Below are 72,089 nucleotides of genomic sequence, written 5' to 3' on the forward strand. Positions count from 1 at the left end.
TCTATGAACTGCAGTTTAGAGACCAAACTGAGAAATTTTACGTGTTTTTATCAACTGGAGACACTATCATGGTTGCTTACAACAACAAAAAATATTACATAAATATTGTTGAAACAAAGCCATCTCATGCTGTGAGTATTATTGAAACAGATTGTGAGGTGGATTTTGCTCCTCCGTTGGACTACAAGGAACCCGAGAGGCCTATCCAACATGTTCCTCCAAGCAAGCCATTTAGAAAAAATAATTATTTATATTGGTGTCATGATAATTTTCCTCTGTTCTATTTGACATTGTTTTTATTTGACCTTTAATTTAAAACCGGATCACAATCCGGTTTTAAATTAAAGGTGTAAATTTTACCAAAAGCAATGAGAATTAACAACTGATGATTGCATTCTGTTTCAATAGGTGAAATTGAGAGAGAGGCTTTTGTTGTGTTTGCCTGTATGGGTGATGAATGGGTTAATCGTAAAGATAGTTTAATTTTTTGGGTTTAATTATTGGGTTTATTTTTTGAAATTTGAATAACGCAGTGTAAAAAAATTTCAAAAATTGTAGTTTGTTAGAGAGATATGTGAGTTAATCGTAAATATTATTTAATTTTTTGAGTTTAATTATTGGGTTTATTTTTTGAAATTTGAATTTAGCCGTGTAAAAAAATTAGGATTAGTTAGAGAGATATGTGGGTAAGATATTTTTTTTAATTTAAAAAAAGATTGTTTAATTTTTTGGGTTTAATTATTGGGTTTATTTATTTGTTAACGTTTAACGTTAACAGTCTGTTAAGTTAATCGTAAGGGCTAAATAAATAAAAAAGAATCGTTAAATCAAGAATCGTTAAACCAAAAATTACCGTTAGATAGGCACTTTTAATATAGAAAGATATATGGTTGAAATTTGAAACTAATTATGTCATTCTCTATCATTGCGTAAAAAAAAATTTAGTAAAAATTTGAGTGTCACATCGTTTCTCTTCAATTATATGGTTATAATTAATTAAACATTAATTATGATCGTATATAACTTTTGTGTGTGGAATAAGAGAGTGACAGTCATTATTACCTTTTAAGAGATGGGAGAAGAAAGATATTAGTTAAAGGTATATATACTTAATTAGTATTATTTTTGTTGAAGTATATAGAGATTTATGCACGTGATGAATTGTGATAAAATGTATAACTCTTATAGTTTTGCATTGAACAATTTGAAGTACATGGATGAATTGAGACAGGTAGATATATAGCATCTTTGAAATTAATTAACAAGACGTTGGTCATGGTCTATTCTTCTCTCTAGCTAGTAGTGACATTTATTATGAAAATATGGATAAGAATACCCAAAACATACAAATATATGTTGTATACGTTTGCTCTTTAATTTTTTATCATCACTTTATTCATCATATCTTTGCCTAAGAAGCCCCCATTATGTTGAGGCCTATAGCTTGCTAAGCTAGCTTCTATAGAAAAGTATCTCAACCATGCACGTGATTTTGTTACAATAATACATTTTCTTTTCTTCATCAATAAAATTATTCATTTATTTTCCAATTTCGATATATATCATCATTCTCTCTCTCCTAACATGTTTTCATTGCCCATTTGCATGAACTTATATATGAATACGTGTATCTATAAATATATATATATATATAACCCCTAGCTAGCTAGATCAACATATTCCACTCCCTTTCCTTTTCTTCATCCCCTCTCTCTCTCTCTGATTTCTTTAGAGTTTGGATTAGAAATTACAAGGCCAATAGAGAGAAAAGAGAAAAAAAAAAATGGATGATTATACAAGAACATGTAGTGGTAACTCATCTGAAGAGGTAGAAGTGAGAAAAGGGCCATGGACAATGGAAGAAGATTTGATTCTGATAAATTATATCGCCAATCACGGTGAAGGAGTGTGGAATAGCTTGGCTAAGGCTGCTGGTACGTATATAAATTTATATAATAATCAGTAAAACTATATATAATAACTATATAGTTAAAGTTTATGTATATATATGTATGAATAGGTCTGAAACGAACTGGAAAGAGTTGCCGGCTCCGTTGGCTGAACTATCTCCGGCCTGATGTTCGGAGAGGAAATATTACAAATGAGGAACAACTCATCATCATGGAACTCCATGCTAAATGGGGAAACAGGTACGTACCTATTAATTAATTATAAATTATAATTTATGGAGATGTGAGAGTTAAATATACAGATACTAAGCATTAATCATATATATTATTCATCTAATCATATATTATCTAGATATAATAAAAAGGAGATACATATACTATCTATTAAATCAACTCTCTAATTATGGCCACCAAAATTATATATTATTGAAAGGCTGTTTAATTGGTCAATTTTCCAACAGTTCCACAGTACTTTATATTTTCTTTTTCATATTCAATATTTCTTCCTTTACCTTACAATAATACCTAGATTTCCATATCATATAACCCTAATATAATTACAGCCAAAAACTCAATATGTCATCTAATCATAATATGTTTATGCACACACACAATCACGTGGAATATAATTATTTTACTTTTCTGGATATTGAAGTGCACAAATAGGGATACGATCGTAATATGGGATCTATCAAATTGATTATATATAAACATAAATAAATTTAATGTTTAGTTTTATATATTTAATGTTTATAAAACTATAATTATTACCTTAAACAAAACACTTATAAAATTTATATTCTAGATTATTGAGTTAACACATAAATATGTAATATCAGTTATTTTGAAGGTTCAATTTTAATAAATTCTAAACAGAATTTGTATTGGGAAAACTAAAAAAAATATACATTTTTAAAAAATATTAAATTTATACTGTTTGCAAACTTAAAATTTTAAATATATATACCACAATTTACCCTATATATATAATATACACGGTTAACAATTAATTAACAAGTAATTATATATAGCTAGCTTTGAAGAAAAGAATATCAAATCATCACAGCTGTAGATATGGGTCGATCGAGGAGGGAGAGAGGCTAATTATGAATGAATGGAAATCATGTTATGCAATAAAGGGCTTCTATTTGGAGCTGAACCTACATTAATTGGTCCCATGTTAAAAGAAAGATAAAAAGAGCTTTTTCTCTCTTTGGTTGAAATGGACACAAACTACATTTTTGGCTCTTCTAGACTTTTATAGGACCTGGTCCCCCACATGTATTTATGTATCAAAAAATCTGGATGCAACTAAGTCGATCCATCTCACACTTTGAAAATATTGCTGAATTAATATAGACTAGAAAAATTTGATCTCAATTTCATCATAATAAATAACAATATTATTGTTTAAAAACGAGCAAAAAACTTTACTTACGTAACTATAAGTAATTATAACATGCCAATCATCTGAAATGATTTTTCTAATTCTTTAGCTTTTATATGCATATAGTCTAGTCAAATAGCTATCCATCAGCTGATATGATTTTAATCTCTTAGATATATATTTTTCTTCTGATTTTTTGTTATCTCTTAGAAATTGACAAAAGGCCATATCATGGGCATATTCTTAATTAATTTTATTATAGAAAAAAAAATGTATCTAGCTAACTATTTAAAAATATTAGCTTCATATTATGTTGATAAATTTAAAGTATAATGGAAGTAAACGATATATGTGTGGTGTGGGCATATGTAATATTGTAGATGCATGTTACTTGGTAGCTAGTTCATCATGTGCTTAATCTCCCCATAAAAGTATTCTAATGCTGACTCATATATATGTGTGCGCTAAATGAAATGGAATTTTAGGGATTGAATATATATATTGAAAAAAGGGCAAAGCCAAACGTAGGTTGTTTTCTCATTGGAACGTAACTTTATATGGCTCTCAATTATCAATTTCTTCCCATAAATATTACAACATGGGGGCCTTTTATTTTCAACCGTGGAACATGCGTCTATAACAATATTATGCATGTGTCAATATACATATATAAATATGTTACTTTGATCATCAACGTGTGTCATCGCATCTCTAGTCCACAGATAAATGAGAGAAATAGATATATGTCATTACTAATTAGGGCCACCTTCCATAAAGTATACATAATAATATTGTTTTATTGAGTTGTACATGACATGTACAGATATATACAACTTGTTATTCTTAAATTACACACGTGCATGGTAACATACAAATAGGTTCGAATATATGACTCGTTCAAATACTACTTAGCTAATAGTCATCAATTAATTTTATATATCCCACAAAATTTATTATATGTATGAACTTAAGGTTATAACGTTGTTAATTATTTAATTTCTTTCTCACCACCAATTATTTAAGACTTTTCTTAAATTACATTGTAGGTGGTCAAAAATTGCAAAGCATTTACCAGGAAGGACAGATAACGAAATAAAGAACTACTGGAGGACTAGAATTCAAAAGCATATGAAGCAAGCTGATCATCATCATAATCAAAACAACAACAATACTCAAAATCATCAGTACCATCACCATCCCCATCATCAGACAAACGTTAATAATAGTAATAATAGTAATAATAATAATAATAATAATAATAATAATCAGATGATGATGATGATGATGAACGATCAGGGAAGCACTAGTTCAAGTCAAGTATCGAGCAGTACTATAGATGCCATGGAGAGTTACTCTCCTCCTCCATTGATATCTTCATCATCATCAATATCATATCAAGGAATAAATTATATGGATAATCATCACACCAATAATAATCTTGTTAATAATTATCCTATGCCTATGGCTTTACCTCATCATCCGGTTGTCTCTTCAAATATTGATCAGACATATAATTGGAGCATGGATGATTTCTGGTCTATGCAATTACTCAATTCTGATTAAATACAACCTATACATACATACATATATATGCACCATATAACATTGATTTCAGTTATACATATATATATAATCATATATATCTTGCCGTCTGCATTATTATATCATTACTACTGATATTTATATATATTCATGCATATGTTTGTTTATAATGATCGGCACGTCCTATTGTTTTTCATACATATATGAGTATTACGCATGTGGGATTTTTGTAATTATTTGTTATATATGAGATACTTATATATATTATATATCCTATCAATTAATAATGAAATAAATTCAATGTACTAGACTATATATTAGTCATTGTTTTTGCACAGTAAATAATCATTATTTATATGCAAATACTTTCTAGTAAAGAATGAGTGAAAGAATAAGCTATGTTATTTTTTTTATTAAAGGAAAGAGTATTTAGAACTTAGAAGTCTATTTATACAAGATATGTACAGTAACAAACTTCAGTAAAAGAAAATAATAACTTTGTAACCAAAATAGTTTACTGTTACACCAAAACTAAACAATAAACAAATAATCTTACTAATAACTATAATCCTAATTATCCTAAATCCTAATTAGAAATATCAATTAATATATACTCTCTCTCGATGTGACATTTAAATGTTTTGCAGTCCCTTCTTATCTTTACAAATCTTGAACTGATCGATTAGAAATGAAGACTTCAGTAAAAATGCTAGTTAATTGTTCTTGAGTTGTGTTTGGTTTGAATGATCCTAGCTTTTATCTTCTCCCTTACTGGATGATGTCAATTTCTATATATTTTCTTCTCTCTGAAAAACTAGTTTGGTAGTTATATGTTGTCCAGCTTGATTATCACAATAAAAAGAGCATCCAACCCTATGCCAGTGACTTTAAATTCCTTTCCGAAATTGATAATAGCCAAATTATTATCTCACAAGTTTCATTTGCCATGGCCTCATACTCAACTTCGGCAAATGATCGCGACACAATGTGTCGCTTCTTACTTTTTCAAAATATTAGGTATTGTCCAAAAAAAACACAACATTTCGATATAAATCTTCGAGTATCTTGACATGCTGCCCCAGTCTGAGTCTGCATAAGCCTTTAATTGTATCTTAGAAGCATATACCTTGCCCTGGGCAAGATTGAAGGTAAAAGAAAACCAAAAGAAAGAAATAAAAGCTCAATAATGAAATACTCAGCCTTACAATGCAGACGCTAGCTTTGCTTATACTTATATCAAGGGAAACAATACAAAGAATATTCTAGAAATATTACATCTTATACAATCATTACAAACAATGGTACAATTATTGCAATCATTACAAGAAAATATTATAATGGTAATATTAGAATTTGTTACAGTGGGACCACACAAAATCATGAGGCAATCACACCAGAATCATTCAGTAATTAGGTGTGGGTAGAGTATGGTACTAATGATGAGGACCAATACATTTTATTTTGTAACAGTCTCTCTCAAGTTGGAATTAATGTACCATGGTCTTCATATCAAATACTTTAACTGTCCTTAACAGGTTACTCATACGCGGATTGGGCATATTGTTCTGATGATCGTAGAAGTGTAGCTGGATATAGTGTGTATTTGGGAGACACTAGTATCCTAGTCTTCAAAAAAAAAAAAAAAGCAGTCGTTTCATGCTCCAGTATAGAGTTAGAGTATAGAGCCTTGGCTAATGTGGCTACTGAAATATCCTAGATCAAAGCTACTGAATGAACTTGATTTCTTATGCCTCATACACCTATAACTTGGTGTGACAATGTGGGAGCCAGTGCTCTTGCAACTAAAATAGTATATCGGGCCATGACCAAACACATTAAACTATATGTGCATTTTTTCCGTGATAAAGTATTCAACAAAAGCTCGACATCGAATACATACCTTTCCATGATCAAACAGTTGATTGCTTAACCAAAACTCTCACACATCATCAATTTCATTTTTTTAATTGACAAGCTTGGATTGGTTGAGACCTTTGTTCCTTTTAGGTACCTTAGTACACATTTTACAACACTCTAATGAGTTGTAGTTAGAGTTTGGAGGAGTTGACTCAACTTATTGATGACAAATGACAGATCAAGTTGTGTGTGTGTCAAGTGCTGCAGTCCTTCTATCATGCTTCGATATGTTGTTGGGTTGTGAAGCGGTCATAAAGAAAGACATCGACGTTTATTTAATAATTACTTTTCTGGTGAACTAGTATGCACAGATGCTCAATTTCGTAGACGATTTAGAATGCGCAGACACATATTCTTACACATAGTGCGGTCTCTAGAAAATCATTCAACATATTTTTGTATGAGGCATGATGTTGCTGGTAAAAGAGGTCTTTTTCCACTACAAAAGTGTACTACTGCCATGCGAATGTTGGTATATAGAGTGTCTGTCGATTGTGTTAATGAGTATGTTTGAATTGGTGAAAGCACTGCCATTGAATGTTTGCTCAACTTTGTTTTTGGAATGAATGAGATTCTTGGGAGCAGGTATTTAAGACGACCGAATGGCAAAGACATTCATCTCTTACTTCACATGGGGCAAGCTTCATGGTTTCCCATGAATGTTAGGAAGCATTGATTGTATGCACTACAAATGGAAAAATTACCCAGTTACATGGAAAGGTCAATTCACACGTGGTGATCATGGCACGCCAACAATCATGCTGGAGGCAGTAGTGTCCCAAGATTTATGGATTTGGCATGCATTTTCGGTGTTTCAGGATTGAATAATGACCTCAATGTGTTAAATGAATCTCCATTGTTCACTGACATTGCAAGCACAAGATCCCAGAATCGAGTTCACGGTGAATGACAAACAATACAATAAGGCATACTATTTGGCAGATGGCATCTATCCAGAATGAAGTACATTTGTTAAAACTATTTCGCTAACTCAAGGGGAGAAAAGAAAACTATTTGCTCAATGCTAAGAAGGGGTGCGTAAAGATGTAGAGCGAGCATTTGGAGTACTTTAATCTCATTTTCTATTGTGCGAGGACCGGGTCAGCTTTAGAAAAAGTATATTCTGAAAGACATGATGTATGCTTGCATTATATTACACTACATGATTGTCCATAATGAAAGAAATGCATATGCATGTTATTTTTATTTTAATTATGACTAAGGCCCTCTGAAACTTCGAGAGTTGAAGTATCACCTGAACATATTTCCTCTTTCCCGATGATGCTTCGAAGAAATGCTAAAATTCATATCACACATCACAATTTGCAAACCAATTTGGTGGAGCACATATGGTCCAAATTTAGAAATATGTTAGATTATTGTAATGTAATTTGTTGCACTACATTTATATTTGGTCTAATTTTAGTTTTATGTAAAATTTATATTATATTATATGGTATTCAATAATTTATTGTGACATTATATATAATTATAATTTTATGATATTCAATAATTTATTGTGAGATTATATATAATTATTAAAAAATTTATAGTATTCAATAATTTATTGTAAACTTATATATAATTATAATTAATTTATAGTATTCAACAATTTATTGTGAAAATATATATTTGGTCTATATTATATTAATTTGTAGTATTTAATAAAATTTAATTATTTAAATGGTAGTATGTGAGTCCATGGTGGGCAACTCTTGAAGTTGTCAATTATTGGAGTAATTTTCGTATGAAAAGTTATTTAGACTCAATTATACATTTAGACTCAATTTTTAGTGGTAAAACCCTCTGAACCACACTTTTATTTTCCTCATTACACCTTCATCCAAAAATTTTTGTTAAGTGCCACACTAGACTGAGCAAATATACACTTACATGTGACAAATTTTTAGTGGTCCACGTAATATTAATTATTAAAAATTAATTTTAAATATTTAAAATTTTTAAAAAACTGGAAAAAAAAATTAGTTAATTTTTTTTACTTTTCCTTTTTTTGTTCTTTTTTTTCCCTTTGTTCTTCTTTCTTTTTCTTTTGAAAACCCTAATCTTTCCCTTTCTCTTTCTCTCTCTAAACTCTACCTCTCCTTCTCTATTAGCCGCACGCAGCGCCAACCTCGACGCCGATGAGCCACCATCATCGAGATCGAAGAACCCCCACCTAATACCCAGACTACCCAAAGACCCAAAACTCCTACCTTGATTCTCTCTCTATTTCTTGACTTATCTCCTTCTCTATTCATCGTTGTTTTCGATATGTCTCTAATGAGCCACCATCGTTGACCAAGGGTTCTAACCATCTCCGCGTCTCTCTCAGACCCTCTCTTTCTCTCCTTCATCACTTCTCTCACTTCGTGGTGGACCTTGCTAGAGCCGGAGCTCCATGTCCCCGATTGAGCCATCTCTCGGTCCTGATGAGCCAATCGAAGCTCAATTTTAGGTTAAGGTGGATGTTGTGATCTAGGTTTACGTTAAGCTCAATAGTGGATGTTGTGATTTGGGTTTAGATTAAGGTGGTGGTGGTTGTTGTGGTTTTTGGTAGTGGTGGCTGCGGTGGTGTGGTGGTGGTTCTGGCGGTGGCTTTGGTGGTAGTAACTATGGTGGCGGTGATAATGGAGAAGAAGGAAGAAGGAGACTAGGGTGGAGAGGATTAGGGTTATAAGGGAGAAAAGAAAAAAAATAAAAAGGAAATGAAAAATTAAAGAAAAATAATATATATATATTTTTTTTATAATTATTTTTCTTTTAATTTTGAAAAGTTTAAAATTATTTTTAATATCAATATTGCATGGAACGCTAAAAATTTTTTACGTGGTCAGTCCACCATGACACTTAATTGAATTTTTTGGACAGAGGTATAATAAGCAAAACAGAAGTAGGTTTGTGAACTTAAATGTAACTAAATGTATAATTTTAGTAGTATTGCAGCTAATATCCTTAATTAATATTAATTACGAGTATAATATATATTTATTTCTGGAAAATTATAGGTAGACGGGAAATATTTGATTGTGGCTTAGAAAGATCAATCGAAAAGGAGAATTTTCACATTTTCTATCGCTCTTTGTTTTTTTTTTCTTATTATTTTAAGACTAATTTGGATTTTTGCCCCTTGAACATTGACATGTATCAAATCATGTCCCTTAAACTTTTCAAGTCGTAAAAAATTTTCCTCGAACTATTGAGATTGTTGAATTTAAGAATTTTTGTCTAATTTTATTAAATAAAAAGTCAAACATGGTTGAAAATTTAGGGAGCACAATTCTGTACATGTTAAAGTTCAGGGGGCATGATTTTGTAAATATCAAAGTTTGGGGGCACAATTTAGTATATGAAAAATCTATATATTAGCAAAATTGAATGAAATTAGAAAATAGTCCTTAAATCCAACAATCTCAATAGTTTAAGGAGAATTTTTAACGACCTCAAAAATTAAGGGGCATGATTTGGTACATGTCAAAATTCAGAGGGTAAAAATTCAAATTACTCTTATTTTAATTTCCTTATAATTTCTTTTGAGACATGTTTTTGGTGTGAAAAGTTGATGAATTCAAAGTGATCAAATCAATAAGGACATGTGAGGGAAAGGATAAGGAAAATTCACATGAGGGGTCGGCCATGAGAGCAAATAAAAGGTTGGAAAATGATGAAAAATAGTAATATATATTCTCCTCCACACCATAATTAATATAGAGTCAACCACAGCTGGACAACATATTAATTAAGATGTACAACTAGCATCTATTAATCCATAGAAAACCATTTATCATCAACTAAGCTTCAGACAAATATATATGTGTAATTTATATGATTAAATGTGAAACGGTGATCTAGCTGGGACATATTTTGATCACGAAGCAGCAGGTTGCCTTTCGTGTTCTACCAATTTTCCGTGGCGCATATGCAATGACTATTATTGATTGATTACGGCGTCATATTCAAATATATTAGAATTTTTATTACAATGGAATAGTCTAGATATCACTACTATAAAAAAAAAAAATCTTTTACTGGTGGCTTGTTCGACCTTTTAGAGGTAATTATGGAGTGTAGGGATCGCTAAATGAGTTGTAACAACCGAAGGCATAAACTCCCCTATGGTATTAGCTATTATAAAACATCCCTCCTCATAGGGGCTTTGCATAAGACCCTGCTGTATAGAGTTTAGTAGTAGTGTACGTAGGTCGGTTTGGTCGGATTATAACATATTTTTTACCAACCCAATATAAATATCGGGTCGCAAATATTTAATTGTAACCCACTTAATTAAAAATTAGAAGTCCAACCCGTCCAATAATTTTACCGGTTTGGTCGGGTTAAACCGTCCAAACTGTTCTTCACTTTTTTTAATTATTATTGTTAGTTTCTAATTCAAAAAATTAAATATATTATTTATATTTCAAGCTAAAAAATAATTTAAATTAATTTTAAGAACTTTAATATAAGATATATAATGGAGTAAACATAAAATAATAATATTGTATAGATTTTAAACTTCACCTTTAATATCCAAATACAATAAAAATGATTAATTATAAAGTCTAGATTTTAAGTTAAACACTAAGATGTCAAAACTTTAAATACAAAATAGTTTGACTAATAAATGTAATTTATTTAATATATCATATATAATTTTATTAAAAAATATATAAATCGGTTTAATTCAGTTTATTCGGGTTAATTGGGCAGTTTAGAATAATTTGTAAACCACCCAATATATTCATTGAGCGGTTTGAATTTTTATTGTATGATTTCGGATTGTATTTTTTGTCGGTTTATTCAGTTTGGTTTAGACGGTTTATTCGGATTGGACGGTTTGTAAATTTTTTTGAACAACCCTAGAGTTTAGAGCTTCGCTTATTGTGTAATAATAATCGAGCCCTTAAGACTTTTATTATTATTTGTGAAATGTTTATTTAAAACTAGATATTTATTTATATATATATTTATTAATATATGAGTAATTTGCGACATAAATACTTAAGTTTAATTTTGAGTTGCAAATAAATATCTAAATTTAATTTTTGGTGGTAATAATAACTAAGTTATATTTTTGGATTTTCTCAAAACAAAGTTATATTTTTGGATCTCTATAATTACCCGACCCTTAAATGTTAAATTATTATCTACGTGTCATTTTTTATTGGTATATTTAAACTAATTTTATTAAGCAAATAAAAAAAAATTAATGACATGGACTAATTAGGGATTGTCACGTGACAATTTAGTACTTAACAATTAACAGCCAGATGCATACAAAAATTCTAGAAATATAACTTAGGTATTAAAACCGTTAAAAATTAAACTTAAATAATTATTTGCAATTGAGAGTTAAACTCAAGTATTTATGCTGCAAATTACTCTTAATATATTTAAATTAATCCATAGCACAACTAAAAATTAAATTGATAAACTAAATAAATAACATTTACATTACTCTAAGTAAATATATTACACTATTATTCTAAAATTACTCTAAATATTTAAAAGTTATCTAAAAAAATAAAAAAAATAAAAAATAGAGATTTTTTTTTATTTTTACACTTCAATTTTTTTTTTTGTATTTTTACGGAATTCCACATAGAAATCTCTATTGCAACTAACTGAGCAACCTATATTACAATCATAATCTGTATAACAACTCATATAGAAACCACCTGAGAAACTCAAACCGTAAATTTTTTTTTTTAGAAAAGTTAAAAAATAGTATATGGAGTAATTTCCCTAAAATAAATTCTTATATAAGTTTTCTACTCATCGTAAATTACTCCAATTAATTTTGTTAATCATTCTTGTTGTAACGGTAACAAGTCATTTTTTACGTCATATTGCGACTGTCTCCCAAATTGTAAAAAGAGCAAGTAAATTTTTATTAGTATATATATATATTAAATTGTTTGTTATTATAATAAATAAAATAATAAAAACTTACTTTTTTAAACTATGAATCTGCGAGCATTTACAAATTTAACGATGTCAGTGATGTGTTTTAAGACATAAAATAAGAATTCAGTGCACTAGGCTATATGTCATCCTAGGGTTTGGGTGCTCTTCGGAGAGCTTTCCGGGGCTCGTTTTGATACTTCTATGACATTTGAGATTGAGAATGAAGTATCCTATCCTTTTTTGACCAAAATAAGAAGAATTACCGGAGTACTATGTTCGAAGAGCATAAATAAGCGAACCAAATTGTATGTTAACCTGGGCGCAAAGCCCAACACCCACGTCAATATGGGCGTTATGACCATGCTTAGCCCTTAAATGATCTCATATTCTCCTCGAGAACACTTGTATCTTTGTTAATTAAAAAAAGAAAAGATGCTTGGTACACTTCTCAAAGAAAATATTTGGCTCCCAAATTGCCCAGTATCACATTCATTAACTATTGAATCCCACAATTAGGGATGCACATTTTCCCCATGGGGATGGGGTCCCGCGGGGATTCCCCATTAAAATGGGGAACGGGAATCAAATTTTATCCCCGAATGTTAAACAAGGCGAGGACGGGGATGACTTTCCCCGCCCCGACGGGGACCCGTTTAATTTATTAATTATTTTTTTATTAATATTTTATATATGCGTTTGTATGTTTTTTAAGTATATTAATATAATTTTTACAGTTTTGAAGTTATATTTTTGTATAATAATTACTATATTTAATAGTAAATAATATGTAATATTTTATCTTTTAGGTAATTTAATAATTTTATACATTTAAATTTTTAAAATAAACTTTATTTTTACTGGGAGATTCCCCACCCCGTCCCCATTCCCCGCCCCATTAGGGGATTCCCCGCCCCGTCTCCGATGGGGAATAAGCGGGGATGGAGATTAATATCCTTTACGGGGATGGGGACGGGGAGAACACTCCCCACTAATTCCCCGCCCCGTGTGCCTCCCTACCCACAATATCAAGACTTTATTTCGAGGATCATGTCCGAGAATCAAATATTCTAAATAAGTAAATAAAGTAATTGTAGGAAATTTAAATTGTATTTTACAATTCTGCCCTACACCAACAAAACAAACTAATCAATTTCCAAGGTCAATTTTGACCTTTCACTGTTCCACTGACTTTTCAAAGTCAGTACACCAAAACGACCTCGTTTTGTGTTTGAACAAAACCCCAAAGGCTCGAGAATCTTCTCAAACACTTTGTCTCTTTCCTTAGGTTTTCTTTGAAACCCTAGCAGAGAGTTTCTCTCTGAGAAACTCGAATCCAAACCCTAGGAAACCCAGAAATCACTACACAAACACCAAGCCAAGATCAGATCTGTTAAGATCTGATCTATACACATACACACACACACAAACAGAAATAGATTAGGTTTAGAAAACACCAGAATTTTTCCCGAAGTTCACCAATAAATTGGCTACGTCTCCGTTTGAGCTGCTCCTCAAAGATGAGAGCTCGATTCCACTATTTCTTGCTGTTCAGAAGTACATCAATGGAGATTCCAAGTCACAGGTAAATTTCTGACTGGTAATCTCTAGATTAATACAAGTTTAAGTGTTTAATCCCTCTCTCTAACAATTTCTAACTCTCTGTTTATTTTTCTTGTGCATGTGAGATCATATCCTTTTTCTCCTTCAAGCTTAAAGCACCTGGATCTTGAAGTGAACCCTAAACCGTATTAGGTTGTGAACCTGATGCAGGTATATATAGATTTAGGGTTTTGGTTTTTGCTTCTGCATGTGTTAGTTAGATTAGTTACAGAAATTAGTTAGGTGTGGATTAACCAAATCCATTCTAACTAATTTCTGTTAGGGATTATAGAGGCCGAAGGCCAACTTAGGGCTTTACTTGTAATTACTTTTCTGTCCTTTGTATTTAGTCTAATATCAGTGTAAGTGGAGGTTTACTCCAACAATTTCCACCTAAACCTTCACTGAGCTGATATTGTAGTGTCGAGTCAAATCTAAGGGTCATAGCTCTGTGATCCAAGGATCACATTATCCTTGATCCAACCCTATTAAGTTTAAACAATGTTTAAACTTAGATAAGGTGATCACTTTAGTTCCCATGTCAGCAGGATTCTCTTCTATAGGTACCTTGTCAATGTTTATGTGTCCCTGTGTCACTTTGTCCCTGATAAAGTGATACTTTATTTCTATGTGCTTGGTTCTGTCATGGAACATAGGATTTGTACATAGATGCACACAACTCTGGCTATCAGAGTAAATTACTGGTCTTGAGTCTAGTAATTTTAGCTCTTCTAGAACTCCTTTAACCCATATACTTTCCTTAATAGCTTCTGTAGTTGCAATGTACTCTGATTCAGTTGTGGACAATGCCACAACTGGTTGTAGCTATACTTTCCAACTTACACAGTTTCCTCCTAATAGTAATATGTAGGCTGATGTAGATTTTCTACTATCTCTGTCCCCAGCATAGTCTTCATCACTGAAGCATTCTATTGTTGTTCTTCCTTGTTGTTGCTTGTATTTGAGTCCTATCTTAGTTGTCCCAATTAAGTACCTTAGAAGCCATTTCATAGCAAGCCAATGTGTCTTACCAGGGTTTGTCATAAATCTGCTAAGTACACTAATAGCATAGGCAAGGTCTGGTCTAGTGCTTACCATTAGGTACATAACAGATCCAATAGCATTAACATAGGGTATCTTACTCATTTCCTCCTTCTCTACTTTGCTCTCAGGGCATTGCTTCTTAGATAAAGTGAACTGTGTAGTTATAGGTTGACTAGCAATTTTAGATCCCTTCATTGAGAATTTCTCAATTATTTTATGAATGTAGTCTTCCTGAGTTAGGCTAAGTGTTCCTTCTGTTCTGTTTCTTTTAATAGTGATGCCCAGAATCTTAGTTGCTTCCCCTAGGTCTTTCATTTCAAACTCAGTCTTGAGTAGGCCCTTCATGGTGTTTACTCTTGCTCTTTCCTTACTGATTATAAGCATATCATCTACATACAGAAGTAGATATATGACTTTGTTGATATCAGTTCCTTTGTAGTACAGGCAGTGATCATAATAGCTCTTAGAGAATCCCAATTTTAGCATAAATCCATCAAACCTTTTATTCCATTGCCTAGGTGATTGTTTTAACCCATATAGTGATTTTACTAGTTTGCTGACATAGCTTTCCTTCCCCTTTTCTGTATAACCTTTAGGTTGCCTCATATAGATCTCTTCTTCTAGTTCACCATGTAGAAAGGTTGTTGTAACATCCATTTTATCTATTTCCAGGTTGTATTGAGTAGCTATACTTAGCATAATCCTTATAGTTTTGTATTTTGCAACTGGTGCAAATACTTCATTAAAATCTATGCCTTCTTTCTGTGTAAATCCTTTGGCCACTAACCTGGCCTTATACCTTATAGGTTCACCCTTAGTTCTGCCTTCCTTCTCTTTAAATAACCACTTGCAATCAACAATGCTCTTATCTTTAGGTTTAGGCACTACAATCCAAGTCTTATTTTTCTTAAGAGATTCCATCTCTTCATCCATTTTCTGGAATTTGGTCCTTTAATGGCCTCTTCATAGGATTGAGGTTCATTATTAACCATTTCCAGTTCACTCATAAAGGCATATGCAATGTCTTCATCCCATATGTTAAAGCTTTACTTAGGATTAGGTCTTGGTACCCTTCTGCCTCTGTCTCTTACCAATTGGTAATCCCCCAAGTCATCTTGAGTCCCTTCATCAATGATGCCATTATTGTCATCATTAGGTTCCACCTGAACCTGGTCCCAAGGTTCCACCTGAACCTGGTCCCAAGGTTCCACCTGAACCTGTTCTTCCTGGTTCTGTTCAGGTGTGTTCACTGTTTGTTCCACCTGAATAGATCCAGATCCTTCATCTGCATTGTTCCCTGCATTTTCAGTGTCTTTTGTGCCTGCACTAGGGTTAGATGTAATAGGCAAACATGGAAAAATATCTTCTTTAAATATTACATCCCTGCTGTTAATTGTTTTAAAACCTCTTTGTTCCCAAACCCAAAGCCTATAGCCTTTAACTCCTTCTGGATATCCTAGAAAAACACATTTCATAGCTCTAGGTTCTAATTTCCCAACACTTTGGTGTGCATATGCTGCACAACCAAATACTCTAAGATTAGAAAGATTAGGAGGTTTACCAGACCATTTTTCTTCAGGAGTCTTGAATCCATTTGCGCTGGATGGACTTCTGTTGATTAAGTAAACAGCTGTTAAAGCTGCTTCTCCCCAGAATCCTTATGACAATTCAGATTGCAACAGTAAGCATCTCACTTTGTTGAGAATGGTTCTGTTCATTCTCTCTGCAACTCCATTCTGTTGGGGTGTAATTCTAACTGTCCTATGTCTCTGTATGACATTTTCTTTGCAATAATTGTTAAACTCTTCATTACAAAATTCCAATCCATTATCAGTCCTTAGAGTTTTTAGTTTTTCATTTGTGAAATTTTCCACAAGTGTTCTCCACTGTGTAAACTTAGAAAAAGCCTCATTTTTATGTTTTAAAAGAAAAATCCAGACTTTTCTTGAAAAATCATCTACAATAGATAGAAAATAGACACAGCCTCCATGAGTACTTGTTTTCTCTGGTCCCCACAGATCAGAGTGAACATACTCTAGGATTTTCTTAGTGTTGTGTGTGTCAGTGGAAAATTTTAGTCTATGATGTTTTCCAAGCACACAACACTCACAAAAATCAAGTTTACATACCTTGTCTTTACCTAGTAGATTCTGTTCACTCATTAATTGCAATCCCTTCTCACTTATGTGCCCTAGCCTTTTGTGCCAAATCATTGCATTTGAGTCATCACTGTTGTTGTGTCCAGTGTAATTGCAAGGTACAACTAGTGTGCCTTTTAAGTAGTATAAGCTTCCATCTTTGTGTCCTTTCATGATAGTTAGAGCCTCTTTACTTATTTTCATTTGGCTACATTCAATCTTGGTCACAATTCCTTGGTCATCTAGAACACTTAGTGAAATTAGGTTCCTGGCTAGATTAGGAACATATCTAACTTCACTTAGTGTTCTGACCATTCCATCATGCATCTTAAAACTGATTGAGCCTGATCCTTGTATATCACATGTTTGGTTGTTTCCAAGTATAACTCTGCCCCCATTTGATTTCCTGATTAATCAAACATAAAAATTTTATTGTTAGTCATGTGGAAAGTGCAACCAGAGTCAAGGATCCATTCATCTTTGATGGATGGTCCAACTTGGTACACTTCACCACTTTCATATCCATCAGTGACATTAGCATCATGCATATCAGATTTATTTTTAGAGTTTGAGTATTTAGAACCTCCCTGTCCATGTGATTTTTGTTTGTTATTCCTTTTCAAGAAGTAACAATCTCTTTTAAAGTGCCCAGGTTTACCACAATTGTAACAACCATTAGTTTCATCAGGGTTTCTAGGGTTAGAATTAGATCTGCCTCTTTGAAATCCTCCTTGTTTGTTTAAACCTCTGCCTTGACTTCTACCTCTGTTATTCCAAGGTTTTCTTAGACCTGGTCTGCCTCTACTCAAATTAACTTCACCATTTGAGTGTCCACCTTTCTCTGTTCTCATCTCTAAGTCTTTAGATTTGAGTGCAGAGATCACCTCCTCTAGGGTTATAGATGTTCTTCCATACTTTATAGCAGTTTTAACTTCCCTATAGGATTCAGGTAGAGAGTTTAAGATAATTATAGCCTGGTTTTCATCACTTAGGGCCTCATTTTCCCCAGAATTTGCAAGTTCAATATGCGTCCTTAAGAATTCATCCAAATTTTGATCAAGTGATTTGGATTAACTCATTTTAAAACCAAAAATCCTTTCCTTCAAGAAAATCTTGTTGGTTAGGGATTTTTGTTGAAACTGTTCTTCCAGTTTCTTCCAAATCTGGGCAGGGGTTTCTTCCTTGTCTATTAGTCTGATAATGGCATCTGATAAGTTGAAAATCATGATGCCAGTTGCAGTTTCCAAGTATTCTTCTTGTTCAATATTGGTAGTTCCTTCTGGCCATGCTATAGGGTCATTAAGCACTCTCAACAGCTTCTGTTGAGCCAAGAGTGACTTAATTTTTCTCCTCCAAATTCTGTAATCACCAGAACCATCAAATTTGTCAATGTCAACCTTTAAATTGCTCATAATTAATGAAGTTAAATAAAATCAAATAAAGATAAGTAATAATAAGCAATTTAGTAATAAAGATTATTAGAACGTATCCCAGAAATCCTTTGTTAAAGATTTCAAGTTGATCTGGTTGAGTTCTTGAATTTCTTGTTTGTGTTTCTTGATTTCTTGCTTGAGTTTCCTTCTTGATTAGTTTGAATGTTGATCCTTTTCCAGCTTTAACCAAGCTCTGATACCATTGTAGGAAATTTAAATTGTATTTTACAATTCTGCCCTACACCAACAAAACAAAACTAATCAATTTCCAAGGTCAATTTTGACCTTTCACTGTTCCACTGACTTTTCAAAGTCAGTACACCAAAACGACCTCGTTTTGTGTTTGAACAAAACCCCAAAGGCTCGAGAATCTTCTCAAACACTTTGTCTCTTTCCTTAGGTTTTCTTTGAAACCCTAGCAGAGAGTTTCTCTCTGAGAAACTCGAATCCAAACCCTAGGAAACCCAGAAATCACTACACAAACACCAAGCCAAGATCAGATCTGTTAAGATCTGATCTATACACATACACACACACAAACAGAAATAGATTAGGTTTAGAAAACACCAGAATTTTTCCCGAAGTTCACCAATAAATTGGCTACGTCTCCGTTTGAGCTGCTTCTCAAAGATGAGAGCTCGATTCCACTATTTCTTGCTGTTCAGAAGTACATCAATGGAGATTCCAAGTCACAGGTAAATTTCTGACTGGTAATCTCTAGATTAATACAAGTTTAAGTGTTTAATCCCTCTCTCTAACAATTTCTAACTCTCTGTTTGTTTTTCTTGTGCATGTGAGATCATATCCTTCTTCTCCTTCAAGCTTAAAGCACCTGGATCTTGAAGTGAACCCTCAACCGTATTAGGTTGTGAATCTGATGCAAGTATATATAGATTTAGGGTTCTGGTTTTTGCTTCTGCATGTGTTAGTTAGATTAGTTACAGAAATTAGTTAGGTGTGGATTAACCAAATCCATTCTAACTAATTTCTGTTAGGGATTATAGAGGCCGAAGGCCAACTTAGGGCTTTACTTGTAATTACTTTTCTGTCCTTTGTATTTAGTCTAATATCAGTGTAAGTGGAGGTTTACTCCAACAGTAATTATTAGTCAAGTATTTGTGTGTCTTTATTATCCACCAAAGTAGGACACATTTAGACAATTATCAACATGACGTGGCATCCACGTCAACAGAAAATGCCTTATAGGCCAGGCTTCATCAAATGGGCTCAAAGTCTATATGTTATGTGTATTTACTCCATTAATGGATAATGTTTACAAACTAGAACCCTAGCTCTATAAATATAAGAAAACTCATTCATGCGAGGAGTTAGAATCTCATTCCTTGAGTGCTTAGACAAATTCTAGGGTTCAAGCACTTGACAAAATACTTGTGTAAATCATATAGGTTATTCCATCCTCATAATAAGATTGACCCGTAGACTAGAGGTTTTAAATATTTGAATCACGTAAAAACTCTTGTCTTATTCTTCGTTTTTGATTTATTTCTTTAGCTTTATTATATTTTAAATTGGTTTTCAAAAATTTCCGTAAATAAAGACCAAGGCATGCCTTTTCAGTATAATTGCCGCCATATGAGGATCCTACGTACGTCTTTGGTTTATTCATCTCTTTTAGCGACCCTAAAAATACCAAAACTTGCGAATTTCTCCAAAATCAACCAAATAAAAAACAGCCTCTAGAATTTTATTGTCACCTTTGCTTTCATGCATATATATCTTCAACTTGTCAAAAATAACGAATGGGAAATTAAAGTTGGACAGCTAAATGGTTTGCGGAAAAACCAACCAAGTCTCGTCATCGTTGAATGACAAATAGATAGTTGTGTTGCAAACAAACACTTACAATAAGTTACAACATAGAGTCTAGTTGCCATAATGTTCATATAAATTAGAAAAGAGAGCCTCATTAAATTGTTAAGCTAATAGTAATAATATGGGTCATCATCATACATTCTCCCATGTGGATGAATAGCCCACTTTATATACACACATATATTTATATAGATCATCATGATCATGTGTGGTTTTTTTTTTCAACATCTTTCACGTTAGATATATAACACATTGCCTTTTGAGTCATTTACTACACAAGTCGGTTTTTATCAAACTTAAGGAAATGAAAAAAGTTGTTAGCATATAGTATAGATGTAGGAGTATACAAATCACTATATACAATTGTGAGAGCGACTACTCTCGGAACAAGCTGAACCAAAATTAACACTAGTACCTATAGTCATTCAATTTTATTTCTCATAAAATATATTTGTATATATGTTTATTCCATTAGAAAGATCATTTATTACTTTAGATCAAACAATAATACAATACACCATCAAACAAAATTTACAAAGAATTATTCATTATATAATTTTAGTTAGTTAAATTATTCCATTAGAAAGATAGTTAATATATTTTAAAATATAATGCGAATAAATTAATGAAGCAAGTGTTGTTGAGAGAATGCATCCTAAATTTTTGAGTTAGGCCTAATTAGGATTGGGGCATTGTGTAGCTGTACAGTTTTGTTGGTTCAGTACTTCTTTTAAAGAGAGACGTATACAGTTAAGTATGGGTTTCACTCATTTTAATTGCCTAAATTATCAGTTCATTGATTTGAATCAATATTTGTCAACATTAACAGAAGGAATATCAATTTGTTTAGGCCACGCTACTTATAACACAAAATTCCGACGTCACAATACAAGGCTTACCTATCATTCCTATGTAAATTTACATATTGCACCCTATTTTTTTTTTTTCTTTTTTCCTTAATAATAGTATTGTCTCGATTTTTTTTTTTTTTTTAATGTAGCATAATAGTTTAATAGCTTAAGGTTTTGAGTTCAAACTCATGATCTCTCCCTTAGCTTAGTGGCTTAGTATTATCTCGATTTTATTTATAATGGTACTCTCTTACACCATTTAAATAAGAATAATAAAAAATTCCCCTGTGTCACTAAAAAATTATACTCTCAATACATGAGTATTAAATATGCTACTTAAACTATCTATAGTTATCAAAAATTAGTATTCAGCTACATTATGTCAATTTTCTCTATTATGTTGCTGATGTGATATAATATTCTCTAATTTAATTTCTTACCTAATAAGCAAAATAAAATAAAAATAAAATTTTGTAAAATAAACTCAAATTTAAGCGGTAAAACTCCCAAAACTACAATACCGTTAGCAAATTACAACTTCTATCTAAATTTAGCTGTTAACTGCCAGGATGGATTGTCCACGTGAACACAGTATACACGTAACACAATTTTATTAGCTCACATAAATAATTATATTAAAAAAATGTAAATTAAAAAATCATTAACTTTTTTTTTATTTTATTTTCGTTTGTTTCTTTTTTCATTTTTGCAAATACCTTCTTCTCTTTCTCTCTCTCGATTATGCAGGGCGCCAGCCCAAGACCACCATCATCTGTTGGCGCCGAGGACCAACTGAGCCAAGTAATCTTGATCCCCCCTCTCTCTCTATCAGCCATCTTCTCTTTCTCTCCCGATAATACCCAACCTCAGGACCACCCAGGTGTCGTCGCCGTCGTCGAGGACCACCAAGCCAGTTAAATCTCGATCCTCTCTCTCTCTCTCTCTCTCTCTCTCTCTCTCTCTCTATCTGTCCGATCTCCTCTCTCTCTCTTTCTCTCTCTTTAGATCTAGGGATTTCTATAATTTTTTTTTGTAATCATCAAGATCTGTGTATAGATATCCCTATTTAGGTATTATTGTGTTCTTTATTTTTAGATATGAGAAAAGATAATTGTTGTGGGAAAAATAAATTTAGGGTTTTCAGTTTTGAGTTTTGGGACTGAGATTTAATTTGTGTATATATTTGTGTGTGTTTATTTGTTTGTTGGATTTGAATTTGTTTAAATTTGGTTTAAGTTTGGTTTTAGTATTTAATATTTTTGTGTGATATGGATTTGAAAAATAGGTTGTGGTGGTAGTTTCAGTAGTGGTGGGTGGTGGTGTTTACGATGGTTTCGGTAGTGGTGGGTAGTGGTGTTTACGGTGGCTACGGATGATGGTGGTTTCGGTTGTGTTGGTGGTGGTGTTTACAGTAACTTTGGATGGTGGTGGTGGACTGAAGAAGAAGAATAAAAGAAAAATATTAATATTTTTTTTTCAGAAAAATATGTTATAGTTGAAAAAAAAAATATATCTTTGTTTAGTTTAAATTTTAATTCTTTTAATATAATTATTTACGTGGGCCAATAAAATTGTGCCAGATGTATACTGTGTCCACGTGAATAATCCAACATGGCAGTTAACAGCTAAATTTGGATGGAAGTTGTAATTTGCTAACAGTATTGTAGTTTTGGGGGTTTTACAGCCCAAATTTGAATTTTGGGATAAATTACAAGTAAAATGAAACTATTGGGGGTTTTGCCGCCATTTACCCATATTATTTTTTATATTCTTACTTCTAAAAACACTCTAATAGTATAACACCTTTCAAGAATACTATAATTATGATGTCACACGTTATTATCTAATATATTATTTGTTTTACTTATAAATATTGTCACACTATTTATTTACTTTTAATTTTTTATTTTTTAAAAAAAGAGATAGCATCAATTCCATATAGTGGCATCAGCATAATTTTCTATGATAGCACCAATTTATCTCCAATTTATAGCATCCTTGTGTTTTATTAAATAAGCATTCCACATAAGCAAGCATCCTCCAAAATTTGGAGGTACTCTAACAGAAAACTTTAACGTGAAATATCCCATTTGCAACAAAATATTAACAGAAGGTATTTTTACCGCTACAAAAATAAATTAGGTATTCATTTGTAACTAGGAGTTAAATTTAAATATTTACGCCATTTTATAGTAATTTGTGGGGTTTTTTTTTTTTTTTTTATAGCTATCATATTTTCTGTGACCCATCAATATAAAAATAAACTTTTATCTTCTCCATATTTTTGGTAAATTATCCATCTAATTAGGGAAACTTACAAAAATACTGAATTTTGACCCAATCTTAACAAAAATGCTGCTACATGGTAAAAATAACTTTTATACTGCCTTGGGACTTTTTTTTTTCTTTTATACTATAAACACCGAAAATAAAAAATGAGGGCTCCATCTTCTACACCCACAGACAGCACCACCACAGCAACACTAGAACAGTGGAAAAACAACCATTAAATCCGGTAAGTTGAAGCAGAAACATTAAAACCATTAATATTGGGGCTATATATCATAATTTTTCTAATGTTATTTTTGGGTTGTTCCACTATTGTTTCGTATGTTTAACAAATGTTGATTTTAAATTATATATGTTAAACCAACCACTAAATATTTGTTTGAGGTAACCAGAATGAAACAATCATGGACAGTAATAGTCTTACCTTCCATTAAAGTGGTGAAATTTAGAAGACAAAAAAAAAAAGAGGATGGGAGCTGACTGGAAAAAAAAATAACATAACAAATGCAGCAAATGTGGGAAGCTGGGGGACAGCAAGAGAACATACAGGAGAAAATATCAAAAATGAAAAGAAAGAGAACAATTAAAAAAACAAAAGTAGAACAACAAAGGAAAACTGAACATATATTGGAGTATATGATACTGAAAAAAATAACTTACATACAAATTTCATTATTTCCCTATTGCTATTAAAAATAGAGCATTACAATAATATTTAGAAGAGTGCTATACCATTGGAGTTATGCAGATTTATATTAATATATAATTTATTTAAATTTAGTGTGATGATGTATTTAAATAAATTATATATTAATAATAACTCATTATATATTAGTGACTATTTATAAAGAAATAATATAATAAAAAATTAAATTTAAAACGGTAAAATTATCGTTGCTCAATTCTTGCTTTTTTTTTTTTTTTGAAATATAACATAATTCAATGCAAATTTTTCTAATACATTAATATTATATATATATTTAAATATTCAAGTTTAATTAAAATATTATATAATCGTTTTTTTTAAACAGTACAACACATTTTTATAATATTTTATTATTATATATAACAAGTTAAAAATATAACAGTATTATTATATATGTAAATTATTTTTATAATTAAAAATAACTTACATACAAATTTTATTATTTCCCTATTGCTAAAAATAGAGCATTACAATAATATTTAAATTTTATGTTATGCATATTTATATTAACTAGCAAAAAGCTACGTGCGAAGCACGTAAATTTTATGCTAGGTTTTTTCTACGTTATAATTAAATTGAAATCATAGAAATTTAGAAATTAATTATCTCAAAAACAAAATAAGAATAAATCACTTCAATAATTAGTATTAGCATGGTAAATGTAACAGTATTTGTAAAGAATTTTATATATACAACGCAAAGAAAAAATACTAAAGGAGATCCTTTCAAAGGACAGAGGTTTGCTAAGAGAATTTCCAACTACCGAGATGGTGGCAGAAAGAGACTTAAGAGAATTATGAGTAATACATAATTGATTTAGTATATCGATTAAATTTAATCTGTTTAACCAAATCCAATTCTAAAATTTTATTTAATATTATGTTCAATATTAATTGTAAATGATACAATAAGTAATCATATATAATTTAGTTTAATTTTATGGTTTAATTATTCTTTTAATATAAAATGATTAACATAACAATATAAATCTTACTTGTATTTACTTGTTAAAAATAAAATATATACTATGGTCCAAAAATTTATTACGTAGACTTGAACTATCAACAACCAAAATTAACCACAATAATGTAAAGTTACACACGATTGACTAATTAGATAACACTGAAAAATAAGATTCAAAAATCTATTTTGAAGGACATAAGAAAATACCAAAGGAACAATATGGTATGAGTGAAAGATGTTACATAGAACTTCTTAGCAAAAAAAAGAAGGCCTGTAGAACTAGCAGTGACCCGTTAATGAAGTTTCTACTAAGGGCCCACTTCAGTTTTGGAATCTCAATATGTAGATGTAGATACTAGTAGTGGACAGTGGTCCGATTGATATGAAATTGAAGCTAAGGGCACACTTTAGTTTTTGGGCTAACATGGATGTTGTAATCTAACTATGTTGATTTAGATCTTTCTCTCCCCACTGTTTTTACAAGTCTTTTGACTTGTGAGTGGATAATCTTTTGATCCACATGTCAGAAGAAACAGATGGGCTTATCCTATTTATTTGATTCGACAAAACAGAGCCATTCATTACAATAAGAAAAATTACATATGGGATTTTATATTATTTGCATGAAAATATAACTTATTTTATGACAAAAATATAATAAATAGTTAAAAATATGAGAAACCCTTAAGTTTACTAGATGTCTTATACTATTTCCCATTATTTTAATTTTTCTATAAAATAACTCTTTTTATATAATAAACACTTTTGCAAACTTATACCTTAAAACCTATAAAAATAAAAATTCGCCATGTTAATTTAATGTTTTTCACAAAGTTACAAGTAATAATATTATATATTTAGAACTATCAACTTCCTCCATTAACATTGTAATCATACGAAATTTAAAGCTAGTATCCTGGCCATGCATAAGGTAATTAAATTGGTAGATAAAAAATTGTGAAGATTGTAACCAAATAAATGACAAAAAGGAGAACTGAGAAGAAGTGAAGAACCTCACAAAGTCACAATATTAAAAACTTAGGCTTGAGGAGATGAGCTTCATTCAAATCATATGAATAAATAAATAAATAACGAATAAGTAAGAAAATAATTTTGTGGTGGAAAAATAGAGGGTAATCCATTGATTTTTATTTATTTATTTAAACCCATAATTCAGTTACAAGGGGTGATGTTTTTGTACTAAAAACAAACCACAACTTCATCATCCATCTCCACTCTTCCCCAGAAAGTGGGCCCATTTCATGAATACGTGGCAACACATGACTTGCTTTCGGCCCAATGGGCCAAGCCCAATCATAATCCCCTGGGATGATGTTCTATCTCTCTGTTTTAGACTGAAAAACGTTTCCCGTTGATCCAAACGGGTCCCCTCTCTCCTCAATTCCAACTTTTGCAGAAAACGACTTTCATTTGTCTTCAATCGTACGGTATCATGGGCCTAGAAGCACCGGAGCTGGACAACGGTCAGCCCCACGTCACCTTGGATGGATTGAAAGACTGAGAATTGAGGTTTCAAAATTTGTTTCTTCTGTATTATTTGGAGGGTATTCCAAGTAAAAGCAACACCTCAGAACTCAGAAGCAACGTCCTTTAAATCCCGGGAGAGAGAGAGAGAGAGAGCGTTTCAGAGAGATAGAGAGATGGGAAGAGCGTTTGTTTATGTAATTTTAGGAGGAGGGGTTGCAGCGGGCTATGCAGCTCTTGAATTCACAAAGAGAGGAGTCCCTCATGGCGAGCTCTGCATAATCTCCGAGGAACCAGTGAGTACAACTCTCTGTTTTCACTTTATAAATCTGAATTATGGTGTTACCTGACGTGGGTAGGCATTTTTGAGAATGGGGTTCTTGTACAGATTTGGTATTTTGTCTAGTTTGTGGAGAAAAGTGGAGAAGTGTCATTAGTTTTTTGTTTTTTTGAAACTGTGTTTGGTCCGACATATTAAATTGAACATTTCAGTAGTTGTTGGTCTCTAAGTAGTATTAACAGGACATTGCTGTAGTGTTATGGGAACTTTTTCCTTTTTTTTTTTTGTTTGAAGTGAGGCTGTACTTAAACTTCTTGGATTCAAATTTTTTTCACTTTGTTAGCTAGTTTGACAAATCATCAAAGCCATTTTTGAAATTATGAATACAATTTTATTTGCATGCGGACGTGCAGATGAATATAAGTCTATGTTACTTTACTCAAAACAAGAAAGTAAGAGTATTATTTGGTCCTTTGAATTGGATAATTCATAAATTTAGAGCTTAAATGAATATTTGAAATGGGCATATAGCTTAAAGTAGATACTATATAGATATATGTCTCATATATGTCTTTAAAGGATCCATAATGTTTCATCTGATCCTAATCAATCCCTACTCAGGTTCCACCGTATGAGAGACCAGCATTGAGCAAAGGATTTTTACTTCCAGAAGGTAAAGGTCCTTGTCATGATATGTGTTTTTTTCTAAACGCAATTGCCAGTGTAGATTGATATGTGGGGAGCATAAGACCTGTACAACAGATGCTTTGAAGTATGTAATGGTCATTTTTTGGAGTTTGACTCGGTTCTTATAAGTTTGAGATTCTTGTGTTCCTCTCTTTATTTTGTCTTGTTCCGAAACTTGTATGTGGCTTGACAAAATTATTTGTGGGAATATACAGAGCCTGCAAGACTTCCATCCTTTCATACTTGTGTTGGTGCAAATGAGGAAAGGCTCACTCCAAAATGGTACAAGGAACATGGTAACTATTGATTCACATCTTTTTCTTTATCTTGAGTTCACATTTATCACATGCAATGTAATTTAGATCTTGGGCTCTTTTTCTAATAGGAATTGAGTTGGTTCTTGGAACTCAAGTGAAGTCAGCTGACATCAGGCGTAAGACACTAATAACAGCATCTGGAGAGACTATAAGTTACAAGATTCTCATCATTGCTACCGGTGCTCGGGTACTAATTCTTAACTTATCTTTTATACTATGTTTATTTATGTGTGTTGTCGGTCACTCTTGATATTGCGAAATGCAACTGAAAAACATTGGTCACTGTGTCATAAGAGCATATAGATTTCTGTAAGTATTTCATCTACGTTACCTTTTTCTACCATTTTTAAATTAAATTGTATTGAGGAATATGGTGCGGTGCACCCCGGGAAACACTAAAAGAGCTTGTAGTTGTTCTTTTCTATATGATGTTAAACAAGGTGTACATATGATATGACATACCTGTTTTGCATTAACTTATTGTGATTGTTTTTTTTTTCCTTTTCCAAAAATGATTTTCTGGTTGTAATGAATTTTGCAATTTTTGAAGTAGGCAGTGATAAAAAAAATTAATGCTGCAAGAATGAATTTCCTGTTGTTATAATGAATTTTGCATGTGGTGGAAGTAGGCGCTGAAGCTAGAGGAGTTTGGAGTGAAAGGATCAGATGCTGAAAATGTGTGTTATTTACGAAATTTGTCAGATGCAACAACGCTTGTTGGCCTTATGAAATCTTGCTCTGGTGGAAATGCTGTTGTTATTGGTGGTGGCTACATAGGAATGGAGTGTGCTGCATCTTTGGTTATCAATAAAATAAGTGTAACAATGGTTTTCCCTGAAGCACATTGCAGTAAGTACTCCTACTCTGACAACTCTTTTTCTAACATAACTGTTTTGGTGCTGCAGTGCATTATCTCTCAAGAGCATCTTAGTTAATGGAACAACAGAAAATTGATCGTATAATTTTCTTTGAAGTGCTACTAATTAATTTCATTTCTCTTTAATTTTTTGTCTCTCTTCCCTCTCTTTTCAGTGGCCCGTTTGTTTACACCGAAAATAGCAAGTTACTATGAAGAGTATTACAAGTCCAAAGGAGTAAATTTTGTCAAAGGAACTGTCTTGTCATCATTTGAAATTGACACCGATGGGAAGGTAAATCTTCTAAGGCTTGTAAAGAGGCCTAGTTTTTATATTTGGGAATATAAATACTTGGACACTTGGTGATTTCTAACTCTAATGGAATTATCGTACAATAATTTTAAGAGGCTTTAGAATTGATATATACAGGTTGGATTTTTAATATGTCGATTGCCATTTACAGGTCACAGCCGTTATTCTTAAAGATGGAACTCACCTGCCTGCTGATATGGTTGTGGTGGGGATAGGAATCCGTCCTAACACAAGCCTGTTCGAAGGTCAACTAACATTGGAGAAGGGTGGAATCAAAGTGAACGGAAAGTTGCAGTCAAGCAACAGCTCTGTCTACGCAGTGGGAGATGTTGCAGCATTTCCAGTCAAACTATTTGGCGAAATCCGTAGACTTGAACACGTTGACTCAGCAAGAAAATCTGCAAGACATGCTGTGGCTGTAATAATGGAACCAGTCAAAGCGGGTGAATATGACTACCTACCATTCTTCTACTCAAGAGTCTTTGCCTTGTCCTGGCAGTTCTATGGAGACAATGCTGGAGAAGTAATCCACTTCGGGGATTTCTCTGGAAGCACCTTTGGAGCTTACTGGGTCCACAAGGGTCATCTTGTAGGATCTTTTCTTGAAGGTGGAACCAAAGAGGAGTATGAAACAATAGCCAAGGCCACCAGGCTGAAGCCAGCAATTGAAGATATAGCAGAGTTGGAGAGGCGAGGTCTGGGCTTTGCATTGGCAATTAGTCAAAAACCACCAGAGTCAACTGTTGCTGCAATTCCTCAACCTGATTTCGCTCTTCAAAAAACACTCTATCCTTGGCACGCAACAGCCGGTGTTCTTGTGGCTGCATCAGTAGCTGCGTTTGCATATTGGTATGGGAGGAGGAGGCACAGAAGGTGGTAAGAAAAGGTGTTGATGCTATTAATCCTGCAAGGCATTGGGGTTTCTTCATGCGTTAGCTCGTCACCCATGTTGCTGCATGAATAGGACTTAAAAGGAGTTTGAATTTGAAATACTCTTTGAGTTAATATTTTGATAAAATTCTATTCAAGCAGAGAACTCAATATATGAATGAATACACAAATGTATCTGACTACCACGTATGTAGAGAAAATATGTCATCTATACTTTTTTTTTTCTTCAACTAATGTGATCTATAAAATCTGAATTCAATGGTGAGGAGATTTGAGCATGTTCACATTTTCTCAATTACATCATGCATAGTAAACATAAAATCAATAATCGACAATTTTCTATGAACACTAAAAATAAACATTTCAATCACAATATAGTGAAAATATTTCAGATTCTCTATTTGTGATCATCACCAGCAAAATAAATTAACTTTACTATATATTAATTAAGTAAATAGAAATCCAAAGCGGGCATTTGGTCTAGTGGTATGATTCTCGCTTTGGGTGCGAGAGGTCCCGAGTTCGATTCTCGGAATGCCCCTTTCATATGTTTTGCTTCTTCTTTTTTTTTCTTTTTTCCGGACCATTAGATGAGGCCCAATAAATCAATTTGCAGGATTTTAAATACCTTTATGACCTCCACCAAGATCGTTTTTGTAGAAATGGATGAGGGGTAATTCCGTCAACAAGTAGAAAACTCAGTAGCTATATACATTTTCTACACTCTTCCCACTTACACCCTCCTAATTCCTCTATCCCCTTATCCTATCTTCTTCTTCTTCTTCGTGTAGAGAACAAGCTCAGAGAAATGGCCACTACTCTCTCAGCTCTTACGCTCCGCTCTCCATCTTCTCCTACGCCAAATGCCTTCTCTAATCCTACGCACATCTCCTCCAGACCCGCAGTCCTTAAATTCCCGTTCAACCCCCAAAACCCTACCCTCACCGCTACCACCACACACCGCGCCACTCAACTCCGCCCGGTCGCCTGCGTTGCGGCCCCGGAGAAAATTGAGAAGCTCGGGGATGAGATCTCCAGCCTCACGCTAGCAGAGGCCAGAATCCTGGTCGACTTTCTCCAGGACAAGCTGGGCGTAAGCCCCGCTGCTCTCGCTCCGGCTGTTGGTGTAGCTGTCGCACCAGGAGGTGGAGATGCTGCCGCTGCGGCGCCGGAGGAGAAGACGGAGTTTGATGTGGTGATTGAAGACGTACCTAGCAATGCTAGAATTTCGGTTATTAAAGCCGTGAGAGCATTGACGAGCTTGGCCCTCAAAGAAGCTAAGGAGCTAATTGAAGGTTTACCGAAGAAGTTCAAGGAAGGAGCTACGAAGGATGAGGCTGAAGAAGCCAAGAAGCAGCTTGAGGAGGCTGGAGCTAAGGTTTCCATTGTTTAATCTCCATTTGGGAATGGTAAATGAGTTAAATTAGCTTCGATTTTTTTTTCTTTTTCTCTTTTGGGAGGGGACAAAAATGGTTATTAGATGTAAACTCCGTTGATGTTGTTGTTTTTGTTAGTTTTTTTCTTCCTCTTTTATATAATTTTTTCTTGGTACAGTGATATGCTATCGTCCCTTTAAACTGCAGCAATGTAATTTGGGAAATCTGAAATTTGGGTTCATTTCATTTGTGTCAAAATTCATAACTTTTGTTACTATGAGTTATGACCGGAAAAATGTAGTTGGTTTGTATCTATTAAAAAGGGTAAAAAATGATAATTGGAGCTGAAAAGGGAAGATAAGGAAGATAGCCAGAGAGATTCTATCAGTTTAAATTTTTTACATATAGACTATTGTACATTGTAAGCCCTCAATTGGTCAAGTTTTAAGATTAAATGTTGGGATTAATCAACACCATCCCTACACCTACTCAACATGAACATTACATCATCAAGGTCCTAATTGACCTTAGCATTCAATCAAACAATCATGACATACTGAATTGCACACAAACATTTGAATTCCTATCTTGAAACACATTGAATTGAAAAAACCATCGAACCAATTTGCATACAAACCAATTCGGATTAGCAATTCAAACATGAGCAAACAAAGTAATCACAATAAAGAAATATAAACAACAATGCAGAAAGTTAAAGAGATTAAACAAAGAGTTTTTCCCAAGGTTCCCCTTAAGAATTAAAATTACATCCCGAGCTTACGATTGGAATCGGTTCGCCCTTGCACTATCTCAAATCTTGGATTACAACAATGTTGTATGAGAAACTCTATTCAATTTCATCCATTATTCGTGAACGTATTGAACAATATAATAGAAAAGTAAATATTTTAAATACCGGTACCGTACTTCAAGTAGGTGATAGTATTGCTCGTATTTATGGTCTTGATGAAGTAATGACAGGTGAATTAGTAGAATTTGAAGAGGGTACCATAGGCATTGCTCTGAATTTGGAATCAAGCAATGTTGGTATTGTATTAATGGGTGACAGTTTGCTGATATAAGAAGGGAATTCTGTAAAAGCAACGGGACGAATTGCTCAAATACCAGTAAGTGAGGCTTTTTTGGGTCGTGTTGTAAATGCGCTGGCTAAACCTATTGATGGTCAAGGTGAAATTTCAACTTCTGAATCTCGTTTAATTGAATCTCCTGCTCCGGGTATTATTTCGAGACGTTTCGTATATGAGCCTCTTCAAACAGGACTTATTGCTATTGATTCTATGATACCTATAGGACGTGGTCATCGAGAATTAATTATTGGGGACAGACAGACTGGAAAAACAGCAGTAGCTACAGATACGATTCTCAACCAACAAGGGCAAAATGTAATATGCGTTTATGTAGCTATTGGTCAAAAAGCATCTTCTGTGGCTCAGGTGGTGACTGCTTTACAAGAAATGGGAGCTATGGAATACACTATTGTAGTAGCTGAAACGGCGGATTCTCCGGCCACATTACAATACCTCGCTCCTTACACAGGAGCAGCTCTTGCTGAATTTTTTATGTACCGTGAACAACACACTTCAATCATTTATGAAGACCCCTCCAAACAAGCACAGGCTTATCGCCAAATGTCTCTTTTATTACGAAGACCACCGGGCCGCGAAGCTTATCCCGGAGATGTTTTTTATTTACATTCACGCCTTTTGGACTTGTTAACTCATTTCATTTATTCAAACAAAAAAAAAATAGATAAATAGAGATATATAAATAAGGGTCTAGATATATTTTTGGATGTTGAGACTGGTTGACATGCGTATATAAGTCATGTTATACTATTGAATAACAAGCCCTCAATTCTCTATCTCTATTTATCGAGAATTCATGTGCTTGGGAGTCCCTGATGATTAATGATTAAATAAACCAAGATTTTATTATGACTGCAATTTTAGAGAGACGAGAAAGCGAAAGCCTATGGGGTCGTTTCTGTAACTGCATAACCAGCACCGAAGATCGTCTTTACATTGGATTGTTTGGTGTTTTGATGATCCCTACCTTATTGACCGCAATTTCTGTATTTATTATTGCTTTCATTGCTGCCCCTCCGGTAGATATTGATGGTATTCGTGAACCTGTTTCTGGATCTCTACTTTACGGAAATAATATTATTTCTAGTGCCATTATTCCTACTTCTGCAGCTATAGGTTTGCACTTTTACCCAATATGGGAAGCAACTTCTGTTGACGAATGGTTATACAATGGTGGTCCTTATGAGCTAATTGTTCTACACTTCTTACTTGGTGTAGCTTGTTATATGGGTCGTGAGTGGGAACTTAGTTTCCGTCTGGGTATGCGTCCTTGGATTGCTGTTGCATATTCAGCTCCTATTGCAGTACACTCTTCTTGTTTTCTTGATCTACCCAATTGGTCAAGGAAGCTTTTCTGATGGTATGCCTTTAGGAATCTCTGGTACTTTCAATTTCATGATTGTATTCCAAGCTGAGCACAACATCCTTATGCACCTATTTCACATGTTAGGCGTAGCTGGTGTATTCGACAGTTGCCTATTCAGTGTTATGCATGGTTCCTTGGTAACCTCTAGTTTGATCAGGGAAACCATAGAAAATGAATCTGCTAATGAAGGTTACAGATTCGGTCAAGAGGAAGAAACCTACAATATTGTAGCCGCTCATGGTTATTTTGGCCGATTGATCTTCCAATATGCTAGTTTCAACAATTCTCGTTCTTTACACTTCTTCTTAGTTGCTTGGCTTGTAGTAGGTATTTGGTTTATCGCTTTAGGTATTAGCACTATGGCTTTCAACTTAAATGATTTCAATTTCAACCAATCTGTAGTTGATAGTCAAGGTCGTGTAATTAATACTTGGGCTGATATCATTAACCGTGCTAATCTTGGTATGGAAGTTATGCATGAACGTAATGCTCACAACTTCCCTCTAGACTTAGCTGCTCTAGAAGTTCCATCTAGAAATGGAAACGATAATAGATCCTCTCTTCTCTCTCACTTGATAACTCTTCTCTCTCTAGCTCTTTTGGAGCTCAATCTTGCTGAGGCTATTTATAGCTGACTTTGCAGTTGAGAAGTCGGTAAAGTTCGTTATATCTGTTTTGTTACAAACAGATGCAACTAACACTAAGTGAGATGAATCTAGCTGCATAAGTCCCTGCGTGCATTAAGCTAAGGGAATTTAATCCAACATTAAATCATCGAACTGATAGTAAAAAAAGATAAGTCATTTATCAAAGAAAGAATCCCAATTGCCAAACTTATCCAAGAATCACAGAACTTTGAGGAAGACGTTGTCAAATGGCCATTGCCAGTCATTGTCCTCAACAAATTCACACACACACACACACAAATGTTTACAGAATATTAGAATACAATGTTTCAACAAACAATTTTAGACTCTGTTTTTCAGTGTCTGGTGTAAATATCTATTAACATAATAGGGAACAGATTTTGGCCAGACAATCAATCATCCACCGGATCCTGAGGAGTTTCACATGCCTTGCGCTTGATAGTGATGACTGGGCATTCAGCATGTTTTACACAAAATTCGCTTACAGTTCCAACAAAGACCCTACAAAAGCAAATCGAAAGAGGCTTTACTTCGAGGAACAAGTAGACATAGGGCACTAATTTTTTTTTTTAAAAAAAGAAGTTAGTAATAATAATAACTGAATACTAAGAACTGAGATCATTACCTCTGGAAGGGACCAAGACCACGGCTGCCAACAACCAGAAGATCAGGCTGTGTACGTTTCACCTCATGGCATATCACTTCTTTGGCATCACCCCTCTTAACCCATGCTTCACAAGCAATCTTAATGCAAACCAGAATAAACAACATTAATTGTGAAATCAATCAAAAGTAATGCTGTGTTATTCATCAATCTAATCTAGGATGAAATATTGGATAATATTAACATATCTTCTATGAATGTAGCAGTGCATTCCAAGTTTAAAATAATGTGGGATTTTTCTAAAATAAAATAATAATAATTCGGGATTAATTCTCTAAACTAGATCCACATCAGCAAATCAAACTTAAGACTTCAACCAGCTAAGTTTGAGAACTTTCCTTTCTTGGAAAGTAGTTAAGTTGGTTGGTATAGAGCTTGCTATTTTTAGTAAGCTTATCTCTATATATATCATGGATCAGTTTTTAATTCTTCACAAGAAATTATGAAAAGAGTTTTTTACTAAGGGAAAGAAGATCGTTTTGAAAGAAAAGTTGTGTTGATTGAAGGTGTGTCAAAGGACTTGGGTTGGGAAGACTCAAAATATCTTGAGAGTGATCTTTGACTGTAAGAGTATATGTGTGATCTTTGACTGTAAGAGTGTGTGTATGTGTATCTGTGATCTTTGACTGTAACAGTGTGTGTATGTATATCTGTGATCTTTGACTGTCAGTGTGTGCCTCATTCATGATTCATCAGTGAATCGCTCAACTCAAATTCGATGTGTAGGCTTTTAGGCCAAAACTAGTACATCTTGATGTTTTTAGTTTTGTGTCTTTACTTAGCTGCTTTGTTCAAATGTATTTGGTTTGTTATTTGGAAGATTAAAAAAAAATCGCTTAGTACTAGCTACCATCTTTGAAGTGATCTAGAAAAATCACATTTCAAAAATGAATGTTATATCTCATGGAACTAGTTTTATTTATTTATTTATTTTTGTGTGCGTGTGTGAAGGGTATAACAACCTTCTGTTTAAGAGCATATTATTTTGGTTTTGTTTTCAATATTACTTGGTAAGTGAATTTATTTTTTCTATCATTTTGTTGCATTAATTCTTGATTGTAGGTATAAGAGTCTTGGAGTAGAAAATCACAGCTAATATGCATATGTTCGTACATATTAAAGAGTGTAGTAGTGTACCCCAATTTCATGGCATTTATCGACAAAATACTCCAGTAGATGAAGCCCTTTTGCCTTGTTTCTATTATTCAAGTTCTTAAAGTCTTCGGGTGATGCATAAATGCTATCCATGTCCTCAAAACCTGTGAAATAGAAAAAATCTCGATATGGTCAAAAGCAAAATTTCCATCTTATTTACAACATGATATTTATCAATAAACTAGAGCTATTCCACAAGAACATGAATTCAAGTGCACCAATTCAGAGACCATATTACTGCTGCTGTATGAAGCCGAAATTGTCATTTTGAGGAACAAAGGAAGACCACACACCTACTGATGTGATTATAATAATCAGAAATCAAATTCAATCATACTAATGCCAGTGCCAGTGCCAGAGACATGGATCATATTCTGAAATCAGAGTATTCTGAATGTATGACCCGCTGAGACATTATTGCTAAAGATTCAAAAATCTTCATACCACATACCTCAAATGAAAAGGCATTGCAATGTCAATAGCTAGTAGACCACCAAATTTCCATGTATATTTTACTATAAACTAAGTTTCTCTACCAATCTCATATATAGACTAATGAATGGAAGTAATCAAAATTCAAAACCCTAAATTATTCTAGCTGTGGGTACAAACAATCTCATTATCTCATTGCTCCATTCTAAAATTAATTTGAGGCCAAACCTACATTTAGGCGTCCATCAACATCAATAATCAAAAACGGACTCTGAATCAGAACCTAACATAATATCCAATCCTAATCATTATCAAATGCTAGTTAACTCTTTCAGGTTTTATACTCTGATCCGAATTTCCCTTTTACTTCTAATTCTCGTCACCCAAACAGAAACAGATGCTTACAACAAACAATAAAGAACAAACTGAATACAATAAGAAACTATATGCACATATAAATATTATTAGAGAGAGAGAGAGAGAGAGAGAGAGAGAGGGAGAAAATAGAACCGTCTTCATCAGGGACTTGGACATGAAGAAAGAGAAGCTTGAAACCAGAAAAATTAGAGCGGACGATCTTATCAACAGTCCACTCAAAAGCCCCTTTGCTGCTTATGGAAGCATGAGGATAGCCCTTGATCGTCGACTGGTTGACTGCCAGCATAACCCGAGTAGGCTCACCCTCCATTTTAACTCTTAACTGAGTTAACTCGGCTCTCTCTCTCTCTATTCGATTTGAACTACGATTCTGGAGTGGCGCCCCTCTTTATAGTTTCATATCAAAAAAAATTACAGCCACTGAGTCAGCTCTGTGCGTGTCACATCACCGACTCGTCAGCACGTTTTTCTTTTTTTGTTCTTTGCTAGCGTGAGCTTCTAGTTAATCGTTATTAAACGTCGCCGTTTCTTATAATTGGTCAGCACATTTTCTAAACATCATACATTCTACCTTAGTCCTCTAGAAAAACAATCGGTAGGATAAAATGTTTTTAGGGATTTTTCATCTAATAGTCAAAAGAAAAAAAAAATTAACAATATTACAAATATAGGGTTACTACTCAATTGTTACATTTTTATTATAATTAGGATGGTTACATTTTTTTTTACCTATAATAGTAGATTACTAATAAGTAAAATTTTCTTTTTTAGAATTAATTAATTTCTAAATAATAAAATAAATATTTAACAAGACTTTTTTTAGTAATTAAAATTTATAAATAATTTTTTTTATTTATATATAAATCCCTACTATAATTATTTTACCATTTAAGCCATTTAATTATAATATTTACAATCTTTTTTTACAAAAAGTAAACTTATTTTTATATAAATTAAAATTCTGTCCTTATAATAAATTTTTTTACAATTAGATGATGAGGCCTCAAACCTTACGAGAGTTAACAACATGTCTAATCATTGAGCTACTCTTCTTATATCTCACTCTCGAACCAGCCATCATTCCAAGACTTGCTAAGTCAAGCTGATACACTCCTGTCTTAAACCAATATTAAACAATAGAAAATAATAACAAATATTACTCTTTAGTTTAGTAATTATTAGTGTAAGAACATATTTGGTTGTTGGTGTAAAGAGTGGTGACTTGTTAAATAGAACTATTATTGGCTCACTTAACCAATTAATGAAGAATATATGAATTTCTCATTCTCTCTAGACTCTCTCATCTCTCTCAATTCTTATGTCTCAACTATCTTCTTAGACAAGCTAAAACAATAATTTTGATTTGATCATCCAATGAGAGTTTCCACAATTCCCTGCAATGAAGAACCTGTTAACATAAATTTTCGTTAACTAAATTTGAGCCTAATAGTGACAATCTCATACAAAAAAAATAAAAATAAATAAAGGCTATAAAATAAAAAGTATGAACACACAGGATTTTTTACGTGGTTTTGCAGTTAAAATTATGCATAGTCCACGAGTCAATCTTATTCAGATTTCTAATAGTTTTCTCAGAGCCTTTCTTGTATGATTTTTTTCGTCTCCTTTTGGATCTTACTTGCCACTATTTATAATTACATAGTAGGCAGTTCATTATAAAGTTGACTGTAATCTTTTTACAACAATTATCCCCTAAAATCATGGGGTTTGATTACATACACGTAGTGTAAATGCGATTATTATTTGAAAATCATATAGCTGTGATTTTCCCGCTTTTATTGGGTCAAAACAATCGTGTATTTAAACACGTCTTTAATTGTAGCGTTCTGGGATGTCTCGACAGGAGCTCGGTTCTAGTGACCGTGATAGCGAGTTGGAGCCTTTTTTTTCTTATCCTTCCGAGGTCAACGAAATACGCCTTGTCGCTTTTTTGTGACGATCGCGGTTCTTATCAACAAAGAGTTCTTCAAGGCTCATTTGAATGTTAGCTTCTGACTCGTTAGGATTGTAAGCCTCACTGAGAAGATATCTGAAGTTAACTGGGGGAAGTTACAGGAATGAACCTTCTTCCCATAGCGAGATAGACACCTCGCTTATTGGGTCTCGAGCCAACCCGACTGTTATACTTAGTTTGTACGTTATAAACTAAGTGTTTCCGCAGTCGATATGCGTCGCTTTCGTCTTCCTAGATGTACGTACTTGATGCCTCGCTAACGACATATAGTTTCTCGTTAATATACTAAGCAACAGTTTGTATATCTTTTCCTCGCATAAAACTTTACAGTCAGCGAGTTGTGAATATACTTTGCTACTTACGCAATTAAGGATTTATTCCATAAAAAGTGACATCATTGATCCGTATTTCCTTTATCTTGACACGTGTCCTCCACTAAGATGGTAGCCGAATTTTGGGTATAACATAACCTTTCATTGAAAGCATACAGAACGACACTGTAAAGGCATATGATATAATCCAAAATTAAGTAACTATTTAAAGTCGTCTGGAAAAATTTAGTATTCCTGACGGTTTAAAATCGTAAGCAAACAAAATAGACAACATTTTTTAATAAAATGCGACTTTTTAGTGGACCCTTATAGGCGACGGTTGCATATAAGGGTCCATTAAAAATCGTCACCTACTTCTCGCCACATTTCCCACGTGCCCACCAACTTTTTTTTTTTCTATTTCCCACATGCCCACCTATTTCTTCTTACCTATTTCTTCTCCATTTCACACACCCTAAAATAAAAATCTTAACTCTCCAAAACCCCACCCACGCCTCCTCACCATCGCCCTCCTCTCTCACCGTCTTCCTCCCTCCCTCGCTCTCTCTCTCTATCTCCATTTCTTCTTGTTTCTCTTGTCCATCGATCTCCACCCACCCCTCCTCATGTCGGTGTCCCTCTCATCTTCGTCTCATACGTTGGACCACCACCACCTCCCGTCCGTCTCCCTTTCTCTCTTTCTCTCTCTCCTAGCTCGGTATAAATACATTTATTTATTTATATACTTTTTTATTTATTATATATATTTATTTTATTATTATATAAATTTAATGTGTTCTAAAGTTAGTTGTTATTGTAACAAAATTAATTAGTTATTTTATTTTAATTTAGGTAAAATTATAAAACTAATGCAGGAAAAAAATGGGGGAAATGGCAGAAAAATCTGTATTTTTTTTTTTATCTTTTTTTTTTTACATTCCTAACAGTTTAAAACCGTCGCCTATAACTGGGTATAGGTGACAATTTATAATCGTGCCCTATACTATAAGCAAAGGTTTAAATCGTCGCCTATACACAGCTATAGGCGACGATTTAAATCGTCGGGAAATCCACATTATCGACGGTTTTGAACTGTCGCCTATTCTGCTCATTTTACGACAGTCGTATAGGCGACGATTATAGAAACCGACGGGAATACTTTAAACGACTGTTTAAAAACGTTGAGAAAACTCATTTTTGTAGTAGTGCATACTATCTTTTTAGTAAGATTTGACAAGTTGTATTAGTATTAACCTTTTCCACAATTCATCTCATTAGTCACAAAATCCTTGATATTGTGAAATTCATATCTATATGTTTACTCCTCTTAGGGTATTAGATTCTTTACTGTTTGGCAACTTTGTATTATTAGGAAGTAACACTAGTAGTTAATCCATGATTAGAATAATGTCAAAGGCTGTATAGAACTTTCCTTAGGCTGAATAATTATCCAGTAGCCTTTAGGGCCACTTTAATATTCAGTCTCACTGGTAGAGGTAGAGACTCTGGATAGGTTTTTACACTTCTCCAAAAATCATTGTTCCATCCCCAAAGTAAGCACCATCCCAGATTTAGACTTTCTAGCATTAATGCAAATCTAGAAAATCTGAGTTAGTGTAGTGTAAAGGGTTTCAAAAACTTTGCCCTTATAGACTAACATATATGTCCTCTTTTAATCTTAAGATTTATTTGATTGTCTTCCAATATTCCTTTCCTGGATTAAACTGATACATACTCATAACTCTCACTCAACAGCATGTGTCTAGTCTAATGTATACCAGAGTATACATGAGACCTCTCACTGTTGATGCTTAAGAAATTATTTCCTTAGATTTTGTTTTTCCTAGAATAGTTGAAACTGTTCTTTAGATAAACTCCATGCCTAGGAGTTGAATGACTTCCTATAGAGTTAGCCATTGAAAAATTCTCTAAAATCTTACAAAAGTAAGTTGCTTGCATAGGAGTAAGTAAGTTACCAAGCATACCACAGGCCATAGGTTCAAATAATCTCAAACTTATGATACTAGGATCAAGAAGTTTGCATAATTCCATTGAGTAGACCTATTATGAGAATTTCTTTTCTTGTCCTTGTAATAGAAAACTTTTAGTTGCTTTATTTGAATGGTTTTAACCATAGTTCTTTTGGCTTCAATTCTTTGTTCTTTCCAAGGACTATCTATTGCTTGTTTAAACTAACAATGAGCTATCATCACTAGTGTCTTCCAAGTCATAACAGAGTGAGTTTATAAAAAATCTCTCATTACGACGAGGTACTGTGACTTTTTGTCTAGGAACATCAGTGGTATTGTCCTTATCGGTTGTGTTAATAAAACAGAGTTAGTGGGACCATCTTATATAGAATAAGATGATAGAAAACTTTGAGATTAAATCAAATAGTATATCCTCTACTTTGCTACTTTGCTTTCATATTTAGTCATGTTCTAAGAAAAGTAGTATTTATTGAAATAAAAAATTTCTTATCTTAATGACCATAGGATGGTTCACTCCTAATCACTTTAGAACATTTATTAAACATGCAAACTTTAGTTAGTAGTTCTCTCTTTCCTTAAGTTCGTGATCAGGGCATCCTTGAATCTAGTAATGGTGTACACTAAGTTAACAACCATTCCAACATTCTAAGATTTTCTTGGGATCAGACTTAGATGGGACAACATAGAATGTCGTTTGCTATCTCTAAGGCATTTTCCTAGAAGGACTTTGACAGCTTCTAGTAACTAATCACAGACCTTTTATTTTCATTTGTATGCAACTCCAATGGGGAGGTAAGTTTGGATACAATTTGAAGTTCGACTTAATGATCTTTGAACTACATAACTAAATATTTCTCAACCCCTATCAGTCCGCAAGATCTTTTACCACTTATCTATTGGTTTTTTATGATACAAATCATGTACGCAGCAGAAGAGTTCATATTATTTGATTATCATTGTAGCATAGCCCAATAGATCTCCATATGTATGTACATTAAATCTAAACAATAAAATACAAGTTAAGAACATATTCCTCTTGATGACTATCAAGGTATCATCGAAATTTCTCGTATGTTGTATCTTTTAGTCCAGATGCTGAGGATGATGCAAATGAACTCAGACCAGTAGCTTCCAAATCAATCCTCCACACACAAGAAATAGTGTGGGCTATTAGGATAAAATGTATAATTTATTCTTGTTGAATTCTCAACACATGAGCAAGAACAATTTGAGAGAGAAAATTCTTTTCTTTTTCTCAAGTAATTTTAAAAATAATGTTGTGTAAAAGCTCTTTTAATTTCTCGAATTAAGATTTTATTTATTGTAATTAAATTCAATTAAATAAATTATTTTTAATTATTGAAATAAAAAATATCTATAACCAATTTCGGTTGCTGAAATTTATGAGAAAATCTCTCAACTACTTGAGAGAATGTCTTAATAACTTTAAAATATTTTTAATCACTTTTAAAATTTAAATATTTATTTGATTGAATTAATTAAATAAATAATTAGCCCAAAAAGATAAATCTCCATAGGTGTGTACCGTGTCTTACTTAAAACAAAGATGGTATCTTTTATCCTAACAACTTTTGTCTCAAAAAATATTGTCTCGATAAATTTTATCTTAACAATTTTCTCTTTTTTCCTATTTAATTTAAAAAATTATTTATTTATTACAAAAATAAATAATTACTATTTTTTTCAATTCAAAATTAATTTTTCTGAACAACATTATACAACTCTTTATTCCTACCCTTAACAGTGTTTCAAGGTGGCGATTCAGGGACCATGGACCTATAATTTTAACTGTAAAAGATTCTCTTGTGCTTTGGCAAAATTTGAAAGAAAGATATGACCATCAAAAAACTGTCATATTGCCAAAGACTAAGAATGATTGGTTGCACCTAAGGTTGCAAAATTTTAAATCAGTAAGTGATTATAATTCTGCAATGTTTAATATCACTTCTAAATTAATGTTGTGTGGAGAAAAAGTTACTGACTATGAAATGTTAGAAAAAACATATACTACTTTTCATGCCTCTAATGTGCTCCTGCAACAGCAATATAGAGAGCAAAATTTTAAAAAATATTCAGAATTGATTTCATGTCTTCTAGTAGCTGAGCAGAATAATGAACTTTTGATGAAAAATTATGAATCTCGCCCAACTGGGTCAGCTCTATTCCCTGAAGTGAATGCTACAATTGCTGACAATCATAATCGTAGTCGTAGTCGTGATCATAATCGAAGTAATAGACGTGGTCGTGACCATAATCAAAGTCGCGATCGCGGTCGAAGCAATGTTTGGCATCGTAATGGTCAAAATAAAAATTCATATACTCCAATGAAAAGCACAACTACTGAGAACAAGGGAAAATGTCCTCAAAATAATAATCATAGAAATTCTGAAAATTTATGTTCCAGATGTGGAATAAAAGGACACTGGGCACGTGCCTGTCGTACGACAAAACACCTTGCTGATCTTTATCAAGCATCTGTGAAAGGAAATGAGAAAATAGAAGCAAATTTTGCCTATCAAGATAATGGTTTTCTCAAAGAGCCTTTGGATATTACGCACTTAGATGTTGCAGATTTTTTTAATGAAGATCTCATTAATAACAATATGAATATCGATAATGGAGATGAGAATGTCCACAATTAGTCACTTTTCTTTGTTATGTTTTTTTTTATTATTATCATTTATTTACTTTAAGGTGTTTATTTTATTTGGTATGTTTATGCAATGAACTTTTATTATTTAAGCATTTATATTTTGAACTTATTATGTTTTTTTGTTTGGTTAATGAAGTAATGGACATTTGTCATTCTATACATGATTCTACAAATAATGGTGATGATATGTGTTTGGTGGATAGCGCAATCACTCATACAATACTTAGATGTGATAAATATTTTTCAAATTTATCAAGAATGAAGGTAAATATTAATACAATATCAGGCACTGCAAATTTAATTGAAGGCTCCAGAAGAGCCATTATATTGATGCCTAGAGGAACAAAAATTATTATAGATGATGCCTTATTATCCACCAAATCAAAAAGGAATATGTTGAGTTTCAAAGATATATGTCGTAATGGATATCACATTGAGACAATAGATGAAAATAATTTTGAATATCTTTCCATTACATCTATTGTTTCAAGAAAAAAAATGCATATTAGAAAAATTACCTGGTTTGTCTTCAGGTTTGTACGTTACACGTATAAGTATAATAGAAACTCATGTTATTGTGAACGAGAAGTTCACAAACCAGAAAAATTTATTTGTTATTTGGCATGACCAATTAGGCCATCCCGATTCAATTATGATGCGTAGAATAATAGAGAACTCACATGGTCATCCACTGAAGAACCAAAAGATTCTTTTATCCAGTGAGTTCTCATGTGCTGCTTGTTCTCAAGGAAAGTTAATCATTAAGCCCTCACCGGTAAAGGTTGGAATTGAATCCCCTAGATTTCTTGAACGAATTCAGGGCGACATATGTGGGCCTATTTGCCCACCATGTGGATCATTCAGATATTTTATGGTATTGATAGATGCATCAACTAGATGGTCACATGTTTGCTTATTATCTACTCGTAATGTAGCATTTGCAAGATTGCTTGCTCAAATAATCCGATTACGAGCACAATTTTCAAACTATGCAATCAAGACAATCCGCCTTGATAATGCTGGTGAATTTACATCACAGGCTTTTAATGATTATTGTATGTCAATAGGGATAAATGTTGAACATCCTGATGCTCATGCACATACACAAAATGGTCTAGCAGAATCATTTATTAAGCGCCTCCAATTAATCGCAAGACCATTACTTATGAGAACAAAACTCCCAATTATAGCTTGGGGACATGCTATTTTACATGCTGCGGCACTTGTACGCATTAGGCCAACATCATATCACAAATTCTCCCCACTACAATTGGCTTTTGGTCAGGAGCCAAATATTTCCCATCTAAGAATCTTTGGTTGTACAGTATATGTTCTGATTGCTCCACCACAACGAACAAAGATGGGTCCTCAAAGGAGGCTGGGAATATATGTTGGGTATGAATCTGTAATATCCTCTTTCTTGAAAGGGTAATTTTGTAATTTTTTTTCCTTTTGTCGTTACTTTGTTAATTTGCATATTAAGAAAATTTATTAAACATATGAGAATGTTGAGTAAATAATTAAATACTTGTGATAATTTAATTATTTATTTTGTGCATATTATTATTGTGGGTATAACAATAATAATTATGTGAATTTATTTTATATTATGGTGTAATATATTTGTTATATTATTATTGTCATTTTATTAGAGATATAATATAGTAATATTAATAATATTGTTATAGAATGGTGTAATTGTTACAATAAGTATTAGTAACATCCGTAACAAAATCCCGATAATTGTGGAACTATGAATCGTTCCACAAAATGAGTTTGTTACGATCTTTTATACGATTATTTTGAAGCCTAAAGACCCAAAAAAATTCGTAGGTGAAGAAGTCCTGGAAAGAGAGCGAGAGAGACCGATATAGATTTACATGAAACTTAGAGAGAGAAAGAGAAATTTTGATCTTGAAACACTTAGAGAGTTTCTGGGTTTGTTTGATCGTTTTGAGTAGCTTTTCTACGATCTAAGGAAGCTAATAGTCATGACCAAACGGGCTAAGAGCAGAGGTTTCGAAATCCACCATTTTCATGCACATTCAAGCATGTTCTTGAGCAATATCGAATTTAAACGTACTTGAACCATTTCTGGGTTTAAAGAACATTGTGTTTAAGCTTATAGGACCCCAAGAATCTGTTTTGACGTGGAGAATCGAAGCTTTAAAGCCCTGAACGAAAATTGCCATTGTTGGACTCCATTTTTAAAGGTACACCGGCAACGAAGAAGACAACGATGTTGGACCGTATTATTTGGTGATTTATGGTCGGCTTGAGGTTCTAAGCACTGCAGGAAGCTTTTCCAATCAAAATAATGCGTGAAAAGCAATTGTATAAGAAGTTGGAGGCTCGCCGTCGCCGGAGAAGAAGGGCTCACCGGCGTAACTCCGGCGAAGCTCCGATCAACACCTTCTGAGGATCTTGTTCTCAACAAAGAAACTCGGCAAGAGGTTCGAGGGAGAGAAAAGGATATACTTAGCAACTGAGGTAAGAAGAGTGGACATCTGTGCACAGGGTGTATGTTGAAACATACGACTTTATTGTGGGTTTGATGTTCATGTGTTTATGAGATTTTGTACTGTGAATTGTTGTTTACGTTAGTATTTTTAGTATGTGATAATGATAAGGCTTTTGACTGTTTGTGTGAGAATAACACTTATAGGGTAGGTTTTCTTCTGCTGGTGTGAGCATAGCACTGCAGGATATATTTTGGCTGCTTGTATGGGTTTACTTGCAGGTTATCCTATCATGGGTGAGTATAACTTGTGATAAGGGGTTGCCCTATTGGATGCCGAGTGTGAGAACAGCACGAGGCAGGGCAGGTTACACTTCATGTCTGATCAACATGAGTGGGAGTATGTTATCGTATGTGAGGACAATGTGCGATAAGATACTGTGTGTTATGTGTGTGAGTATAGCATGCATTAAGATTACACTGTGATATGATGTTATATTATATTTGAGAATAGTATGTGATATGATATGTTGGTATATGTATGCTAGCATGGTATGAATTAATTTGATGTTGTGATGTTATTATGTTTATGACTATGTTATCTAGTTGGGGGGTTATGTCCTACATAGCTCTTCTTACTGGGCGTTAGCTCACGGGTACTCTGTGTGCAGGTAAGGCAAAACTATACAGTGAGGGTGGCGAGCTCGAGGCATGGATTACATGTTAGGGGATTGTCACGATGTTTTGGTTTAAAAATATTTCATTTAAGATTGTGATTCAAATAGTTTTTGTAAGGCTTTATATTTTAAAGTTATGAATAAATAAATGTTTTGTTTTAAAAATAATGAGATCTCATGCTTAGTTATTTTTTTTTATTTATTAAAGAAGTCTTTTATTGTCTTTATCTTAAATGGTTTTAAACGGACTAGCTAGTGTGACGTCTCGGGAAATCGGGGCGTTACAATATGGTATCAGAGCAATACGGTCCTAAAGAATGTGGTTAGCCCTAACATGTAAAGTTCATTGCCACGAGACGACCTCGACTCACTGTACTGTAAGTTTTAGTTAATCGGTTCATGTTAGTTTTGCATGTTTTATGCTACGTTACATCTTGGGTGTACGAATTTAGTGTGATTAAAAATTTTCTTTGTGTTTAGAAGAATAGGTCTTAGTATTTCATCGATAGGATTATATCAATGGGATAGCTTTTGAAAAAAAAAAAAATGTTTCAAGGTGTAGCTATATTACGTAAATTAAGTTTGATTTTGATAGGTTATACTTATTTTCATAAATTAGGAGTTTAAGAGTGTATCTCAAAGAGAATTGTGATTAAATAGAGTATGACATGATAAAAACAAGTTTAGTCGTTATATTAGCATTTCTAACGAGATTGTATGTTTCAGGTTTAATAAATTAGGCTTATATAGTTATTGGTACGTTCTTAAGTTTGATATATATATATATTTTTTTTTTTATTTAAGTGTTAATGTATAGATAATTTTAAGCTCTATTATTTTATTAGAAATAACTAAGTTAAATTTTGGATCAAAGGGGAAATCTAATCATTAAGGTTATAATAGAAGAAAAGATTAAGCGAGTAAAATATATATATATATATATATATATGAGAATCAAATTAAGCGATTTTTGTCCTTATGTTATTCTTAGAGAGAGTGATTTTGATAGTAAATTTTATTCCTATTTCATTAGTTTGATGAATTAGTAAATGTTTCTTTTATAGTGATATGCATGTAGCTCATTCATGAGAGTATGTTAACTTGTGAGCTTCTAAGGCTAGATGTTGGCTAGTTCGCATGTGTAAGGATACCTTTTACAATCTTTAGCTTACATGCAGTTCATGTAATTTATAGAAGACATATGGTCTGTATGAATGACATCAGTTGTTGACGATATATTGGATCATTATGTGTAGGGCTACATTCTTAATTATTATGCTACAAAACATAGAATCAGGTAGTCTATTGATTGCATTGAATTAGATAATTTCGATGATGGAATTCATAATTTGAGAGGAACAGTTGTGTGGACTGAAAATGTAAAAGTAAATTTCGAGGACGAAATTTCTTCAAGTAGGGGATAATTGTAATATCCTCTTTCTTGAAAGGGTAATTTTGTAATTTTTTTTCCTTTTGTCGTTACTTTGTTAATTTGCATATTAAGAAAATTTATTAAACATATGAGAATGTTGAGTAAATAATTAAATACTTGTGATAATTTAATTATTTATTTTGTGCATATTATTATTGTGGGTATAACAATAATAATTATGTGAATTTATTTTATATTATGGTGTAATATATTTGTTATATTATTATTGTCATTTTATTAGAGATATAATATAGTAATATTAATAATATTGTTATAGAATGGTGTAATTGTTACAATAAGTATTAGTAACATCCGTAACAAAATCCCGATAATTGTGGAACTATGAATCGTTCCACAAAATGAGTTTGTTACGATCTTTTATACGATTATTTTGAAGCCTAAAGACCCAAAAAAATTCGTAGGTGAAGAAGTCCTGGAAAGAGAGCGAGAGAGACCGATATAGATTTACATGAAACTTAGAGAGAGAAAGAGAAATTTTGATCTTGAAACACTTAGAGAGTTTCTGGGTTTGTTTGATCGTTTTGAGTAGCTTTTCTACGATCTAAGGAAGCTAATAGTCATGACCAAACGGGCTAAGAGCAGAGGTTTCGAAATCCACCATTTTCATGCACATTCAAGCATGTTCTTGAGCAATATCGAATTTAAACGTACTTGAACCATTTCTGGGTTTAAAGAACATTGTGTTTAAGCTTATAGGACCCCAAGAATCTGTTTTGACGTGGAGAATCGAAGCTTTAAAGCCCTGAACGAAAATTGCCATTGTTGGACTCCATTTTTAAAGGTACACCGGCAACGAAGAAGACAACGATGTTGGACCGTATTATTTGGTGATTTATGGTCGGCTTGAGGTTCTAAGACCGGCAGAAGCTTTTCCAATCAAAATAATGCGTGAAAAGCAATTGTATAAGAAGTTGGAGGCTCGCCGTCGCCGGAGAAGAAGGGCTCACCGGCGTAACTCCGGCGAAGCTCCGATCAACACCTTCTGAGGATCTTGTTCTCAACAAAGAAACTCGGCAAGAGGTTCGAGGGAGAGAAAAGGATATACTTAGCAACTGAGGTAAGAAGAGTGGACATCTGTGCACAGGGTGTATGTTGAAACATACGACTTTATTGTGGGTTTGATGTTCATGTGTTTATGAGATTTTGTACTGTGAATTGTTGTTTACGTTAGTATTTTTAGTATGTGATAATGATAAGGCTTTTGACTGTTTGTGTGAGAATAACACTTATAGGGTAGGTTTTCTTCTGCTGGTGTGAGCATAGCACTGCAGGATATATTTTGGCTGCTTGTATGGGTTTACTTGCAGGTTATCCTATCATGGGTGAGTATAACTTGTGATAAGGGGTTGCCCTATTGGATGCCGAGTGTGAGAACAGCACGAGGCAGGGCAGGTTACACTTCATGTCTGATCAACATGAGTGGGAGTATGTTATCGTATGTGAGGACAATGTGCGATAAGATACTGTGTGTTATGTGTGTGAGTATAGCATGCATTAAGATTACACTGTGATATGATGTTATATTATATTTGAGAATAGTATGTGATATGATATGTTGGTATATGTATGCTAGCATGGTATGAATTAATTTGATGTTGTGATGTTATTATGTTTATGACTATGTTATCTAGTTGGGGGGTTATGTCCTACATAGCTCTTCTTACTGGGCGTTAGCTCACGGGTACTCTGTGTGCAGGTAAGGCAAAACTATACAGTGAGGGTGGCGAGCTCGAGGCATGGATTACATGTTAGGGGATTGTCACGATGTTTTGGTTTAAAAATATTTCATTTAAGATTGTGATTCAAATAGTTTTTGTAAGGCTTTATATTTTAAAGTTATGAATAAATAAATGTTTTGTTTTAAAAATAATGAGATCTCATGCTTAGTTATTTTTTTTTATTTATTAAAGAAGTCTTTTATTGTCTTTATCTTAAATGGTTTTAAACGGACTAGCTAGTGTGACGTCTCGGGAAATCGGGGCGTTACAGAATCTCCATCTATCATTAAATATCTCGAACCCACAACTGGAGATATATTTACAACACGTTTTGCTGATTGTCATTTTGATGAGACAAGTTTCCCAGCTTTAGGGGGAGGGGAAAAGAAACAGCTGGAAAAAGAAATTATATGGAATGCACAATCATTATCTCAATTTGATCCTCGTACAAATCAATGTGAACTTGAAGTTCAAAGAATAATTCATTTGCAAAATATTGCAAATCAATTACCAGATGCATTCACTGACCCAAAGAAAATAACCAAATCACATATTCCAGCTGAAAATGCTCCAATTCGAATTGAAGTCCCAGAAGGACAATTAATTAATGATTCTAAAGCACGTTTGAAACGTGGTAGACCAGTCGGTTCCAAAGATAAAAATCTTCGAAAAAGAAAGGGAGCAAATAATCAAGATGGCCCTAATGAAGAGGCTAAAAATTTTGAGGAAGATGTTGACATAAACAAATCTCTTGAAGAGATTCAGGTACCTGAAAATATTAGAAATAATGAGATCTCAATAAATTATGTCAATACAGGAAAAGAATAGAACCGACTCGAAGTAATTGTCGACAATATTTTTGCTTATAATGTAGCGCTAGAAATTGTAAATGAAAGCGAGGATCTTGAACCTAAATCTATCAAAGAATGTCAAAATAGAAAAGACTGGCCAAAATGGAAAGAAGCAATTCAAGCAGAATTGAATTCACTTGCTAAACGCAAAGTATTTGGACCTATAGTCCAAACACCTGAAGGTGTGAAACCCGTTGGATACAAATGGGTATGTTTACGTAAAAGAAATGAGAAAAATGAAGTTGTGGGATACAAAGCAAGACTTGTAGCTCAAGGTTTTTCTCAAAGGTCAGGTATTGATTATGAGGAGACATATTCTCCTGTGGTGGATGCAATAACATTAAGATATTTGGTTAGCCTGGCTGTGAGTGAAAAACTCGATATGCAATTAATAGATGTAGTCACAGCTTATTTATATGGATCACTAGATAGTGATATTTATATGAAGATCCTTGAAGGATTTAAGATGCCTGATGCATATAATTCAAGCAATCGAGAAATGTGCTCAATTAAATTACAAAGATCATTGTATGGATTAAAACAATCAGGATGCATGTGGTACAATCGACTTAGTGAATATTTATTAAAAGAAGGATATAAAAATGATCCTATTTTCCCATGTGTTTTTATAAAAAGTTCAAGAGTTTGTTATCATTGCTGTATATGTTGATGATTTGAATATTATTGGAACTCCTGAAAAACTTTCAAAAGCTGTGGAATATCTAAAGAAAGAGTTCGAAATGAAGATTTAGGAAAAATAAAATTTTGTCTTGGTCTACAAATTGAGCATTTAAAATGTGAAATTTTCATTCATCAGTCAACTTATACTGAAAAGATTTTGAGACGGTTTTATATGGATAAATCACACCCATTAAGTAGCCCAATGGTAGTTAGGTCACTTGATGTAGAAAAAGATCCTTTTTGACCTAGAGAAGAACATGAAGAGCTCCTTGGTCCAGAAGTACCATATCTTAGTGCAATAGGAGCATTGATGTATCTTGCTAATTGTACAAGACCTGATATAGCTTTCTCTGTCAATTTATTAGCAAGGTTTAGTTCTGCTCCAACATATAGACATTGGAAAGGGATTAAGCACATACTCCGCTATCTCCAGGGTACTATTGATAAAAGATTATTCTATTCTAATAATTGTGGGTCACAACTTATTGGTTACGTAGATGCAGGATATTTATCTGATCCACATAAAGCCAGATCTCAAACTGGCTATTTGTTCACTTGCGGTGACACTGCTATATCCTGGCGGTCAACAAAGCAAACTCTGGTGGCTACTTCCTCAAATCATGCTGAGATACTTGCAATTTACGAGGCAAGTCGAGAATGTGTTTGGTTAAGATCAATGACACAACATATTCGAGGAACATGTGGATTAACATCTAATAAAGAAATACCAACAATTCTCTATGAAGATAATGCTGCTTGCATCGCTTAACTTAAAGGAGGGTACATTAAAGGAGACAGAACTAAACATATTTCACCAAAATTCTTCTTTACACATCTTCAAGAAAATGGTGATATCGATGTCCAACAAATTCGATCAACTGATAATCTTCCAGACTTATTCACGAAGTCATTACCAACATCAACTTTTGAGAAGATGGTTCACAAGATTGGAATGCGTCGATTAAAGGATCTCCATGAATGCCAAAATGAAGGGGAGTAATTTCATACTGCACTCTTTTTTTCTTGACCGAGTTTTGTCCCACTGGGTTTTCTTGGCGAGGGTGAGGCAGTTATTATGGACATCCAATGGGGAGTGTCATAAATATTATTAATTATGTGGATGTCCAAATCTTTTACCATTAATGTAATTAACATTCTTTTTTTCTTAGTTTCCATTTTTCTTAGTTTCTTAATATTTGAGTCTTGTATGTGTATAAATAGGAGATCACTTATTGGAATAAAATAAAAATGATGTCTATCTTCCTAAAAAATACTATTAACAATTATGGCTATTAATCAGCTATTTAAATTCTAAAGAAAATAAAAATACTAATCTGACACAAAATATACATAATGAAATATAATCTACAACATAATACTAATCAGCTATTAATACCTTCAACAATTTGAAAGATTATTATATAGAAAAAGAAAGATTCTTAAACACCTCACCTATTTTTTTTGATAGATTTCAATCAAATATATATAGTATTAATTCAATTACTAACCTATTATCAGGGGTTAATTAAGTTTGATCACAATTAGCAAAACGAATCAACTCAATTACGCAAGTTCTCACACTAATACCGCCAAATAAATAAGATGGATATGGGTTTTTATTTACAGTAAAGCCACACAAACACATCAGAGAACGACAGAATGTGTGTTGCCTTCGTTTGGTGACTGGTTCTTAGCTAATTCAACCATTCTTCCACAACAATACAAAAGAAAGTCATCCAAAACTTTGCCACTAATAATAACCTTTCAATTTTCAATTGGTAACTTTTCTCTTTTCCCAATTACCCAAGTGAAAAGGGTAAAATAAAAAAAAAAAATAAAACTAAAAAGAAATTTTTTTTTACACATTGTTTCGTAATCGTACTAATGTAATATTCCCTAATTGCCCTTAACCTGAGAAGGTTGAATCCCACTGAAGGAGACTCTGCCAAACCCCAAATGACCAACCTGATACAATTCCATCCAAACACTGTCCTCAACGGTGTCGTTTTTCTCCCCCGAAGACGACGAAATCTCCATTATACCCTCCTCTCTCCACCACCTCTCTCCACCAACGACACTACCATCACTGTCGTTATATTGATGACCTTTCTCGCATTTACTCTTATTCTTATTCTTCTTCTTCTTCCATCGTCTCAAACATTTCTTCCCAACTGCCCAAGGCACCTTCACAAAAGCGAAAGTGAAAAAGTTGATCACCGCCAAGGGACAGCAGCAAAGAGCCACGCAATCGGCTATGAGCGCCGCCGCACACGATCGGCATGAGTTGCCGGAGCACTTGATCCGATCTCCGCCATCTACCTGATCCGTTTTCCCTTCCGTCTTTCTCGAGTGATTCCGGCTCCTATTCCCATTCTTACGTGAAACCCGAGGTGGTTGTGGGCAGTTACTCTTGATATTTTTATCTTCTTCCATTAATTTTTTTTTGTTGACTTCAAACTCCAAAACCTACTAAATTATTTAATAAAAGAAAATAAAAAGAAAAAAGTCTGAGTCTCAGCATATTCAAAGGCTTTTTCTTATAAGTTTATACGTAAAAAGAAATAAAATGGAGAATAAAAATAATGATTTTTTAATTTTATAACTTTCTACATGCATTTTAATTAGCGAGTGAATCCCAAAAGGGTAAGATCGTCCATGAATGTTTTCTTGTGTACTATAGAGGAAGACAACATTCACGGGCTTTAAATCTGGTCAACCGAGCCCAACAAGAATGGATAATATAAAAATATTAATATTATTAATCTTACTATTATATTGGTTGATGAGAAATTGGTACTTGTAGCTAAATACACACTAAAAAATATGAGACAACTAAAAACTTACCACATCTGAGATGAGATTCCTTAGACCATTGACCGGGTGTAATTAATCATAACATTATATAGAGTTTTTATTTTAATATATGTTATTTCAAACTATAATAATAATAATCTAATTCTATACAAACTATATTTGTAACATTAGATATTATGAAAGATAATATATAAAATAATATCTCTAAATGGGCCCAACCCAATAGCCGCTAAATTGAGAGGGGACACGACTTTCTTTTGTCCCATACAGCAGAGCAATGGTCTGGGTAAGTAGACTTGAAATGAACTGAAAGTGGTCCTCATATATGATTCTAGAGACTTGGCTCAAGAGTTTCCACCAAAAGAAGACAATGGCAGTATTTTTCTTCCTTTTATTTTATTTTCTTGTGGCCAATAACAAACATGCCATTCTAGTTTGGTAATTTGTATTTGCATGTGCTTTTAATCAAGAATATGTACTTGGAGGGGTAGTTTTGGAAAAGCAAGTTTAGATGGAAAGAATGAAAAATGTTGAGCTTGAAAATAGGAGGGTGAGTTAGACAATACAAGGTAGATAGACTAGGACTAAGTTGATGAAACAATTTTCACATATACACACAAATATATATATATATATATATATATGAAGATATAAAAAATTACAATTAATGCTTCCCAACAAAAAAAACAAACTGTCCTCTATATACGAAATGAGTTGTCAAAACAATTTATTAATAGTTCTATTTTACATACTAGACCATTCATCCCTTATACCTTAACAACGAGTTGGCTATGTACTTATATATTATGATCACATACTTAAGCTCCCCTTTACATAAATATTATTGGGTTTTGCTTATTAATGATTCTTGTTCAATGGAAACCACTTTTTTGAAAATGCTTTTTCTCATAAGATGACAAGTGGGAAAACCTATAAGAAAGTTTGGCCTAAAGCTATAGAAAGTTACTCGGATAGGGTTGGTTATAGAGGATGACAAAGGTAAAGGTTACAATCCCATCATTTTCCTAATTGTTGAAAGGTCATGGATGTCCCCTGAATACACTGTCCAAATCAAAATCATGAGATCTAGATTAAAGATGATGGTGAGATGATTCTTAATTAGACAGGATAAATATTTCTATTTTTTGCTTTAACTTAGACTTTAAAGTAGATTGAGAGTAATTATCAATGTCTACTTTAATTAATTAATTAACCAAAAATATTGTGTGGTGTGTAGTAGCTAGCTCAAAAAACCCTTTTTTTCCCTAAATCATGACAAAAGGGGTAAAGCTTTTTTTTTTTTGGTCCACATGGGTTGTAGTTATGTAGTCAAACTAAAGGGTACCCAATCACATGGCTCGTGAGAAGTATATGGGGAGTTGTAGGAGGCAAACTTCAAATAAAAGAAGTAAAAAAACACTACCACTTGTACAAGTGTATACAAGTTACATTACACCTCTAGTTTAATATTGTGAAGAGCTATTACATGCTAATAGAATAATGTATATAATATATATGTGTTTAAAATATTTCACATTTGATCAAAGTTATATTTTTCTTGTATGAAACTTACAAGAACATGAGCATTTGAGTTTGGTTGGATCACTGGGATCAGAACTCAAATTTTCAACCTTAGCTTTATACTATGTACTAAAAATAGCACATCCCATCACAACAACTAGTATTATTGTAGACAGTAGTCTTTACTATATATCAATCAGACATTGCTTGACTCATCATGCCAGTCCAACCTCCAATCAATTCAATATATTGTCTGTATTCCTAATCTATACATGTATATATATATACATTTATGTATGTATGTATGTACATATATATAGTAAATAAGAGAGACTAAATGTGTTTTAATAATGAGTGTCATGTTATAAGACATGGATAATGATAGTGGAAGAGAAAGAGTTATGAATTCTAATATATATCTATACTTTGCCAAAAAAAAAAAGAATTCTAATATGTATGACAGCAGTAACTGATATACGATACTACATAATGACAAGTAGTACTGAAACTTTATTGGCTATAGGAATAGGAACTAGCTAGGTAGCTAGACTCATTATATAGTTTTGAGTAAGATCCGTACGTTTGTTAATCCAAATGAAAAACATTTAAAGCTTGCATTGCATGTGTTTCAGAAAACTATATATCAGATTAGAAAGCGTATATATGTATATGTAATTAATTTATATACATTGCAAAAGCAGCAGAGAAAACCATGTAGAAGAAAGAAGAAGAAAAACTGAAAAGAACTCACCTTTGAAGGTTTGAATATATGGTGATCGAGACAGGTAGAACCAAAAACAATGTGGTGGGTGGGTGGGTGGGTGGTCTCTCTGTTCGATCCAAAGGGCAATTCTGTAGCTGTAAGATCTCTATTCCAGTAATAAGAAAGAAATTAAATAGAGGTTTTGATCTAATCTGACTGTGTAGGAATTACTCTTTCTCTCTCTCTCACTCTCTGTCTATCTTTAAATATATATAATTAATTGTATAGTAAGTTAAAAGAATACCTTTTAATTCAATTCAATCTAAAATATATATAAGAAAAGAATATTAAATTAAATAGAGTAGTAATAGTAGAGATAGAGTGTAGTATATATAAAATGAATTAATGTAGATGTGTTAAGAAAGAGGAAGAATCTGATTTGAGCAGTGGTTTGAGGAGTACCGATGACAGCGAATATAGGGAAGTGTTCCACAACCACAACTACCGAGCCCAACAAGACCCTTTTCTCTTTCTCTTTCTCACTTCTCTTGGTTTTTTCTACTCTTAGCTTCTGTTAATTTGTAAAATTTTGAAACATTATACATAAACACAGTGTGTGTGTATATATGAATGATGAGTCACGAACGCACGCACGTGAGAGGAAGAGGCAGAGAGCACGTGCAGACCCCAGTCCCAGAGATTAAACTAAACAAAAAGCAGAGAGCAGAGAACAGTGAGCAGTGAGTACTACTACTACTAGTAATAGAGAAAGAGTAGAGTGTAGAGAGGATCACGGTGTGTGTCATTTACGTTGTGGCTTTCCACAAAGCCTGTACCCAAACTCTTTTTTTTTTTTTTTGAGTCAGATATTATTCTAACTTTTATGTATATATAAAATATATAATATTGTATGTGAATGTGTGGTAGTATTAATTTGTGTGTTTCCTTTGTCTATTGTTTGACTCTCGAAAACTTTCATCTTTGAATTCGAGAGGATCTATTCTCGATCTTATTAAACTAATCAAAAGCTGACATGTCACCGCCCTAATGAAGAAGAAGAAGAAGAAGAAAAAAATTGCATTGATGGGAATCATAATCATGTTGAGTTAGAAATAGTTACCTTTATTATGAATTGAGACTTGAGTGTAGTTGTTGTTTTAACTTGTAAACGAAGAAGCCGAATCTACAAGTACGCTAGCTACGAATTATTTACCAAAGATGATAACAACATAAAAACCCTAGACGACTACGAATCTCATCATAATTATTGTATTTATAATGATACATCGATCATAGATATTTATGGTGGATCTTCCGGATATTCAAATTTTGAAATTAAATTTAAAATAATATAATATATGTATAGATTTAAGCATTTCACCAATTACTAAAAAATATATAACATTATGAGAATTTTTTTGAATTGAATTATTGAAATTATAAATATATATACTAGTACTAGTTAATGTATATACTAATTAATATTACATGTAAATAATTATTTTTTTACTTTTTGTGTGAGTTACTTTAGATTTTTTATTTTTCTAATTATTTATTAATTATATTTTATATTTTTTAAGTTATTATTAATGAATAAAATATTTTTAAAATCTAAAATGATAAAATAGAAATTTAAATTTATAATTTTAAAATATTTATTATGATATCACTTACATATATTTAGTTGATATCTTTTATAAAATTAAATTCATACATCATAAATATTTTTAATAATATCTATTAAATCTAGTTAATTAATTGGGATAATTTTTTGTTTTCTTTATGTTAATTGACAAAAACAAACACATCAAACAAATTAAAACAAACAATTTATTTAGTTGAATGATACAATAAAAATAAAAAATATATATAATTTTAAAATCTATGTAAATATTTAAATTAAAAATCTTTTTAGCTAACAAAATTAAATAAATAAATAAATAATAAAAAACCACAATTTTTGGATTTGATTTATTAAGAATATGTTGAACACTACAAACTACAAAATTTAATATCATGTGAATAAAAAAGTTACAATATATTTAAGGAAAAAACTATATATTTTAGCTATGTAAATTGAGACATAAAAATATATTAAATCGTTTTCATCACCGTATAACACTTGTAATCGCTACAAAATACTCAAATCATTATTATCACCATACCTCACTTATAAATCGTTTAATTTTGCTATTATTGTATTGTAATCGATGCTACATTTAAAGTTGTTGTCATCACTAATATTAAAGACTACCAAATATTATCAAAATCAATATAAGAAAAAAAATCTATTTGAACTAACTATATATGAAAATACTAGCAAAATACTACGTGCGAGGCACGTATACTAAATTTATGTTAGTTTTTTTTTTTTTTATGTTATTTGAAAGTGATACAATTAAAAATTAAAGAAAAAATATTATTAATTATTAGGTGAGATTATTATTATGTGTATCTAAGTATTATATTTTATAATGTTATCAATTAAAAGTGAATACCGAATGCAATATATTAGTGTTTAAGAAAGTTTGATGATTTAAATATGTTCTTAAGTTAATCCAAAAATAAATTAAAAATTGATGTTCCAATACTTAAAGAAACATTACTTAAATGGGTGTAAGATAAAAAGAAAATTAAAAATTAATCTCTAAATTATTGATAATTGAAGATAGCATTTGTCTAAAAATTGTAGATAAGAAAACTAATGATAGTCATTGGTGGATTTCAATCTTCATTTGCTTCGATAGAGACAATAGTGTAATTTTTGTATTTTGCACTTTTCATTCTAGCCGGGTCCGCATATATTTGGATTGTCCATTTTTTCGTTGATAAATAGAATATGGTAGTGTCGACAAAAAGTGAAAACCATGTTTAACAAAAAGTGATAGTATTCTATAACAAAATACTATTAAATTATTTTAAAATACTATATTTTATTAAAATAAAACTATATACGATTAAAATTTCATATTTATCTTTACTCAAAAAGAAAAAAAAATTGATAAAAAAAAGAAAAAAAAAATGAAAAGTTTCTATTATTATATCCACTGCCTTTCTAGATGTGAATAATGGTCTCTTCTTTCTTCCATATTCTTCTTTATTTTTTGTATATTGTGTTTGCAACATATATGTAAATTATTACGTAACTTTAAAAAACTTTTCTCCTGGAAACTAATGCATATGTCGAGCACTTAGAATCATTTATTAGCTGTAAACTTTGCTGTGTTTTTTTCGCCATTGATGCTTAGTTTTGTGAACTTTGATAAAAATCACGCTTCTTTTTTATTATTATTATTACTTATATATTTTGTTATTAAGTTATGAAGAAGAAAAAAGAGAAGTGCGGATTGGAATATTATGTGTGATCCCATGGGAATGTCCAAATTGTAATAGGAAAAGGAATACAATAAATAATTAAAGAAAACTTAATCGTAGATGTACAACAGCATAAACCCAATCGTATTTTTTTTTTTGGATTTAATGGGATTTATTTTATTTATTTTAATATTATATATAAATGAAAAGTGACCCATGAATAAAAAAGAAAATTAAAAATTAAAAAGAAACACAATGTGTGTAAGATAAAAAGAAAATGAAAAATTAATCTCTAAATTGTTGATAATTGAAGATAACATTTGCTTCAACAGAGACAATAGTATAATTTTTTATTTTGCACTTTTCATTCTAACTGAGTCTGCATATAACTGAATTGTCCATTTTTTTGTGTATAAATCGAATATGGTAGTGTCGACAAAGCGGTGTTCCTGCAAATAGTTATTTATTTTCATTTAAGATGATTAGACATGGTGTGCATAATTAATTTAATTAAAAAAATTTACTTATGAAAGACAAAACTACACCTCTGCAGTATAATCCATTAATTGGACACCAGTACACGAAAATATTTTCTATAACTACTTTTGTTTTTTAATTTTAAAAATAGAAAACAAAAATATATTCTATAATTTTTATTTTTTAAATTTATTTAAGTTAGATTCAAGTCTGAGTCTAGGATCAGAAGAGCAGTGGTTCGAATCTAGGTCCCAAGGTCTAGGTTAAAATCGAAATTCAAAATATTAATTAATAAAAATTGTTTAAGAAAATTTCAAAAATATATATTTTTTTAAATTTTGATTCTCAATTAAAAAATTAAAAAGTGAAAACAGTTCAAATCATTATTATCACCATACCTCACTTATAAATCGTTTAATTTTGCTATTATTGTATTGTAATCGATGCTACAGTTAAAGTTGTTGTCATCACCAATATTAAAGACTACCAAATATTATCAAAATCAATATAAGAAAGAAAATCTATTTGAACTAACTATATATGAAAATATTATAATAAACAAAATTTTTTATCCCAAACTATAATTATTGTACATTCATCTTCTTATAAATTCAAAAAATATATACAACTCATTAAAATTATTTATTGAAATATATATTATTAATTTTGACAAAAAATATATAAATGATATATGAATGTTTTGATAAAAAAAAAGTCATGTATATATATGATTATGTACAAACAAAGAAAAATTGTTAGTAATTTTTTTATGAGACATTGTAATGGACTTTGTCAATATACCAATAAACTTAAAATAAAATATTTAGAAAGTGAGAGATATATATTATTAAACTTAAGTAGCAATAATCTATTGGCTAAAAAAATATTATTGTATAATAGATTAATATAGTTACTTACTGATCAAAATTACAAAATATTATCTTCATCATAAGACCCCAAAATTAAAAGACCTTGTTTTTTTCAAATCCATTTATAAATTATATTTTTTTTATAATATACATATAATAAATGTTAAGAAAAAAAAATTGATAATGAAATTTGTGTTCTCAATACACACACGCATGGTTCTAAAATTAAAAACTAAGACAACTATTTATTATTAGCTTTAGCCTAATTTTATGGGTTTTTTTTTTTTTTTTTGAAAATTTTAATTGGTTGGAATTTTAAAAGTTCCAACCTTTACACACATCATTTATCCTTTTTTTTTTTTTTTTTTTTTTTCTAAATTGGGAATATGAAACTATTATATATAGTTGTAGGATTATTTTGGTTTTACACACTTTTTATATATTCTAATATATTTTAAAAAATTTTAATATTTCTCATGATATATTTTTTCTGCTCATGATATATTTACTCTCATATCTCATTATTTTTTCTCCTTTAAATCAATTGATTTGCAATTTACATAGAAGATGTCAATAAGAAATGTACATATATATAACAGGTATACATACACATTTTGTTCATTATTATTTTGATTAATTGTTGTTAATTTCTATATACATGCAATAGTTTAGGTTTTTATTTTATTTTTTCCATTACAATTATTGTGGATTTTCTTAAGTTTATTTTTCCTACCTAAAATAAGTATCTCTAGTAGAAAATATCCATCTCGTAATGAAAAACTTAAAAAAAAAAAACAGAAAGTTTAATTAACTCTCAGAGATGAGTTTTAGAAAAATTTGTTGTCACTAATAAAAAAGATGAAAGTAATTTAAATGAAAAAACTAATAAACATTAATTAAATAGAGAAATTTGGAGGTTAATAATGAAACGTGTGATGATGTGAAGGATGATGAAGAATGTCAAGAAAATATTGAAGAGAGCATGGAAGCTAGAAATCTTAAAAATAATTTAGATTATATACAAATTATTAGTAGAAAATGGTCCAATAAAAGTAAGTGAACTGAATTCCCAAAAGATGAAAATGATAGATGTTTTTCTACTTCTCATTATATACGAAAGTTGTCAAATAGAGAAAAATATGATAAAAAATGGTTAGTGTATTCAAAAAAAATTAATAAGGTATATTGTTTTTGTTGTAAAATTTTTGGTACAAATTAAATCTAGTGCGAATCATACGTTTCAATTAGTCAACAGTGGAACTAAGGATTGGAGGCATCTAAGTGCTATGTTGAAGAGTCATGAAATAAATAATGAGCATATAGTTAACATGAGTGTTTGGTTTGATTTAGAATTGAGATTATCAAAAGATAGAACAATTGATAAAGATGCTCAAGAAACACTTAACAAGGAGAAAGAACATTGGAGGAATGTTTTAGTAAGAATAATTGCCATTGTCAAAAATCTAGCAAAAAATAATTTGGCATTTCAGGAAAGTAATGAAAAGATTTACCAAGAGAACAATGGAAATTTTTTGAGTTTAATTGAAATGATTGCTGAATTTGATCCAATAATGCAAGAACATGTTCGACGTATTCAAAATAGTGATATTCGTAATCATTATTTGGGACATAGAATTCAAAATAAGTTGATACAATTGTTAGCAAGTGAAGTGAAAAATACAATTTTGAAAAAAAAAATCAAAGCAAAATATTTCTCAGTTATACTTGATTGTACTCTTGATTTAAGTCATTAAGAACAAATGTCTCTTATACTAAGATTTGTAGATACTTCAATTAGTCCCATAAGAGTGGAAGAATATTTGTTGGAATTTTTGAAAGTAGATGATACTTCAGGAAAAGGTCTCTTTACCGAACTTATAAGAGAAATTGAAAGTTTGAAACTTGACATTAATGACATAAGAGGACAAGGATATGATAATGGATCCAACATGAAAGGAAAATACTAAGGTGTACAAAAAAGATTATTAGAGATAAATCCTAGAGCATTATATACACCTTGTGGTTGTCATAGTCTTAATTTATTGATTTGCGATGTTACTAATTCTTGTGTTAAAGTTGTAACATTTTTTGGTGTTTTGCAACGTATATATTCATTATTCTCTTCTTCACCTAAGCGATGGACAATACTGAAAAATAATAGATCTACGTTAACTGTGAAATCATTATCTCAAACCCGTTGAGAAAGTCGTATTGAAAGTGTTAAGGCAATTAGATTTCAAGCTCCGAAAATAAGAGATGCTTTGCTTGAACTAGCAGAATCAAGTGACGATCCTAAACTAAAGAGTGAAGCTAAGTGTCTAACAACTTTTGAATTAGAGAATTTTGAATTTTTATTGGGCATGGCCTATTTGGTTTGATATTTTATTTGCTGTCAATTCAATTAATAAAAATTTACAAAGTAACAATATAGACATTGATAATGCTATAAATCAGTTAAATGGTCTAGTTTCTTATTTTGAAAATTATAGGAAAGAAAGATTTTTTTCAACTGTGATTACTACTAAAGAAATTTCAAATGAGATGGGAATTGAGCCTAAATTTTGTGAAAAACTTGTGATTCGTAGAAAAAAAACAATGTGATGAACATATTGGTGATGGTGAGATAGTAAAGTCTGCTGAAGAATCATTTCGAATTGATTATTTTATTTTCATGGTTGACCAAATTATTTGTTCACTTAAAAATAGATTTGAACAGTTTCAAGAGTATGCAAATATTTTGAATTTTTATTCAATTTGAAAAACCTAAAATCACTTGATAAAAATGATTTAAAATATCAATCTTTAAATCTTGAAAATATTTTAAAATACAATGGAATTTCTAATATTGATGGTTGTGCTTTGTTTTCAGAATTAAAAGTGTTGAGAGAAATTTTTTTAAATAAAAATGGTAGTTCAATCGAGATACTTGATTACATAAAAAAATTGATTCATTTCCAAATGCATTCATTGCCTATAGAATATTACTAACAATTCTAGTTATAGTTACATCGGCAGAGAGAAGTTTTTCAAAATTAAAATTAATCAAGTCTTATTTAAGAACAACTATGTTGTAAGATAGATTGAGTGGATTAGCTATGTTGTCAATTAAAAATAGCTAATCCACTGGGTTTTCCTTGATAGTATTCCTCAAACTGAAAATGCGAAAGATTTTCTTGATGCCATTAAGAAAAAGTATAAGAAGTTCTCAAAGAATGAGAAAAATGAGTGCTTAACTTTGTTCCATCGCACTAATTACACTGATACGGGTGACATTAGAGCTCACATTGACAAGCTCGTGGGTTGTTACCAAAAGCTCAAGGGCATGGGATTGGATCTTGGTGAGGATTACATGGTGTGGTTTGTGATGGAAACCATTCCTTCTCAATTTGATTCGATCAGATCAAGCTATAATGCTCAAAAGGAGCAGTGGACCATTGAGGAGATGACTGCTATTCTTGCCAAAGAAGAAGAGGACATGAAAAAGGGGAGAGCAAGAAGTATCTCCATGGTGACCAATCCAAACAATTCTCACAAGAGAAAGTTCACTCCCAACAACTCTAGTGACCAAAGGTTTCATAAGCAGAAAGCCACCAATCCTAAGGGAAATGGACAAGCAAGCTCTTCTTCAACTGGTCATAAGAATGAGTTTTTCAAAGGGAAGTGCAACTTTTGTCAATGCTTCGGGCATAAGAAAGCTGATTGCCGAAAGCTCAAAGCTCACTTAGAGAAGAAAGGTAATTGTCTTGTGATGGTTTGTTTGGAATCCAATATTATTGATGTGCCCTCAAACACTTGGTGGTTAGATACTGGTGCTACAATTCATGTTACGAATTCTTTGCAGGCAGTGACAAGTCGAAGAACGCCGAGTAGGTTGGAGGAGTATGTGTACATGGGAGACGATACTAAAATCAGAGTTGAATTTTTTGGGACTGTTAATCTGCAGCTGAATACTGGGCATTTTTTGGAGTTGCATGATGTTGCTTATTTACCCTCTATTAGGAGGAATTTGATCTCTGTATCTATTTTGGATAGACTAGGTTATAGTCTTCATTTTGGAACTGGAAAACTGACTTTGTATCGTGACTCTATGTTGATTGGAAATGGAACTTTGTGTGGAAACTTATATAAGCTTGATTTGCTTGATGTTGTTCTTGTTACTTCTCCCTCTTGTCCTTCTTCTTCTTCTCTTAATGTTGTTGTTGGTTCTAAACGTGCAAGATCAGATTTGAAATCTTCCATGCTTTGGCACAAACGTTTAGGCCATATTTCTAGAGATAGAATGGAGAGATTGGTGAAAGATGGTGTGCTTCAGGATCTTGATTTTTCTGACTTTACTGCCTGTGTTGATTGTATAAAAGGAAAGTTGACTGCCAAGGTTAGAAAGAGTAAGTCAGACAGGTCTACAAATGTGTTAGAGCTTATTCATACTGATATTTGTGGGCCTTTTGTTCCACCTGCTATGGGTGGATATAAATACTTTATCACCTTCATTGATGATTTTTCCCGATCTGGTCATGTTGAGCTCATTCGTGAAAAATCTGAATCTTTAGATGCTTTCAAGATTTTCAAGACGAATGTTGAGCTTCAAAAGGGAAAGAAGATTAAAGCTGTCAATTCGGATAGAGGTGGAGAGTATTATGGGCGTTATGATGAGACTGGAAGGAACCTCGGGCCTTTTGCCAAATACTTGCTGGAATGTGGTATTGATGCAAGATATACAATGCCAGGGACACCCCAACAAAATGGAATTGCTGAAAGAAGGAATCGCACACTTCTTGACATGGTACGTTGTATGTTGATTCATTCTAGCTTGCCAGAATTTTTATGGGGTGAGGCATTAAGGACTGCTGCTTATATCTTGAATCAAGTGCCTAGCAAGTCCGTCCCAAAGACACCATACGAATTGTGGTCAGGCAAGAAACCGAGCTTGCGTCATTTTCATGTTTGGGGATGTAAAGCTGAAGTAAGGCCCTATAACCCACAATCTAAGAAGCTTGATCCCAAGACTATCAGCGGCTATTTTGTAGGCTACACTATTGGTTCGAGGGGTTCTAGATTCTATTGTCCTTCTCACACCACCAGGGTGATAGAATCAGATAGAGCTGTCTATTTTGAAGATGAATTTGGTTCAAGTCAAGGGTCAAGAGAAATTGTGTTCAGGGAAGAACGTATTTATGTCCCTGTACCTATTGCTTCCGCTTCCGCTCCTACTATTGATCCTGTGATTGAACAAATTCCCACAGAAGCTCATGATGAACCTCAGAATCATATGCAAGATGAAAATCCTGATATTGAGGGTGGTAAAGTTGTATTGAGAAGATCTGAGAGAGCTCGCAAACCTACTATTCATGATGACTACCTTGTCTATTTGCAAGAACATGATTATGTTGTGGGAGACGCTTCTGAACCAGTTACTTATCAAGAAGCCATGAGAAGTCCTCAATCTAAGTTATGATTGAATGCAATGACAGATGAGTCAAGTTCCATGTCGCGAAACAAAGTATGGAACTTAGTTGTTCTAACGAAAGGTTGCAGACCCATTGGGTGCAAATGGGTTTACAGGATCAAATATGATTCAAGTGGACAACCAGTGAAGTATAAGGCTAGACTTGTTGCTAAAGGATATAGCCAGAGAGAAGGTATTGATTACAAAGAAACATTCTCACCTGTCTCTACCAAAGATTCTTTGCGAATCATCATGGCTATGGTTGCTCATTTTGATTTGGAACTTGAACAAATGGATGTGAAAACTGCCTTTCTAAATGGAGATTTATATGAAGATATCTACATGACTCAACCTGTTGGTTTTGAGGAGCCTGGCAAGGAGCATATGGTTTGCAAGCTCAATAAGTCTATTTATGGACTTAAACAAGCATCAAGATAGTGGTATCTCAAGTTTGATGCAGTTGTCACTGCAAATGGTTTCATGGAAAATAAAGTTGATCAATGTATATATATGAAGGTCAGTGGGAGCAGCTTCATCTTCCTGGTACTGTATGTTGATGATATTTTGCTTGCTTCTAATGATAAAAATCTGTTGTCTGAGACAAAGCAATTGTTATCTGACCATTTTGATATGAAAGACCTTGGTGAGGCTTCATATGTACTTGGGATACAGATCCTCCGGGATAGATCTAAAGGTATTCTTCGATTGTCTCAGAGAACTTACATTGATCGAATTTTGAAAAGATTCAATATGCATACTTGTTCACCTGGAAAGGCACCAATAGTGAAAGGTGACAAATTCTCAAAGGGCCAATGTCCACAAAATGACAAAGAGAGAGATGAAATGAAAGTGGTTCCTTATGTGTCAGTTGTGGGTAGCCTGATGTACGCTCAAGTATGCACACGCCCTGATATTGCTTTTGTTGTTGGCGTGTTGGGTAGATACTTGAGCGATCCTGGACTTAGCCATTGGAAAGCGGCTAAGAAGGTCATGCGATATCTTCAGGGTACTAAGGATCATATGTTGACTTATCGGCGAGCTGACACTCTTGATATAGTTGGGTTTAGTGACGCCGATTATGCAGGATGCGTGGATGATAAGAAATCCACATCAGGCTACATTTTCATGATGGCTGGAGGAGCTGTTTCGTGGAAAAGTGTCAAACAGACACTCACAACATCCTCAACAATGGAGGCAGAGTATATGGCGTGTTATGAGGCTACTTGTCAGGCAATATGGCTGCGGAACTTCATTTCAGCATTGGGTGTTATGGACTCTATCTCGAGGCCGCTGAAATTGTATTGTGATAATTCCGCAGCAGTAGCTTTCTCTAGAAATGTTAGAAGTACTTCTCGTTCTAAACACATTGACATTAAGTACTATTTTTTTAAAGAGAAAGTTACAGAGTCTCTTATTTCCATTGAATACACGCCCAGTACTGGCATGTTAGCAGACCCACTAACGAAAGGCTTACCCATATGTGTATTTTTAGAGCATGTTGCTCGAATGGGATTGTTAGGAGCCTAGCTTGTTGAGCTCAGTGGGAGTTTTATTATTATGTATCGGACATGCTAGTATCTTGTATGGAATGCTTATGATTTATGTTTTGAACATGCATAATGATATTGTAGTCACTTCTAGTTATTATTGACATATGTGTGCATATATGTGTTATTCATCGAAGTGACAGGTACAAAAGGAGATGAATGCGCATAGTCTCAATTTTGTTGTACCTCATGCATGTTTGGTTTGATTGTTAATGATTGTTATTGAATTAAAATGTCTTCAAGGTCAACTCATACATAATATATGTATCCCGTCGATATGATATTATGTACGTTTTTTTTATTGGTTACCTTATGAGTGGTAGACAATGTTATGGTGGTTAATTATATTGTCCAAGTGGGAGAATGTTAGAATTATTTATTTGTGGACTAATATAATACCATAATCACAATCATTAACTATGTGCCCAATATTTATTCACTACCATAATGGCATGGTTAATAATTAATAAATGTATTAGAGGCACATGGGAGCACCCTAAAACTATAATTGGCCCATTAAATTATAGTCCACCACTAATTATACTCGTTACCCCAATAAGCCTAATATAACCCCTTAGGGTTAAGTGTTGTATATAAAAAGGGTAATATGTGTTTAGTATGAGTTAAGAGAGGGTGTGTGGTGAAAAGAAAAGGGTTTGCTCTCATAGGTTCTCTTCTACCAACTTGGTGATTATCCACATTGAATTGAAGGTTTTGGTGTCTTAGCAACAAATGGAGAATACCAATATGGGAGGTATGTGTTTTACATTTGTGATGCTCTAAATAAAGTATAGATTTTGGTTTTAATGATTATGAACAAGTTTAATGTATGTTTGGATAGTTCATAATCTATGTGAATGTTTAACAAAATTTACATCCCAAAAAAGTAAGAAAGATAAATTTTTAAATGAGTCAATCTGTGTTTTTTTTCTAATAATTTTGAATAAATTAATGTTATTATTAAGTTTTATAGATTGAAGATTGTTCGATATGACAAATTTGAAGAAGGAAGATATACTTTTGGGATAGATCGATCAACAAATTTGAATAATATTTTAATTGTACTTTTATTTAGAATATTTAAATTTACTAAATAAATGTAAATGAATTTATAAGGTATTTTTTTTAAAGTTAAATTTATGAAGTACTGATTAATGATTTTAATAAAAGGCTCAATTTTAATTTTTTACCCAAGGCCCACAAATTGATTAAGTCCGCCCTGGTTCTATCAGAAGAAAATCACTCAACAATAAAAACATTAAAAAATAGGGATTTTTTTAAGAATATACTAAATTAAGTAACTTTTTACAAAAATGACATTTTTTTTAAAATGAAAATAAAATGACGTGACACGTACAAAGAGTGTGTATTTTAAAAAATTGGGCCGAAAAAACTGGGATTACAAGCCCAATATACAAATCGTTAAAAATAGAAAATTACCATAAAAACGTCAACTATATATACAGAAACTTAACATAACAAAAATAACGTTATTTTTGAAAATAATTGCCAAAATAAGGTGGCCCATGAAAATTTCCCTAAAAAATAAAGTGTGGACCAAAAAAAATTAATTAAGAAAGTAATAGTGTAACATATCTATATGTACACTCATACCGATCTAAAAAATATATCCATCTTGAGTTGTATATTTAAATATTTTTGAATTAATAAGATCAAAGTCCTGCAATAACCACCACAAAATAAAAAAGAAGAAAGAGACTTATAAGGTTAGATAATTTAGAAAAATAAAGAGGAAATAACTCTAAATTATTAATAAAAAGTAAATAAAAAATTAACAATTGAGATATTAATAATTAACTATTAGAAATTTTTAAAAATTGGTAAATATAGGTATATATATAGTTGGAACACTTCTTAATGGGTATCACTCATGAATGGTTACTAAACAAATTAAACTATAAATATTAATTTTAAAAATATCAAACCATCGAATTTTGATCTAATAACGAATAATGAAATCACAAATTTGAATTTTTTTCTTAATTTAACTACTTAATTAAAAAAATATCAAAAAATATCTTTTTTTACACTATATCAAAAATATGTTCATACAAAAATATTTAACTCAAACTCAACTTTTTCTTTTCTTATTTTTCTTGCTAAATTTTTTTTTTTACCGATGAAACAATCTCAGCCCATATGATATAAAAATGAGAGATTTTTTTAATTAGATAGAAAAATTAAGCATAAAAACTCAAAATTTTCTAATTATACCCATTCATAGGTAATACCCATTAAGAGTGCACCCATATATAGTTATATGGGTGACTACTTAATAGTTACATTTTTATTGTAATCATCATAGTTATATTTTTCTTTTACCTATAATAGCAGATTACCAATAGGTAAAACTTCTTTTTTTTTTAAAAAAAAAAAATCAATTAATTATAATTAATTATTTTCTTAAAATAATTAATTTAATATTTAACAAGACCTTTAGCAATTAATAATTATAAATATTTTTTATATAAATTCCTACTAAAATTATTTTAATAGTTAAGCCATTTAATTATAATATTTACAATAAAACTTTAATTTTTTTTTTACAAAAATTAGACTTTTTTTTTACACAAATTAGAATTCTCTTCTTCTATAATAAATTTTTAAATAATTAATTATTTTTAAATGATATTAAATTATTTTTTCATAACTGGAAGAACTAAGTATGGATTTTTCTATTCGAGTTTGAGGTTGCTTCGTTTTTTTGGGCAGCTTGACTTTGTTTTTTGAGTAAATGACTCCTTATCAAAAAAAAAAAAAAAAGATGGAGGAGTTTAGCCCTTTTTTTTTAGAATATACATTCAACCTATTTCACTTTTTACTTTTTCAATATTTAAATAAAAAAAAACTAAATAATTAAGTGTAATAATTTTAAATTAAAGTTATAAGTGTAATAAAATTTTAATTATGAAATTATATGTATATAATTTTAAATTATAAAGAGTTGCTATAAAAATTTTAATAAATTAAGAACAAAAAAAATTGCTAAAAGATCCTTATTTAATAATAAATTAAGAAAAATCAATTAATAATTATAATTAAGGGAAAAAATAGGGAAATACAAAAAAGGAAAAAAAAATACAAATATACTATGGACCGGCCCTTTAAACATTTATACATC

At 32.1% G+C, this 72,089-nt stretch overlaps 7 protein-coding genes, 1 non-coding gene and 3 pseudogenes across 12 annotated transcripts; 9 read left to right on the forward strand and 2 right to left on the reverse strand.

Annotated features, from left to right (window-relative positions):
- LOC133029043 (uncharacterized) overlaps positions 1-483 on the forward strand; it is a 4,741-nt pseudogene extending 4,258 nt beyond the window's left edge.
- Positions 484-1,493: 1,010 nt separating this feature from the next.
- On the forward strand, positions 1,494-5,203 carry LOC115699015 (MYB-like transcription factor EOBI). Its single transcript, XM_030626225.2, has 3 exons — positions 1,494-1,934; positions 2,021-2,150; positions 4,344-5,203. The coding sequence occupies exons 1-3, from the start codon at positions 1,784-1,786 to the stop codon at positions 4,858-4,860; spliced, it is 798 nt and encodes a 265-aa protein (XP_030482085.2). The 5' UTR covers positions 1,494-1,783; the 3' UTR covers positions 4,861-5,203.
- Positions 5,204-26,628: 21,425 nt separating this feature from the next.
- Positions 26,629-30,572, forward strand: LOC115699645 (monodehydroascorbate reductase 4, peroxisomal). Its single transcript, XM_030627149.2, has 7 exons — positions 26,629-27,294; positions 27,900-27,951; positions 28,181-28,261; positions 28,351-28,469; positions 28,912-29,131; positions 29,315-29,433; positions 29,603-30,572. Exons 1-7 carry the CDS (start codon positions 27,175-27,177, stop codon positions 30,329-30,331), a joined length of 1,440 nt encoding a protein of 479 aa, XP_030483009.2. The 5' UTR covers positions 26,629-27,174; the 3' UTR covers positions 30,332-30,572.
- Positions 30,573-30,811: 239 nt separating this feature from the next.
- On the forward strand, positions 30,812-30,883 carry TRNAP-UGG (transfer RNA proline (anticodon UGG)). The gene has a single exon. It is a non-coding gene; the product is annotated as a tRNA-Pro (tRNA).
- Positions 30,884-30,999: 116 nt separating this feature from the next.
- LOC115700708 (large ribosomal subunit protein bL12cx) lies at positions 31,000-31,959 on the forward strand. The gene has a single exon (XM_030628336.2). The coding sequence runs from the start codon at positions 31,151-31,153 to the stop codon at positions 31,733-31,735; it is 585 nt and encodes a 194-aa protein (XP_030484196.2). The 5' UTR covers positions 31,000-31,150; the 3' UTR covers positions 31,736-31,959.
- Positions 31,960-32,533: 574 nt separating this feature from the next.
- On the forward strand, positions 32,534-33,747 carry LOC133029939 (ATP synthase subunit alpha, chloroplastic-like; annotated as a pseudogene).
- LOC133029938 (photosystem II protein D1-like) lies at positions 33,663-34,840 on the forward strand (annotated as a pseudogene).
- A 153-nt stretch (positions 34,841-34,993) lies between these two features.
- Positions 34,994-38,007, reverse strand: LOC115700510 (universal stress protein A-like protein). Its single transcript, XM_030628057.2, has 4 exons — positions 37,599-38,007; positions 36,639-36,760; positions 35,463-35,581; positions 34,994-35,338 (listed from the first exon to the last, which is right to left on the reverse strand). Exons 1-4 carry the CDS (start codon positions 37,774-37,776, stop codon positions 35,230-35,232), a joined length of 528 nt encoding a protein of 175 aa, XP_030483917.2. The 5' UTR covers positions 37,777-38,007; the 3' UTR covers positions 34,994-35,229.
- A 5,880-nt stretch (positions 38,008-43,887) lies between these two features.
- On the forward strand, positions 43,888-44,406 carry LOC133030586 (uncharacterized). The gene has a single exon (XM_061103378.1). It carries the CDS (start codon positions 43,888-43,890, stop codon positions 44,404-44,406), a length of 519 nt encoding a protein of 172 aa, XP_060959361.1.
- Positions 44,407-52,565: 8,159 nt separating this feature from the next.
- Positions 52,566-53,024, forward strand: LOC133030587 (secreted RxLR effector protein 161-like). The gene has a single exon (XM_061103379.1). The coding sequence runs from the start codon at positions 52,566-52,568 to the stop codon at positions 53,022-53,024; it is 459 nt and encodes a 152-aa protein (XP_060959362.1).
- An 808-nt stretch (positions 53,025-53,832) lies between these two features.
- Positions 53,833-58,573, reverse strand: LOC115698633 (uncharacterized). Of its 5 annotated transcripts, none has more exons than XM_061102885.1 (3): positions 58,414-58,573; positions 57,342-57,998; positions 53,833-54,721 (listed from the first exon to the last, which is right to left on the reverse strand). In XM_061102885.1, exon 3 carries the CDS (start codon positions 54,686-54,688, stop codon positions 54,152-54,154), a length of 537 nt encoding a protein of 178 aa, XP_060958868.1. In that variant the 5' UTR covers positions 54,689-54,721; positions 57,342-57,998; positions 58,414-58,573; the 3' UTR covers positions 53,833-54,151. The 5 variants fall into 5 exon arrangements, with proteins under 5 accessions (XP_060958868.1, XP_030481620.2, XP_060958867.1 ...); XM_030625760.2 differs by lacking the exon at positions 58,414-58,573 and having other exon boundaries at positions 57,342-57,459; positions 57,756-58,325; XM_061102884.1 differs by lacking the exon at positions 58,414-58,573 and having other exon boundaries at positions 53,833-54,724; positions 57,342-58,326.
- Positions 58,574-72,089: the final 13,516 nt, after the last annotated feature.

This window comes from Cannabis sativa, chromosome 8 (genome assembly GCF_029168945.1).
Source record: "Cannabis sativa cultivar Pink pepper isolate KNU-18-1 chromosome 8, ASM2916894v1, whole genome shotgun sequence".
NCBI lineage: Eukaryota > Viridiplantae > Streptophyta > Magnoliopsida > Rosales > Cannabaceae > Cannabis > Cannabis sativa.

Coding starts and splice junctions, on each gene's coding strand:
- LOC115699645 (XM_030627149.2), top strand. CDS start 27,175: ATGGGAAGAGCGTTTGTTTATGTAATTTTAGGAGGAGGGGTTGCAGCG. Junction 27,952..28,180: donor AGGATTTTTACTTCCAGAAG/GTAAAGGTCCTT, acceptor GGGAATATACAG/AGCCTGCAAGACTTCCATCC. Junction 28,262..28,350: donor AAAATGGTACAAGGAACATG/GTAACTATTGAT, acceptor TTTTTCTAATAG/GAATTGAGTTGGTTCTTGGA.
- LOC133030587 (XM_061103379.1), top strand. CDS start 52,566: ATGTATCTTGCTAATTGTACAAGACCTGATATAGCTTTCTCTGTCAAT.
- LOC115700510 (XM_030628057.2), bottom strand. CDS start 37,776: ATGGAGGGTGAGCCTACTCGGGTTATGCTGGCAGTCAACCAGTCGACG. Junction 35,582..36,638: donor ATAAATGCCATGAAATTGGG/GTACACTACTAC, acceptor GTTTGCATTAAG/ATTGCTTGTGAAGCATGGGT. Junction 35,339..35,462: donor GGTCTTGGTCCCTTCCAGAG/GTAATGATCTCA, acceptor TTGCTTTTGTAG/GGTCTTTGTTGGAACTGTAA.
- LOC115698633 (XM_061102885.1), bottom strand. CDS start 54,688: ATGGAAGAAGATAAAAATATCAAGAGTAACTGCCCACAACCACCTCGG.
- LOC133030586 (XM_061103378.1), top strand. CDS start 43,888: ATGAAAAATTATGAATCTCGCCCAACTGGGTCAGCTCTATTCCCTGAA.
- LOC115699015 (XM_030626225.2), top strand. CDS start 1,784: ATGGATGATTATACAAGAACATGTAGTGGTAACTCATCTGAAGAGGTA. Junction 1,935..2,020: donor TAGCTTGGCTAAGGCTGCTG/GTACGTATATAA, acceptor ATGTATGAATAG/GTCTGAAACGAACTGGAAAG. Junction 2,151..4,343: donor CATGCTAAATGGGGAAACAG/GTACGTACCTAT, acceptor ATTACATTGTAG/GTGGTCAAAAATTGCAAAGC.
- LOC115700708 (XM_030628336.2), top strand. CDS start 31,151: ATGGCCACTACTCTCTCAGCTCTTACGCTCCGCTCTCCATCTTCTCCT.